The sequence below is a fragment of the Protopterus annectens genome, chromosome 3.part1 (assembly GCF_019279795.1).
Source record: "Protopterus annectens isolate FY-2018-M chromosome 3.part1, PAN1.0, whole genome shotgun sequence".
NCBI classification, from domain to species: Eukaryota; Metazoa; Chordata; order Ceratodontiformes; family Protopteridae; genus Protopterus; species Protopterus annectens.
In genome coordinates this window covers 941,454,078-941,526,166 of record NC_056732.1, presented here as the reverse complement: position 1 = coordinate 941,526,166, position 72,089 = coordinate 941,454,078, and the positions used below count along the sequence as shown (strand labels likewise).

General features: G+C 36.5%; 1 long non-coding RNA gene across 1 annotated transcript; it reads left to right on the top strand.

Annotated features, from left to right (window-relative positions):
• The first annotated feature begins 12,292 nt into the window (after window positions 1-12,292).
• LOC122798310 lies at window positions 12,293-63,272 on the top strand. Its single transcript, XR_006364241.1, has 3 exons — window positions 12,293-12,555; window positions 59,115-59,292; window positions 60,389-63,272. It is a non-coding gene; the product is annotated as an uncharacterized LOC122798310 (long non-coding RNA).
• Window positions 63,273-72,089: the final 8,817 nt, after the last annotated feature.

The following is a 72,089-nucleotide window of genomic DNA, read 5'->3' as shown; positions in this document are numbered from 1 at the left end:
TCATACTTTATTTTATACTAAGCTACTTTCCCTTGTAACTTTTAATTTTACATTTCCCTTAGCAAAACATACTGAACTCTCAGCATTAACTGCCTGTGCCAGTCTGAGTCAGTTTGTCTCCATGGAAACATAAGAACAGAATGTACGAATGCCCTCTGCTGCAGACTTCTCAACTCACACATTTATTTGTTAAAAGGAAAAAATAAGCTAATATTATTGCAAATGCAAGTGATTCAGCCCTTCTCATTACGTTCATCATGGTTTCTTATTTTGCAATCCCATTGCTTACACAAAAAATGTTTTTAGATTAAGCCAAAGGCATTAATCTAGACATTCATCTATGCTAAAGTTAAGAAAAATAAATCATCTCAGCTATACATGTGTTATAATCAGTGCAGTTTAACACCCCATCCCCCATCCCAACAGCTGAAGATTACAGTATATTAACTTAAACATGTTTTTTTCCATCCTTTCTATTCTTTTTACATTGTAATGTCTATATTTCTTGAAATTAAAAAAGCACTTGCTTACTATATATCTTTATCATATACAACATTCACTGAAGAGTCACCCTCAACCCTCTCATTTTAGATACCCCTGACTGTATACTACACAAATCTTCTTTACTATATAACATGCAGTTTATATCATGAAAAGTTTTATACAAATATTGTTTAGAAGAAAAACTGTTTAATTGCAGTTACTTTTTCTTTTAGTGTCCTTCTAAACATTAATGACACAAAGTGGAGTATATGCTTTTCAATCAACCCACAAGATTAACAAAGTCAACAAACGTCCAGTCTTTCACAGCCACATTTTCTTGTAAAGTCATATTTCACAAATGTAATTGATGCTTTATAGTCTCACATGTATTCCCTAATTTTAGTACTGGTGATCTTCTTCCTGTTCATCTCCATCTCCCAACCACAGACTCTGGTTCAAGTCCAAGGTACCCTTGAATCTTCTAGTCAGCTCATGTGCTTTTTTCTGCCTCTCAAGAATTTTCCTTTGGAACATTGGAAAAGAAAGGTTTCACTGGCAATGTCACTCTATGAGCTTTATTCTCAGAAGAATGAAAAGCAGAGTCCCCTTCTGTTTGATGGCTCATGGTTTTTTGGACAAACTTTTGTATTTCCTCCTTAGCTTGTTTTGCATCATGATCCTCCAGGAAAGGTATTCTGAAGGCAACTGGATACAGCAGCATGAATCTCACACCTACCTCTCAACATCCCCTGATTGCTGCGATACATTTGCTTCTTTTCTACCTGATGAACAGTGAATAATAAGTTTCCACAAACATTCTGTTGTTTCCAAATTTTAATATTTTCCTTCTGCCAAAGTTTTGCCAGGATCAGCTCTTACTGTTGGTATGTTTGCATCTTTACTAATACAGGTCTTGGCTGCTTTATCATGGCCAGATTTGGAGCATACAGTCTATGTACTCTTTCAGATAACATCCTGCTGTGGAGTACCAGTCCAGTTGATTATTTGTGCTTTCATAAAATTAATACAGCAATAAAGTTTCTCTGGTACAATAGAAAATCTCAGGTTTTCTTTGTGTGCTCTGTACTCTTAACTGTACCATTTTTTTAAATAGCTTTTCTTGTGAAGTCTCATAGCCAGCCAGCATTTTCTTCATTTTGACTTCTGATTCTTGCAGTTTGATCAGTTCATCTGAATAACTGTTTAAAGCTTCTTCCATTCTCTCCCAGCCTTTTGTTATTTGAGTTGATATACTCATTCAGTGCTTCATTTATTTTAATCAGCCCTGAGTACATTTGATTTATTTTTCCTCTAAATTACTGAAAATTACTTCTTGTACCAAAGCTGGAGCTTGAACTGCTGTTTACTTAAAATCTGCAGGACTCCTCCCAGTTAATGTTGTCTCTTCAGCTTTTCTAATTGATTTTCTTTCAGGCTCTCTAGGTTTCTTCTTTGCTGGCACCCAGGCAATGTACTTATTAGCCAGCAACTGAATGTTACTATAGCGGACTGAATTAATAGCCCCTGTTTCTTATTTTTTTCACACTGGGAGATGTAAAATGAAGCTGTTGATCAGTGTGTGGCCATCTTGGAAGTCCCATGGTACAGTGAGTGCTTGTGGCACTTTTGAGAATTGTGGGCACTGCCAGAATGCTGCGCCAGCATGTTGGTGATGCTTCCCATGCATTACACACTACCTGGTAGATAATGGAATGGAATGGTAGCCCTTTCTGTTCAGATATCACAACTCCCACAGTCCAGATGGGGTCCGTATAGCAGTGTGAGTGCAGTGCATTGCACTTAACACCTCAGGAAAGTTTGCCATTCCATAGAAAACATATATGGTACTGCCTCGGTCATGGGGTGACACCTGGAAATAAATATACTGATCCACTTGTGACAAGAGTATGTGGAGAAACTGCTTAAATGTCATTGAGGCAGAAGCCTGTGGAATATCCATCATGTCCCCAGTTTGTCTCCAGAATGCTCTTAAGCAAGTATAGTGCATACCTTGATATCTATGGGTATAGGAAGGCAACTCATTCCCCAGGTCTCATCTCTGGGCCATACAAATGCACCAAACACCATATTATATACTTGCCTACTCTAAACCTGTGCTATAACTTCTGCTCAACAAAGCTGAGGTGAACAGTCCCTTGCCTATATATTCTAGGCAAGTAAACACTGATTTGTGCAAAAGGTTTTGACAGAGGAGAAAAAGCTACTCATGGTGGTACATAGCTAGATTGATAGTGAAAGCAAGCATCTTCATGGAATTTAAGGGGTATAGGAAAGGAGTGGATTTGCTTTTTATAACCCATCTATATATGGTGTACTTGTGCATGAAAAAGTTGGAGCTAGGAAATAAACCTTCTATTTAAGGGGTAAAATAAAACATTTCAAAGTTTTTGCTTTTTATTTCTTGTACTTTGTATTACTTTATTGCCTTTTTCTATTTGGTATTCTGTGATTTGTTTTCTTTACACTGTGTTTCACTTGTATTCTGCTTTTAATTGCATATTAAAACTTGGAAAGATACCCCAGCTGTGTCTCTTGTGAGTCGCACAGAATTTTTTCCCACCCTCCCACCCTGTTCTGTTGTGTTCTAAACACCACAGTCTTTCAAGTTGCCTGTCCCTTATGTTAATTTCACCATATATCTCCTTCTCTCTCTCTCTCCTTTCACTGACTGGTGTGAGTAAGCACAAAATTATAATTTTGTGAAATCACTCCCTTTAAACTAGTTAAATTTATTGGCCATCTACCTGTATTCCATAGTACCAGAATACAAAAGTGCCCACCCTCTTTCACTCTGTCTTGCTCTTAAAATTAGTGGCTTTCCACTTAGACTGCTAAAACTTAAGTTACCCCCTTCCATACTTAACTACTTAGTGCACACTGCAGTGTTTAGGATATTAAACCACTTTATTTTATCTTACCTTTAAACATATATTGCAAGGCCACCAGTTACTGGAGAGCCCACATTCTGCCTCTCAGTAGTCATCTTGGGATTAGTGTTTCTGTTTTCTCCTGATGAGGGAAGGAGTACAGGGACATTATTTCCTGGAGACGGCTGATCACCAGAAAGTGTAATTGCTTTATAAGTGACAGCTTGAAATGTATGCTTATATTCTGGTCCTGGTGAGAGAAGAAGCAGATTGCATTGATTCCGGACTGTTTCTGGATGGAGAGTGAGTGTCTGTGCTTAACGTTCCCAATTGGTCTGGTTGCTATTCAAGGCATCAACCAGGAAAAGGCTACAACAAGCCTACAGACTCTTGCGTCATCTGGGACGAGACTGTGGATTACCAAACAGAAAGTGGCCTGCTTCTCATCATGGCACTGGTGCTAACATTTTGCTTCTGGTGAGAGAAGAAGCAAAGGTGCATTGTATCCAGGAAGAGTGAAGCTGTGGTGAGACCAGCATTAGTAGTATCCAGGCAGTAGACATTCATGTGACTCTCCTCTTTTCATCATCATTCTTAACAACCTAATTCTTTGTTTTCTGTAAGTACTGCTTGATTTGTTTCTAACTTAAGAATAGCTGCCTAAATACTTCATCTTTAAATTTTCAGGGTCTATGTGTTAGTTTCCCCTCAAGTATTTGTGAATGCTGTGTACAAACTTAGACACCTTGAGTGACATTGTTCATGTGAAAGCACAATTGAAATTTCTCTGATACCTAGTTGCACACAGGAGAACTGACAAGTACTGTCCCCATTGTCGCGAACCGGATACTCCTGACAGTCATTGATATTCTCAGTCCAACTGAATAATCAATAAAAAAGGAGACTGTTGCCATATATATGAACTTTCTTACTGTCTCCATTACCAGATCGGTACAGTCTGTATAACAGAAGGAAGAAAATTATAGCAAAAATTAGGAGGTGCAGCACCCAGCAGGATAACAACACACTCACCAAACTAAACAAATAACTCAGAGGATAACTAAAGTCTACCAAAGCCAAATTTGAGGTAAGTTTTGTCATCCAGGCCAAGGACAACCATAAAGCATTCTTTAGCTATGTCCACATCCTCAAAGGCAGTACACAATTGTGTGCAGAGACCATTGTAAATGGAGCCACTTATACTGAGCCAGAAGATATAGCAAACCGTCTCCCCCTCAGCCTTCCCTCAGGAAATACCATCAAATATAACTCCCCCGCTATCATTAGGGAACAGGTCCTTAATGCTCTCTCTAAGACCAAAAACACTGCATCAGTGCACCCAGACAATGTTCCAGGATGCCTTCTAAATAGTATGAAACATGACCTATTAGGACTTCTGGAAATACTGTTTAACTGTAACCTCCAAACAGGCTTTGTGCCTCATGAATGGAGAATGGCAAGAGTCATCTCTCTGCACAAAGGTGGGTGATCTACAGACCCTGGAAACTAGATATCCATAAGTCTCACTAGTCTTATATGTAAAGCCATGGAAAGAATTATCACAGAGATGATCAACAGAGATATAGTAAACCTCCAGTCACTGGACCAAACACAATTTGGTTTCATCAAGGGCAGATCATGCCTATTCAACCTGGTAGACTTCTTTGAGAAGGTCAATAAAGCAATGGATGATGGAAAAATCGTTCACACTGCCTACCTTGACCTGGCCAATGCATTTGACACAATACCCCACTCAGGCATTGTTGACAAACTGAAGAGGTTAGGTACAAATTCATGGAGGCTCTCAATAAAAATCTGCCAAAGCAACAGAGATCTCCCAAGCTGAAATGCAGACAACCACCACCCCCCAACACCACCCAAATAACATATAGCCCATAAAATCAGTGTGCCACTCAACTTCAGCCCATAAGGCAAAACAACATATGCAATACACTTGTCATAGGTGACTCTATAGTCAGGCACACTGATGTGCCCCTCACCAGGCTAAACAAGGAGAAAGTTACTGTCAGCTGCCTGTCGGGTGCCAGCATCCGCCACATAATGCACACACTCAGGTTACTCCACAGGAAGTACAAATATGACTCTGTCATTGTCCATGTTGGTGTGAATGACCTGAGACGTACCTCCCTGGACTACGTGAAAAGAGACATAGAGGAGCTCTCGGATCTTGTAGCCCAGGCAGGTATGACCCTAGCCATGAGTAGCATCCTGCCATCACCCAGACTGATACCACAGTACAAAGACAAATTGATTGACTTCAACAATTGGCTAAGCTTCTGGTGTCATTCTAAGTGTATCCAGTATCTGTCTGCCTGGGACAACATGGTCAACAGACCACAATGCTTTGCCAGAGATGGCCTGAACCTGCCGCCCCTGGGATTCCGGATACTGGCTAAGGCTCTTGCCACCCCTATAGTGCCTTTTTTTAGGCAAGGTTCAAATGCTAAATTCACCACCGTAACAGGTACAAGCAAGTAAACTCTGAGGGTAATGCTACTCAATGCTAGAAGTCTAAACCTCAAAATGCACTCACTCGAGGCACTCCTTAAAATGGACAACATCGACATCTGTACAGTGACAGAGACCTGGTTCAAGGCTCCAGAGAGCACCCCTGCATTACTGGGCTATAATTCATACCACACCTTTTGGCTACTAAAGGTGGAGGCATGTCCATATTCATTAAGAATTTCCACATATCCAGGCTAGTTGCTCAACATAATGCATCCAAAATTATCCAAGTGCAACTAACAATGGGTAAGATTGCATTCCAGGTTGTAGCTTGTTATAAATCCCTTACCATGCCCCAGGATTCCCACTCTTCATTTCTTAAGATACTGGAAAATATTAAGGTACAACCCAATACCTTAATTATGGGCGATTTCAACTCCCCCACCATCAGCTGGGAAAACTACTCATGTACCAACTCATTCGCTCAATGTTTTCTGGAATTCATAAATTCCAACGCCCCGGATCAGCTTGTCCACACGTCCACCAGGGGCAACAATATCCTGGCCCTGGTCATTACCAATATGGGTAACTGGTGTTCCATGCCAGAGGTCAGCTCCTCGCTGGTCAGATTCGACCACAAGCTAATCACCCTAGACATCCATATGCAGCCCCCGTTAAGGAAACCACAGTCAAAAACTACTCCAAAGCCAACTTCATGCTTCTTAAGACAGAAGTGGCAAACTTCATGACACCCATGCAGACGGAAAATAGAGGCACAACTGCTGAATCTTACACAGATGCACTGTATAAGCACATACAGGAGTGCATGTATCATGCCATCCCCAACCGAACCAAGACGCTATCCTCCAAAAAAAGAAAGCCAATCTGGTGGTCCTCTGCCATAAATGAACTCTACAACAGAAGGAAGAAGCTGTTGCAAAAGAGAGTAAAATCCCAAGATTGGAGGAACTCCCTAGTCAGCCTCAGCAAGAATCTGAAATCCTTCATAAAATCTTCCAAAACCAGTTATGAAAATAAAGTCGCCACTGATTCCATAGACAACCACAAAGCATTCTACAGTATCAAGAATCTCAATGGCAACACTCAGATCTGCTCTGAGCTACAACACAATAGCATTAAATATACACAACCAAACAATATTGCCAACATTCTGGCAGACAGAGTCAGTGCTAACTTTACCCCCCTCTCACCCTCCAAAGGGCCCATCTTAATACCAGAAGAATGCAAAGACCCTGTAATCACGGATGAACAAGTAAAGACTGCACTCTCCAAAGCCAAGATCACAGCATCCATGGGACCAGGCAACATCCCAGGTTGCATACTGCACGAACTACAGAATGAACTGGCACCCCACCTAAGTACCATGTTCAATCAAAGCCTCACCTCAGGCTATGTGTCTACTAAATGGAACACAGTGACGGTTATCCCACTGCACAAAGGGGGTACCACCATGGAAACTACCGCCCCATTAGCCTTATGAGCCTGGTCTGCAAGGCCATGGAACGTATCATATTGGAGCTTATAAACAAAGACATAGGTAATGTCCAAACCCTGGACCCCACTCAGTTTGGGTTTGTAAAAGGTAGATCATGTCTACTAAACCTGATTGACTTCTGTAAAGCAGCCACTAGAACCATAGATGAGGGCAAGGTAGTGCACACAGCCTATCTTGACCTCACCCAGACTTTCAATACCATCCCCCACTCTGGAATTATAGATAAATTCACTAAACTGGACATAAATCCCTAAGTCACAAGATGGGTTGCCAACTGGCTCACTGACAGAACACACACACAGTAAAAGTAGCTGACTCCAAGTCCGACTTCAGACCAGTGATGAGTGGAGTACCACAGTGTTCGATCCTGGGTCCTCTCCTGTTTGGCATCTACTTCTCTGAAGTGCAGGCCAACACAGAAGGTCTTTGGCTAACAAAGTTCGCAGATGACCGCAAACTGGGAGCCATAATAGAATCACCTAATGATGTAGACATTCTACAAAAGGGTCTCAAAGAGACAGATGCTTGGTGTCAAAGTCATGGCCTCAAGCTCAATGCCAAAAAGTGCATTGTCATCCCCTTTGAGAAAAACTCAGTACTCATGAACTACCACGTAGGCGGTAGCTCACTAAACAATGAAAGTGTGATGAGAGACCTCAGGATACAGGTGCAGTAGTCTCTCCTTTGATAATCACATTGCCACAGTGGTCAGGAAATCCTTCTACGTGGCACACCACATCACAAAAAGGTTCACCTCTAGAAAAAAGGAGGTCATTGTTCCTCTCTACTCATCCCTCATCAGTCCCATTATAGAGTACAATGCCCCGTTTGGTATGTATCTCACAAGACATCTACAACAATTGGAAAGGCCACAGATATACCTCACTAAGAAGATTACCGGCCTCAAACAGATGCCATGCGCAAACCATCTAAAAAAACTCCAGCTCTACTCCGTCGCATATCGCCTACTCAGAGGCGATTTCTGCCTAACATACAAAGCTATGTCAAACCCAGAGCTGTTGGACATGCTACACTTAAAAGAAATTCCAATCTCTCCAAATGACATGCTCCAGGGACCTAAACCTTGTCACCACAATAAACAGAACATGCTGGAGGGATAGATTCCTGTCCCAGAGACTTCCCATACTCTGTAACAAACTACCCATTCATGTCAAGCAAAGCTCCTCATTGGCCCTCTTTAAGAAAAATCTTGACGACTGGATGGGAAATCGAAAATTCACCCCAGGGATCACTTCTGCGACTGCTTGACAGGGGGACAGGGAAATAATTTTCTTGGTGGCGAAAGCCAGGGAACCTTTTTGGCTAGGCTTATATAGGCCCCAGGGCCGATAGCCTAGTACCTGCCTATGAACAAACCCATACGTCACCCGGTGGATAGTTAACTGGCTCACAGACAGGACCCAGGAAGTTAGAACTGGGGAGTCCACCTCTACATAGAACCCGGTCACAAGTGGAGTCCCTCGGGGATCAGTCCTTGGACTGCTTCTTTTTGGCATTTACTTCTCAGAAGTCAAGGCCAATATCAGTGGTCTCTGTCTGACTAAATTTGTAGATTGCAAATTAGAAGCTGTCATTGAATCTCACACTGACACAGATGTTCTCTAGGAGTGGCTTACACAAACAACTGGTCTCAGAGCCATGGATTAAAATTAAATGCCAAGAAATGCATAATATTATCCTTGTCATCCATCCCTGGTAACCATCATATTTACAACACGCCCCTTAGAGTTGACGCAATAGTCAGGGACTTAGGGGCCCACATAGATAGCAATCTAGCCTTTGACCATCATGTGTCTACAGTGGTGAGGAAATCATTCTATGTTACGCAACTTATAAGCAAAAGGTATGGCATATAAGTCCAAGGAAGTCATTGTTCCACTGTATACAGCATTTGTCAGACCTATCATTAAGTACAGTGCCTCCTTTGTATGTACTTAACTAGGCATATCCAACAATTAGAACACCCACAGAGATTCCTCACTAAAAGAATACAGGATGTAAGTAAAATGTCCTATGCAGAATACCTCAAGGCCCTATCCCTGTATTCTGTCTCCTACAGGGTTTTGAGGGGAGATCTATTCCTGGCATACAGGGCATTGTCAGACCCCACCCTAATGGACCTCCTACGTATCCGCAAAACAAACGACACCAGAGTCACCCATTCTAAAGACTTAAACCTTGCCTGTGACATAAATAGGAACTGCTGGAGAGATATGTATGTATCCCAGAGGCTACCCTATCTCTGGAACAGGCTTCCCATCCATATGTAGCAGAGTTCCTCCCTAATCCAATTCATGTGCAACTTGGACAATTGGATGGAGTACCAGAATTTCATCCCTGGTTTCCCACCTATGTCTCTAATGGGCACAAGCAACCTGTAAAAGGTTCATCTCCCAGGCCCATGCCTATACTTATCAAGGGTATCAGAACTTGCCAGAGATTTGGGATGCATGGCTAGGCTTATAAAATGCCCTTGTGGCCGTTAGCCTATTAAACACCTATAAACCTATAAAAAGTGACTATGAATCACATGAATATGGGAAAATAACCTTATTCACAAAGAATAGTCACACATTTTGCAAACATTTCTCATTTACATCTCATTACTTTGTCATTTGCATATTTTATTTTAAAACTGGTTCTAGCAGCTGCTGATAAGCTCAGCTACTGTATATGAATTGTGCCCAAACTGCATTTACTCACAGCTCATGCACATACCTACTGCACTTATGTATAATGAATATCAGTAACAACCACCATGTTGTACATTCAAAACAGTTCATCTCAGACATCATGGACAGATTATTCTCATTTCAGAAAAGTGTTACTTTTTTAACACATTTCCATTAGTCACATATTACACATCTTTCAACATTTCCCTGCTTGAATATAAGGTCAGTTCTCTTCCACTAACTCTGTCCTTCTCTCAAATTATGAATCCACAGCTCTCTCCTCCCTTTCCCCATCCCCTTTATTGTTTTCTGTCTATACTGCTTCCCATTTCTATATTCACCTGTTACCCAGCTTCTGTTACCCTCACTTACTACTACCTGCTGTATCCATTGTTTTATCATCATTACCTGTGCTTGGTTGATAGCCTCTGACTTCCTTTTCAACCAATCTGCCATTAAAAATATTCCTCTCATGTTATTTCTCCCCCATAACCTACTGCCTTTCATCTATGCTAAATAAGCATAGTAATCAACCCAGCTTAACCTCTTTGTAGTGCATGAAATGCCATGATTGTGCTCTAAAATCAGGGGAAAAAAAATGTCTTAAGCACATCTGTAGCATGAGACTTGATCTTAACAGCACTTAGGGATGCTTATCAAAAGTTTGATAAAAGGTTGGGGGGCATGCTCAGGAAAGTGCTGCAATGCACAGCTAATTTTGCTGGTTCTGATCCATACCAGTCATATTTTTATCAACTTAAAAGGTCCATTCCTACTTCCAACTTTGTATTGGCCATTTTTGGATGTCCTGGGTGGAAATTTATCCCAGTATAGTTTCATTTTGACCACAGTGGTATAGTTTTAAGCTGTGAGACCATGCAACTTGCATTTTATGGCTGTAAAGCTTTTCTGCTCATGGTCTAAGATGATGGAATCCCTTGGAATAAATACAGAGGATATGAGGGCCCTCAAACTGAGGATGGATACTATTAACCTTGATAGTAGAAATGGTAATGTGGGATGGGCAGCACATCAAGATGATTGCTGAAAACCAAGAGTTAAAATTAGCAGTGATAGAAGAAAAAAGCTGAACTAGATTCATGTAGAAATATAACTGCCACTCACTCAAAAGTGAAACAGGACATGCAATCATTCTTGGCTTGTTTAGAGAGCAATATTAAGGATGTAAAGAATCAAGGCAGCAGGAACAATTTGAGATTAACTGGCTTACCTGAAGGCATTGAAGGTGAGTAACTGCAGAACTGGAGTGGATAATGGGCAACAGTGGGTGTTTCATTATTAAATGTGCTGATACAATCACCCCACACATAAAATCAAACAACTTACCCATTTCATTGTAAAATGTTTGGATTTCAATGATAGGGAAAATATTTTTTTTTAGAAATGCAGAAAAGATGGTGGTTTTCTGACTATCAAATATAATAAAATACGGGTAACCTCAGACTATAGTACAGCCATCTGTCTTAAAAGGAAAGAATGTGTTCCTATTATCAGATGTTGTAGAGAACTGGGTGGGCACATGTAACTGCATTTCCCTTCATCTCTCTATGTTACTGTCTAGGGACATAATTATGTGTTTCATCTGCCTACAGAAACTACAATAGAGAATTTAGTGAGAAATGCTGTAAGTAAATATTTCAGCAGTCCAACTACTTACAGTTAAACTGTGATGACAGACCCTAAGAAACAGAAGAGACAAACAATGTCATCACAAACTAAGCCACTTTAATGCAAGTAAGGCAGAGATGTTAATGGCAGACATCCCAACTCGCTACAAGGTATTTTTCAGAAGCATGAATCTGATTGGGGTTTGAATTACAGTGTGTCATCACATAAGTGCTTCTTGCTTCTATTGGAAGAAGATGAAGAACAGGATGCAGAATTTTCATTCCCTGATCTTTCACATTTGGAAGTTTCTAGAACACAGCAAGAATTTTCAGCTACAATAACGTTCAAAGTTTTGTATTAAGAAATTACTTCAAGGATTATTTTTATTGCTATTTGTATTGAAGTTTTGCAGAATAATTGCTGTAACTAGTCTGTGAGAATTCACTTGTGAAACAAATCTGACTGGGTAAGAGAGGAGTGTGTATTGATCAGGAGCTTGATTTGCATTGAGATTCTGCTGGAATTTCCTGCCTTCAGTAAATCTTTTACCCAACTTCAAAGCTATTTTACAGCAATATATAGGACTGAGCAGAGGGTAGTTGTACTGTTTCTGCTGTTGTTAGAAGGGATATTGTGTACTTATTGGGGTCTGCTTTTTTCTCCTGTTGATGATATAATTGTTAAGCTCATTTCCTTTCTCCCATTTAGAGTTATTGATTTTAAGTTTGTTTTGTCCACCTTAAAGCTGTTTCCTTTTTCTCTGTCATTTTCTTGTTACTTCACTGTAATGTTCCATGGCATTTGTCCTCAGGAAATGGGAAATCACTATTCTGCCACTGACCTTCTTCAGCCGAAGCAAAGCTTGCTGTCATATCAGGTAAGAAGGGTTATTTATTGTAATATCCTGTTAGGCTAATTATGTGGAATGTGAGAGGTCTGAGCACACCTTATAAAAGGAAAGCTATGTTAGATAAATTGGCTAGACTTAAAAGGCTAAGGATTCTGGCATACTTTTACAGCTATGGCAAGGTTGGAGGAAACTAGTGGTGTGAGTTCCTCTATAAGAGTGGTTAGTATTTTGCTACAGAAATATTTGAACTGGCCATATATTGCACACAAAAAAAATATAAAGATGGAAGATGGGATGTTCTCAGAATCAAGGCAGCTGATGTAGACATTATGTTGGTTAACTTTTACAGACCCATTTCTGCCCATGAAATTCACATATATGATTTTTTAAAAATAATTCCTAACATGACTCAAGGCAAGGCTAAGGTCATCACTGAAGGGAACATTAATGTTGTTCTGAAGCCATTGCTGGGTAAATTGTCACCTGGTAAATCATACTTGCTCAGCTTTTGTTGTTGGCTCAGTCACTTTAACCAAGAGTTAGACCTTATAGACTTAGAGGGCTAACAACCCTGGAGGGTGAGATTTTACATATTTTGGTTACCACTACTCTATGGCCAGCAGGTTTGATTTTTGGCTGATCAGCAGGGACTTGTTATGACAAGCAGTTGAGGTATCACATTTAACAGAGGGACTGTCTGACCATATGCTTGTTTTGTTGGAAATAGAGTCTCACTCATACTCACCCATTTTGCTTTGGAAAGTAAATACTTTGATTTTTAAGGATCAACACAAGACTCAGAAATCATATGCTTTCTTAAAACATTATTGGAATTTGTATGAGTGCATGGCTTACAATATTGTAGTCATTCTCTTGCACAAAGAGGGAAAAGAAGAGACAAACCCTAATTCATATAAACTCATCTCTCTCTTGAACTTCTGTTATAAAATATACACAAAATCTTCGCTCGTAGGTTAGAAAGGCTTGTCACTTATTTAATCAATAATCAACAACAAGGATTTATCAAAGGTTGTTTGGGCGGAGGGTAGATCTTGTTTGGCTATGGCTAAATGTCCAACAAGTGAGTGAGCATACCCAAGAAACTAGAACAACTATGCTACTGGACCTTAGAAGTGCCTTTAACTTGGACAAATGGAGTTTTATGAGAGAGATACTGCCCGAATATGGCATTCTGAAAAAGTTTGCAAAGCAGATTCAACTCTTACCAATCTCCCAATGTAGTAGTTAATATAAATGGTCTCCATTCTAGTTAGTTTTCCCTAGGGCAAGGTGCTATACAAGGATAGCCATGGTCCCTGATCTTATTTGCTTTGGTGATAGAATCTCTGTCTAGTGCTAATTATTTATAACTTGAACTATAGTATCTTAGTTTCTACCCCCTATCCTGTCTTCTTGGTTTGCATATGACGGGATAATTTGGTTCAGGAACCCTGGAGAAACTCTTCCTAAAGTACTATTTATTTTGATATGGTTTGTTAAGATCTCAGGTTTATGTATCATCTTAACCAAGCTGGGCTGGAGAGCATTTCAGCCATTACCCTTCCAGAAGGTATATAGGTAGTTACTGCGGCATGCTATATAGGAATAATTATGACCTTCCCACTAAAGAATTCATTAGAAGTAAATTATAAATATATGCAAAGAGCATCAGTAGAAAAAAATCCAAAGCTTGTGGTACTAAAAATTTACATTTTTACATTGGCTTCAAGATATTAAAATGCTCTTAATCCTCAAAATGTTATTTTACTCATGGTACCTTACCCACTTGGCTGAAAAAACACAAAATAAACTACTAAAATAGAAAAAATGGCTTCAGAAAGCAACCAGTAGTTTTAAAGTGCATAAAGTACTTTTCGTTTAATAAAATCAAACTTCAGATCTGAAGAAGTTTGATTTTATTAAACAAAAAGCACTTTTTGTACTTTAAAACTACTGGTTGCTTTCTTTTTTTTTTTTTTTTTCAAAACAGGTTTATTGTTTTAACATATAAGAGAAATATCATAACAATTTTATACAAGTAATTAAAAATAGGCATTATTATAATATTCAACAAAACAACTAAAGTATTTACAAAGACATCTACTACAATCAGATCAATTAATTAAACTAAAATACCGTGCTATTGAAATTAGAATTTTTTTAACAAATTTTGTAAATTATCCCATACAATATAATATGATGTTTTTCTAGTTGTTCTCATTCTAATTGTGCTTATTTCCATATGGCACATTATATTCATAACATTTTTAAATTCATTGAACGAAGGAGGTGTATCTGAAATCCAATTTCTAGTTATTATTTTCCTGGCCACTGCTAGGATAGACCATAACAAGGGAAGCTTAATCTTTTTAACACATTGAGGTACAGGTGTGTTGAATAATATAAGAGACTTAGAAATGATGAAATTATCTGTAAAAAGAGCCTGCAAAAATTCATTAATTGACTTCCAGTATTCTTTCAACTTCATACAGTCATAAAACATATGAGCCCAGTCAGCATTAATTTCTACATTACATCTTTTACATAGATTATCTTTATTATTTATTTTATTCATCATCAAAGGTATATAAAAAGATCTATGTAAAAATTTCCATGTATAAAGTCTCCAGACAATGGAAGATGTAGTTCTATAAGCAGATTCCAATATATATTGTTTATCTTGTTGAGTTGGTGGGTCCCCATTAATAGAGGTAAAATAATTCCAGTATGAATCTACACTGTAAAAAGTTTCTTGTCTGATAATTTTATGTATATATAAAAGTTTACCTTTATCAGAAACTTTATGCTGTAAATTTAATATCAAGTAATCAATTAGTTTTGGAATAGATTCTTTAACTGTTATAGACATTAGATCTATTCTATCAATGAGATGTTGTCTAAAGATCTGAACCTCTAACCAGCAAGTTTCTCTTAGATCAAATTCTTGTTTTAAGAAATCTAGATTTTTAACTTTATTATCAGATATCAGCTGATACCAGTACTTTAGATCATTATCTATAGCTAAATGAGCTCCTTCAGAAGTAGATGACATAAGCATACCCTGAGTATACATTATAGGGAATACAATAAAATTCCATTCCCTATACTTAGGGTGCATGAATATAAAGTTACGATAACTAATAATAATATTTAATGGGTAACAAACCATATGTTTAGGTGTAATAGGTGAAGTACAAAATTCCTTTAGCAACCACAACATGGAGTTATTTACAATCATATTTTTATGTGTTAAGGAGATTTTCATGAAGTGCATACTAATTAGCTCCCAATAATCTTTCCATTTTGCGATATATGACTGATCTATTAATAAAGTAATAACTTTTATAATAGAAGAGATAATATATAAATTAAAGTCTGGAAAAGAAATACCCCTTGAGACCAGCTATTAGTATGTTTCTTTAATGCAATCCTAGGTCTATTAGGTGCCCATAAGAAATTTAACATTAGTGTATTCAGTTTCTTGATAATTATTTTTGTAGGTGAAAGTATTATTGATTGTATTAAGTATAAAATCTTGGGGAATATTATCATTTTAATAATTGTAAGTCTCTCCTCCATAGTAAAAACATATTATTCCAGGTATTAAAAAGATTTTGTATATTAAGAAAACAGGTATTATAGTTATTATATATAATAGATTTAATATCTTTAGATAGTATTATACCTAAATAAGTTATCTGACCTGAATTGGGTACATATTTAGTAAAATCACTAATGAGAATATTTTTCGTGTATATATAGGTAGTATTTTAGTTTTTCTTCATTGAATATTAAACCAGAAATACTTTTAAAATTCATCATTTTATCAAATAAAGACTGCATAGAAGAATTAGATCCTGCTGATGTAATTAGAACATCATCTGCAAAAGTTGAATATTTGATGTTGTATTTTCGTCTATTTCAAAACCCTCTATGTCAGTACTGTTTCTAATCAAATTAGCCCAAGGCTCCATTACTAAAGTGAATAATAGTGGAGAAAGTGGACATCCTTGCTTTGTACCTTTAAGAATGGGTATTTTTTGTGAAACATATGTTCCTACCTTAATATAAGCCAGCGTTCCTTTGTATAAATGCTCAATTAAATTTACAAATGCATCAGAGAAGTTTGTGCATTTCAGTAAGGTAAACAGATAGTCCCAACTTACTGAATCAAATGCTGAACCTATATCAAGACTAATAAGTGTTAAATCTTTCTTTTTCCTATTTGCAAAATCAATTAATGTTAAAGTTCTTCTTATATTATCAAAAGTATTTCTATTTACAATGAAGCCCGTCTGATCTGTATCTATAACGCCGGGGATGATTGTCTTCAATCTATCAGCAAAAATACTCATAAACATTTTATAATCAACATTAAGTAATGAGATGGGTCGATATGAAGAACATCTAGTTGGATCTTTATTAGGTTTTAAAATTGGTGAAATAAATGTATATTGCCAAGATGGGGGGGGTTATTAACTCAGTTTGGGCCAAAATAAAAACCTTATGTATTAATGAATATGTAGTTTTAGAAAGGATTTTATATATCTCTGGTATAATACCATCATTACTCGGTGCTTTGTTTGATTTAAGCTTATTTATTTGTGTAATAACTTCTGTATATGAAATACTCTTGTCCAATAGTTTAATCTGTTGTTTATTAAGCTTTTTATTCATGTTTGTGGTTATAAACTCCTTTATTTTATCTTTAGGTTCCATGTTAATGTTGTTATGGTTAATCTTGTGAAAGTGATTTCTAAATTCATCCAGTATTTCTGGTATACTAAAAACATTCTTCTTTTTCCTTAGAGAAAAGATTTCTTTGATATGGTTTTGTTTATTCAATCTTTTTGTTTTATTTTTAAGTCTATGTAAGTATTTGGGGCTTATTGAATAAGACAAAAACTTGTATTCCTCTAAAGTTATTTTAACTTTATGAGTTAAAATTTCTTTGTATTTCTCATTTAGTTTGTTTATTTCTTCAATAACTTTCTTGTCCATAATATTTTCTTTATTATTATATTTATAAGAGTCTAATTTACTTTGAATATCTAACAATTCCTTATCCCAAGATTTCCTTTTATTATTATACCATCTGATACTTTGTCCATATAGATATGATTTTAAGGCATCCCAAACATAGACAATGGAAACTTCAGGAGTATTATTTATGTCTAGAAAATGTTGTACTTCTGAAAGTATATATTCTTTATAGTCTTTTAGCTGAGTTAAGTATGCTGGTATCCTTTTGATCTGAACATTATGAGTATTTTTTATCATGAATTCAAAAACAATTGAGTTATGATCAGATATAGGACATGAAATGATTTTGGAATTAATTAAATCTGTTACCATCTGGTAAGAAATAAAGACCCTATCTATTTTTGAATAAGTTTTGTATCTGTTAGAAAAAAAGGTGTATGGTAATGATTTTGAATCTATCTGATTATTAATATCATTCAAATGATAAGAATTAGCAAAATCATTTAAATGTTTTGCATTAGATGTAATTCTTCTTTTCCTTATAGTTGTAGTATCACTTTCATGTAGTATACAATTAAAATCACCAGCTAAAATAATATCCCCTATAGAGAATGATATGATCTTATCAATATGATGTTTCACTGTATTAATACCAATTCCAGGTATCCAATATACATTAATTAAAGTGTAAGTCTTCCCATTAATTTGTATTGTAACCATACAAAACATTCCTTTGTCATTCTGAAAAGACTTAATGGTTTTAGGAATGGGCATACTTTTATTCCATAAAATAGCCACTCCTCTTTTTTTCTGAGTGTGCTCTGAACTAACCAATACTGTATACTTATTAGTGGCTAGTTTATCAATATCTTTTTTTCAAGAGATGGGTTTCTTGCAGGAAGACTAGATTGGCCTTGTGTAAATTAATGTATCTTATTAGGCTTGCCCTTTTACACGGATTATTCAATCCATTAATGTTTAAAGAAATTCCTTTTAAAGATGTCATTTGGCATTTTTAAAACTCAAGAATCTTATGATCGAAATAACAAATAACAAGATAAATAATGTTACATCTCCTCTTTTAGGTGTACCTTTAAATATAGCTGTATTTATTAAATCTCTTATGGGATTTTGTATAGGATTCAATTTTGTTTGTAGTGACAATGAGTATACAAAATATATTGTGGATGTCAAAACTATATACATATAACAATGAACAAGTGAAAATAATGTAAGGATTAAACCTTGCATCCAGCCTGGAGTTGAAAACTCCAACTTAGAGTAGTATTTACTACTCAAGTTAACCCCTACCCTAAGCAGCAGTACCTCAGCTACCACCTTATCAATTTAATACTAGTTATATTTAACTGAGGTTAACAGTTTTCAATTCAATTATCTATCAAGACAAAACTACACATTTGGTAAAACAGCATCATATAAACTAAAATAAACTTTTTTTTTTTAAACTGTTCATACTACTATATAGATCTATGTAATATATAACACTTGTATTCAAATAGCATTCAAATAATCTTGATGTTAGAAATCAAGAGGAGAGAAAATTAGGTTCTAACATTCATTTAAATCAAAAACTTTGGCTAATATGATTCAGACATTACATATATTAAGATGCATCTATTTTCTGTCATGTGAATACTATTAACAGCTTCCAAAAAAAAAATCTTGAATTGTTTGTATATGAGCATTTACTTAAACTCATTATTGTCAATAGAGTAAAATATTGTATTCATAAAAATTATTATAAATCATATTGCATAGTTATGCAAATTCTCAAAAATACTTGCATTATTAAAAAAAGCCATCACACACATACACACACACACACACACACACACACACACACACACACACACACACACACACACACACACACATACATACACACACACACATACACATACACACACACACACACACACATATATATATATATATATATATATATATATATATATCTGCTCTCACTGAGTTATGTCCTTGTTGAGCACTATCCTACTTGCTGTCCCTAGAATAAATCTGTCTGCTTTATAGAAAATAATGCACAGCAAACACATTTTAGTAACCAGATTTTACAATCATGCTAACCTACTGCTTTAAAATATATCACATGACATTTCTTCCAGAATAGAATTATAAAATTGTTTATGCTTGTCAATCAGATGAATTAAATGAATTATAATAAAGTATATGTTTGGAACAGAAGTTTTTAACACAGATTATTATGCTGCTGTTAAGTAGATTTTCAAAACATTTAAATAAATGTTTCATTTTCTATGCCTTCTAAAATAAGACATTTACTTACTACAAGAAACTACATCATTTAAACTCATTATAACTGACATTTTATGAATAGAGTATTTTTCCTGAATCTGTGGTGTGTCAGTATGATAACTAGGTCAGAGGTTATACTAACTGCTTTCAGTTTCTCTGTGAGAATTCTGTAAGTTGAAGCTTTTGAAGTAGTTCATGGACACTGTGCATGAGACAGCCCACATCCCAGATTGTCTCCCTTAACATTTTGGCGGGAAACTTATTAAAACTTGTGGCAAACATTCATTTTGTCAATAGAGTAAAATATTGTATTCATAGAAATTATTATAAATCATATTGGATAGTTATGCAGATTCTCAGAAACACTTGCATTATTATATAAAAAAAGCCATCACACTCACACACACACATACACATACATACACACACACACACACACACACACACATATATATATATATATATATATATATATATATATATATATATATATATATCTGATCTCACTGAGTTGTGTCTTTGTTGAGCACTATCCTACTTGCTGTCCCTAGAATAAATCTGTCTGCTTTATACAAAATAATGCACAGCAAACACATTTTAGTAACCAGATTTTACAATCATGCTAACCTACTGCTTTAAAATATATCACATGACATTTCTTCCAGAATAGAGTTATAAGATTATTTATGCTTGTCAATCAGATGAATTAAATGAGTTATAGTAAAGTATATGTTTGGAACACAAATTTTTAACATAGATTATTATGCTGCTGTTAAGTAGATTTTCAAAAACATTTAAATAAATGTTTCATTTTCTATGCCTTCTAAAATAAGACATTTACTTACTACAAGAAACTACATCATTTAGACTCATTATAACTGGCATAGTTTATGAATAGAGTATTTTTCCTGAATCTGTGGTGTGTCAGTGTGATAACTATGTCAAAGGTTATGCTAACTGCTTTCAGTTTCTCTGTGAGAATTCTGTGAGTTGAAGCTTTTGAAGTAGTTCATGGACACTATGCATGAGACAGCCCACATCTCAGATTGTCTCTCTTAACACTTTGGTGGGAAACTTATTAAAAACTAGTGACAAACATTCATTTAGTAGTGTAAATGCATGTAAACATGACAAAACCTTCACAATGTATTCCACAGACCATTACAGCCTCTTACTTCTTTTCAGAAAGAGAAACAAATTGAATCACAGCTTGCCATTAAATCTTCAGATATTTTGACTGGTTATGAAACAAAACATTATAACTGACATATTTTATGAATAGAGTATTTTCCTGAATCTGTGGTGTGTCAGTGTGATAACTATGTCAAAGGTTATACTAACTGTTTTCAGTTTCTCTGTGAGAATTCTGTGAGCTGAAGCTTCTGAAGTAACTCATGAACACTGTGCATGAGACAGCCCACATCTCAGATTGTCTCTCTTAACATTTTGGCGGAAACTTATTAAAAACTAGTGACAAACATTCATTTAGCAGTGTAAATGCATCTAAACATGACAAAACCTTCACAATGTATTCCACAGATCATTACAGCCTCTATGTAAGTGAAATTAAGCCCAAAATTACCAACAAGCAATAAAACTCAACATTCTTCTCCCAACTCAATTTTCATACAAATCCTATTATTCACTGTGCCCACACAATCAAAAGCATTTCTATATATTAATAAAGAAAAGAAAAAGAGAGTAGAAAATAAAAGGGAGTGAGGCAGAAATAAAAACATGTAAGAGAAAGCTGTAAGAAGTATATACAATGGAATGTTACTTACTGTTTATATTAATAGAGTTAAAAATAAAACATATTATTTACTCTTATTTAGTTCTGATTATTATTAGTTAAAGCATAACAGATTATTTACAAACAGGCATAAGCAGTATAATCAAGAAAGTATAATTAGAAATAGCATTTGAAGAACTTATAAAAACTTTTACAAGGAATAAATATGTTATTATTCTATTAATGATATTTTCATTACTGTTCTCTCCCTGCCCCCCCACCCTTTACCCACTACATAATCTAAATAGAATGTCATTGTTTAAACAAAGAAAATAATAAAAGGAGAAGGAAAAAAAGGTAAAGATAAAAAATGTATCAAATTACTAACCTTACTTCTTTTCAGAAAGAGAAACAAATTGAATCACAGCTTGCCATTAAATCTTCAGGTATTTTGACTGGTTATGAAACAAAACATTTCTTTGCACATAGAGAATAACTTTGATTAAATCTTTTCCAAAATATTTGTGGCTTTCTGGAAATGCAGGAACTATATTCAAAAAGATTAATAATGAACTAAAATGATGAGAGAGAAAAAAAACATATAACAAATCATTTGCTTTTTAGTCTCTTCTTCTTCTCTGAAGTCTTCCACGAAGCTTCAGTTGCCAATCTCTTTAATGAAGAACTAGCCCATTCCATTTCTTCTATTTTATCCAAAATCCTTTTTTCTTTGACAAACAGTAAAGCAGAGTCTAAATAATCGAAAACCTTAGGACCATCAGGAAGGAAGATTTTAAGCTTGGCAGGAAACAGAAGGTATGTTTTAAACTGTGCTTTTTTAAGCTCCCTTATTAGTGGCAGAAAAACTTTTCTTTTAGCTATTACCATGGAAGAATAGTCATTGTCAAAACGCACAGTTGTCTCATTAATCTTAACAGGAGCTTTAGCCCAAGCAGATTTAAGAACCATCTCTTTATCAAAAGATGATAGAAATCTAACTATAACTGATCTAGGGTATTTTTTGTTAGAGTTAGTATTAGCTATAGATCTATGTGCTCTTTCGATACCAAAAGAGAATGCTTCGGGTAAGTCTAAAGTTTTAGGGAGCCAAGTTGTTAAAAAAGAAGTAATATTGTTACCTTCAATATTTTCTGGCAGTCCAAAAATCCTAATGTTATTGCGCCTAGATCTATTTTCCAGGTCATCCAGCTTTGTTTGTAAATGTGTATTTTGTTTCAGCAGAAAGTCAATGTTGATTTCCTCTTCTTGGATTCTATTTTCCATGTCATTCACAGCTTCTTCTATGCCTGTCATCTGGTTCTTCTGTTGTTGCAGGTCTGTATGTAACAGGTCTATTTGTTTTGTAGTTTTTTCTATGAAGGTGTCTATTTTAGTATCCATTTTATCCATTTTATCAGTAAGTTGCTGGATTATAATTATCAGAGACTGAAGTTCATTCTTGATGCTGGAGTCTTGAGAATTTGTCTTACTGGAACTCATTTCAGACTGATAAACTGACAGGAACATTTCCACAGTGATTTCTGACAGGAATATTGTTAAGATTTCCTTTCTTTTTTAGATATAGTTCAAGAACTATATAAAACAAACGTATTTAGAAAGAAAATTACTTCAAAAATTAATTTTTTAAGTAATTAATTCCTGTCAGTGTAATGAAATTGGTGGAGCTGAAAAATCTGCTGCTATCCTGTGTTCATCCTTGGCCACGCCCCCTACTGGTTGCTTTCTGAAGCCATTTTTTCTACCTTCCCCACTTGGCTAGATCCAACTTGGCTAAGAAATTTCAAAGGATTTTAATGTTTTTGTTGTTGTTGTTTTCAGTGGGGAAACTAAAACCCAAGAGTCAGAAGACATAAACTGTTTTTACCTAGACAAAGAGTTGACCTAGGAATTCCAAATGTTAGATTATATACTGAAGCTGCAGTCAGATGGGAATTTGTAAGGAATGGAAGAAACCCCTGACATTTTTGGTTTGAGATTGAATTAGAGGTTATTTTGAAGGTTGATAGGGAGAAGGACCACAGAGATTCCAAAATGTATGGAACCTAGGGGGCTGGAGCATCAGTGGCTCAAAGTGATGACAAATATAGGGAGCCGAACAGGAGTTTTCTAAACGTACTTTGGCTTAACAAAGGTTTTTGATAAGAGAAAGTCTCAATCCTTTGGTCTACCTGTATCAGAGCCAATGTGCCATATTTATGGGGAAAATACTTTGTGCAACTCACTAGAGATAACTATGGGATTAGGAATAGATTTTTACATGTTGGGACTTAAACCAAAAAATCTTTCAAAGATTGGTGTGATATTGACAGGTGGAGAGATCAATTAGATAATATTCCCTCTACAGGTAATATGTATAGATGGGAGTCTGTGGACTTGCCAGTGGACTATAGAGGGGATATGGCTAAATGGTCATTTGGACAATGAGGTAATTTACACCATGGGATTGGGAAAGGATTTTATTGCTTAATTCAGACTTGGTTCTATAGCAAAGGGCCTTTTTTCTTAAGCTGCTTGATTGCTGGTAGCACTCTCCTGATAAGCTGCAGTGAGAAGGTAATAAATAGTCTTCTTTTTGCTTGAGATGTTCACTACCCAAAGCTGATTATTTTCATATGATCAGGGAGCATGAAGTTTATGGTCCTGTGTCACACATTAGCTTATGTAATACATTACAACTTGCCTAACTTTTCCAACAGTGCATTTTTGATATTGGGCTTTTTGAAGGATCAGAGGAATATTGGTTTACAATATCAGGGAGGTGGTTGCATTAACTTTAGCACCGACATTCAGATTTTTAAAAACTCCTAATGTGGCATGTAGCAAGGAAATCATTTCCTATGTTCATACATATACTAGAAATACAAATTGTAAGAAATCAATTCAGAATGCAAATCAGTTTTTGAGTACATTTATTCATTTTTTTTTCAATGTTGGCTGAGATTGGTTCTTGATTCATGTTTGATAACCAGTTTTTACTTTGTTTAGATATCTGTTATTGTTACTGTTGCACTATTTCTTTTCTTGTTGTTGATGATTATTCATCTTGATAAAGCTAATTTAAAAAAGTTTTAAAAAAATTGTTAAATGGTTAACCAACTCAAGCACTGTTAAGATTAAGTCTTCCTTTAGAGACTGAAAGCAGACAGTGCTGACCAATAAAGAAGAACCACAGAAGGTAAAGCATGTTTTAAAAGCTGTTAGTTCACTTTACCACACTTATAGACAAAAGGCATGACAGAACAAAGTATATATTATTTATTTATTGATTGACATTTGTTAACTGGGTTAATTCAATTAGCCAGGGGCCCATATTCATTCGAGACCCGAGGAGAAAAGCTCTAGAAGTATTACATATTTTTACATTAAAAATCAAATCAAATATAAAAATGAGTAAAACATTAAAACAACAATGGAACATAAGAAAATCAAGTTAGAGAATAGCTATACATAGAGTAGGTTAAATAATTGACAGGTCTAGAGAATATCACACATGAAGGACATACAATTAGATAAACCATTCAATCAATTTTTTAAAGATGTTTTATATACACACATATATATATATATATATATATATATATATATATATATATATATATATATATATATATATATATATATATATACTATGTAAGTGAGGGGAGAGGGAGATATAAAGGTATATGAGGCAAGTACAAGGAAGTAAAGAGTAGAATAGAGATAAGAAGTTAAAGTTGAGAAGAGAAGAGGGTAGATCAAGTGGGGGTTAGACAAAGGCAGGACCATGTACTCTGAAGAAAAAGCTCTTTTTTGCACAGGTGTTTTTGATGAGTGCTTCTTATGTTTTGAGGGAGTGAGTTCCAAGCATGTGCAACAGAGTATTTGTAGAGGGACTTTCCTATTTTTTTTATTGGGTTTATGTATGTCAAAGAGGTGTTTGCTGGAAGTACAAAGGTGACAATGGGGGTTGTAATAGGAGACTAGGTTGGAGATGGAAGGACAAGAAGAGGGGTCATTCAGGATAGAGTGTGTAATGTGACTTTGGGCTAGAGTAGTTGTTTAGAGAATTATGGCCATTGGAGTGATTTAAGGGTGAGACAGTGGTAGGATTTATAGGAGAGATTAGAGGCAAACCTGGCTATTTTGTGATAAGTAGCTCTAGTTTAGTGATAAGTGAAATTTAAACATTAGTAAGGACAGGGGCAGCATAGAGAAGGGACTGAACAAGGGAAGGTTTGGAAAAAGTTGACAGAACTTTCTGGTTGCAATAGAGAAGTCTGAGTTTCTGGTGGGTCTTTTTTATACATCATTGGATATGGGTATTGAATTTTAGTTCATCACCAATAATTACTCCAAGTAGTTTGTTATGGAGTTTGGGTTTGATGATGGTCTTATTAAGAGAGGTGATGGAGAAAGAGGGTTTGTGCTGGCCAAATGTTTTAGGGAAGAAGAGAAGGAGTTTAGTTTTTTTTTAGATTTAGTATTAATTGAGATCCAAGTTTCAGCAGAGGTACAGGTTTGTTGAGTGAGAGCTAGGAGTTCAGGGATGTTGTGGGCAGAGGTGATAAGGGTGGAGTCATCAGCATATTGTAGACGTGTAGAGAGGTTAGTAGCAGAGTGAAGTTTGCTAGTGAATATGTTGAACAGAAGGGGACCTAGAATCGATCCTTGGGGAACTCAAGTATTTACAGGGAGGAATGGAGAAAGGACAGTTTGCCAGCAGATAGATTGCTGCCTGGTGGACAGGTAGCTAGAGAACCAGTTGATGGAGGAGGAAGAGAGATGTAGATCAGGAAGTTAAGCAGATTAGAATGAGACACAGTATCAACGGCCTTTGAAGATCAAGGAATAGTCAGGAGATGAGCAAGTTATTGTCACGGGCTTCAGCTGTTGTTTTACTAAAGGAGAGTAATGCAGTGGCTGTGCTATGTTGGGGTCTAAAACCATGTTGGGTAGGAGTAAGGATATTGTTGTCAAGAAGGTGTTTGATTAACTGAATATGAATGCACTTTTCTAAAGTTTTAGAAAGGGAGGACAGGATAGCAATGGGTCTAAAGTTAGAGGAATCAGTAGAGTTGCCGCCTTTGTGAAGAGGGATTATATAAAAGGATTTCCAGATATCTGGGACAAGAGCCTCAGAGATGGAATGATTAATAAGTATAGTGACAGGGTAGGCGATTGATTGTGCAGCTGTTTTTAGGAAGTGGGAGGTAGGTGGGCAGCAGAGGTGGAGCAAGGCCTAAGTTTATTAAGAAGAGATTTAATAGTGCTATTTGGGACTGGTTGGAAAGAAAATGTATTGGGAAGAGTTTGGTTAAGAGGTAATAGAGGGTTTGGGTGAGATGTACTATTTTGTGTGAGCTTTTGTACAGTTTCTATGAAATAGTTGTTGAGGAGAGTGGCAGTTTCAGTGGCAGTGTTGTGCGGAAAGTGGTTGGGAGTTGTGGGTTTACCTGGGTGGAGCAGGTTATTGATGGAGGTCCAGAATTTTTTGGGATTTTTGTGAGGGCTGTGTTGGTTAAAGGAAAAATAATTTCTCATCTTTGATGACTAGTTTTTTGGTCTGATTTCTGAGTTCTTTGTATGTCTGAATGAAGGGAAGGGATTTATTTTTAACCCAGGATTTCCAGGTGTTATCTCTTTTGTGCATGATCAGTTGGGTTTGTTTTGTAAGACAGAGGTCATAGTTGGATTTAATTCAGATTTTTCTAGAAGGGGTGATAGAATCAAAAATGTCAAGGTAAATCTTATTGAATGACTTTACAGCATCATTGAGAGGGAGGTAGTATAAGAAGCACCAATTGATGCCCGATAATTTAGAGTTAAAAGTGTCTGGGACAAAGTGGGTGAGGTTCTGGCACATTCTTTATGTATGGTCTTTGGGAAAATGTTTGGTGAATCTAGGAATAAAGGTTGGGGAGTGATCACTTAAAGATTTTAGAAGTATGCCAGGATTATGGTAATGGTTGGGAGCTGAGGTAAGAATCCAGTCAAGGATAGGTCCAGAAAGGGAGTTTTTGTTAGTTCTAGTAGAGGTAGAAATGTGTTGGCGAAATTCGTGGAGGTTGAAACTGTGGGTGGGGGATGAGGGGTACAGTTTAGACCAGTCTATGTTAACGTCTCCAAATATGATGATTTCATAGGGGACATGTTGAGTGAGACAGGAGAGAAAGTTCTCTAGAATTGGAATATTCTTGCCGAGGGGAATGTATACAGAGACTATGGCAATTTTTTGTGTGAGTTTAGGTGGCAGTCAACAATAAGGATTTCTGCAGGTGAGAAAGATGGAACAGAGATGGACAGAGGGGACAGCTTTAGTAGTTCACAGTAGATGATAGCCACCCCCTCCTCGCTTATTGGTTCTATCTAAGTGAAAGATACTGTAGCCTGGAGGTAAGATTTCCGAGTTGAGGATGTGTGCTTTAAGCCAGGTTTCCGATAGAGTTAGGATGTGGGGAGATGTATTATAAAACCAAGAGTGCAGTTCTTTTATTTTATTTACAATGCTTTGAATATTTAGTGAGAAGATTTTTAGCGATTTAGGTGAAGGAATGTTGTTAGGAGGGGGGTAGGTGGGGGAGAGGTTAGTGTTGAGGTATTGTGCAAGCAAGGGGTGGAAGGTGCTGGGTTGGGCTGGATATCCCCATCCAAGAGAAGTGTGTCAAAGAACATGACAATATAGAAGCATAAGCTCAGAGTAGAAGGATATCTAGGTTTCTGACTAGTGGGGAGAGATGAGCTAGAAAAAGTGGTCATTTTGAAGAGATCAGATGAGATGGGGAAAAGTGATTGTGAGACTAAATATGGATGACAGAGTGGGTGTACTCTATGAGGGAGGGTGGGAGAGAGGGGTTGAAGGCAAACTGAAGTTTGGTAGGAGGTTGTTAGTGAGAGGAAGACGAGAAAGGAGCAGGAGAGATAGAGATGCCACATGATAGGAGATAAAGTAGAGAGAGGGAATGAGTACTAGATATGGCTGATATGTAGTGGTGTAGGGTATGAGAGTGGAAGGGGATGATTCAAGATGAGAGTAGGAGTATGTGGTAGGGAATTTATGGAACTAGGAAGGGGAAAAGGTAGGTAATGAGGCTGTAGAGTAGGAGAGTGTAGAAGGAGTGGCTGTCAAGGAGAAAAAGTGTTAAGTAGAGTGGCTGATTGGGTGGAGGAAAAGGAAATGGTGTGGTGTGGAGAGTATAAATGTAATAAAAGAGGGGGTAGGCAGGAATGGGGGTAAGGTAGGGGAGTGGAGTAAGCCAGAGCATAGCGAGGACAAACAGAGTGGGTTAACCCAGCTGGAAAAGGTGCGCGAATCAAGAAAAAAGCAATCAGGTAGACTGAAGTTATGGTAGTTTGCAGGTTAAGTTATACTCTGCCTTGCTGGTATCACAGGTTTGAGGGGAGAATATGTATGTTACAAACAGCAGACACTTTTAGTCCTGAGCTTATGTTAGTTTCCTTTTCCACCTGATAATAGCTTTTACTAAACTGTGATAAGTTAGGAGTGCCGAGGATATCTTAAGGGACAGTTATATTAGGAGAACAGGAGAAGGGGGGGGGCTATGAACCAGGACATGGAGAAAGCTGTGAAATGAGAAAAGCAATCAACCAGCTAGCCCAGTTCAGTACCTAAAGGCGTCTGTTTATCTATGTGAACTTAAAAGCAGATTTAGTAGAGCATCAGGGAGGTAGAATATAAAATAAATGCAAAGCGTTGGGAAACTGTATATATTTGTTACAATAAATGGGAGAATAAAATATAAGAATATAAAATAAATATTAGCTTTGAAACCTGTCAGTTCTGCTCAGTGGCATTTGTTTTTTGCTTGTTGTCTGTTTGACAGAGCTAAAGGTTTATCAGATTTCAAAGGCTTTGAAAGCTAATGCAACACTTTGCACTTCTCCTCTTTATTGCGAATGTACATGGAGCAGATAAAGTTTTATGTGCAGTGATGGCCGTGCCCTGACCCAGCAATCAAGGAGCCTCAATCCTCACCACTAACACCAGGGAGGTTGTCTCATAGAGAAGATAGGAAAGGATAACTAATACAAACAGTAAAGTACAATTTCCCTTAAGTGCACACAGAGATCACAGTCAGTCGGTGGCTGGTTGCTCCCTTGCTCACCAGGTCCCCAGTAAGACTCCCCAGTGGCACAGCTATAGGGTCCAGGTCTCAGCCTAGCTGGGCAAGCTAAAACTTCCAGTACCCTCTCTGTCCAACCAGTGCTTTGTGTCCCTGCCCAAGTAGCTGACACAACACACACACGCACTTTGAGATAAGTATTTGTACAACTTCACAGACACTCCTGGGAAAGGCTGACACAGATTCTCCAGCTGTTTACCTTTACCCAGACCATACGGTAGTAATCCCTGCCACCACCCAGCTAATAATATCAGCTACTAAAAGGCTCTTAAAAGGGTGACCAATTATTACTGTGCAATATTATTATCCATTGGTAATGTGACTATCCAGTCTAGGCTTATTGGAAGAGCTTAGACAGTAATCTCTATAAATATATAATGTACTCTAAAGCATAATTTATCTCTACATAAACCAGCCACAGGTAGAAGGTTTTAAAAATATTTAATAATAAATAATTAAAACACAAGACAAAACTACTACACCACAGAGATATCTAAGAGTTCAGAGATCACACAGAAACTTAAAATAATACAGTAGGACAGGTCTGATTTCAAAGAAAATACCTAATCAATCTTTACTAGCTTTAACTATTCCTACAAGGAATCAAGTGCTAAAACTTACATGTGAGCATAAGCAGAGTGCTGAGTTTGATATCCAAGATCAAAATGCCCCCAGTCTCTCATTGAACAATAGTTTTTAAACACTAACCAACAGCTCTGTTGAGGCCCTCCCAAATTACATCATTTTGACACTTAGGTTTTCCCAGTATTCATATTGGATCATCTTGACACTTGGTCTGAGTTCTCAGGCCACAAACTACATTATTTAGCAAGCTAACAACTGCTCAGTAAACTACAACAATACAAGGCATTTCACATGTATACTCTAACAGGAACCAGAGCAGTAAAGCACCATCCACATGTAAATTCTGGTCATAAACTCCAGCCTTAAAATAATGGGCATGAAACCTTCATCCAGACTCACTGGAGCTGAATTCTAACATGAAAGGGTCACAAAATGCTTCCCTGGGCCAGTAGAGTGCAATGTTGTCACATATTTTGCAGTTCCACATTTCACAGTATTCCTTTACACTCAAGAAAACATGCCTGTATTTTACACTTATTTACAAATGCCAGAATTATATATCAAATTCTTTTTGACTAGGCTGGCAGCCTTCGCCCATCTCTCCCCAATTGTCACATGTGCTACCAGGAATTCTGATCAGTTCACCAATCAATCTTTTATTATATATTCTTGATGTGAATGCCAAGATTCACCTCTCGAGCTTTGTAATAAAGTTGAATTTCTTAGTATCCATGGCTTAAACATATAATAATCATTTTATGATCTTGCCTACCCCTATTCTCCACATCTTCAGCACTCTGGATTCTACTACTGACCTTCCTCATCTAATCTTCTTGGTGTCCTATACCACCTATGTAATAACCATATGTGCTGGTCCCTCACTAGCCATGAGAGTTTTATGACCTTCACTGTTTCCAAAGCCTTACTCCATCTCCCCTCATTCTTTTGTCATATTGTTAATCCATTTCTATTATTCACATATTACACCTCACATATCTTTTGATATTACTATGCAAGATTATAATGTCTTTACTCTACCTCTCCCTTGGTTTACCAAAGCCAGTTGTCTCTTCCTCCTCCCCCAAATCTTTGTATACTTTCACTTTTCTTCCTTTCTTCATTCTTCCCTTCTCATACTCTTTTCTGCCTACCTTCTCCATTCCACCTTTCCTTGTCTCCTTTCCTCTTCCTTTTCCCCTAGTATTCTCCAGACCACACTTCACACCAACCAGTCCCCCTCCTTAAGACCAAAACCCTGTCTTACCCATTCAAAAGTCTTACATTGTCTCTTCTTCCTCCCTTCCTATAACTGCTCCACATAGTGCACTCATTTCTTATCTTGCTTTAACACCCTCATATACATTTGCTGCTGCCATTCATGTGGTCTTTCATGGCCCTCTCAATCTTAACCTCTCTTTCAAAAACTTCTTCAGTTCTATATTTGGGATTGGGTGGCCCAGTGGTGCAGCACTTAGCATTGTTTCCTCAAAGCAAGAGGTTCTCTGGTTCAATTCTTGGCCGGGGTGCCTTCTGTGCAGAGTCTGCACATCCTCCCTGCATTCCCATGAGATTCCTCCCACATTCCAAACACTGAGTGGCATAGTGGGCTAATATACATGCATCTGGAGCATTTCTCCCCGTGCGTCTGCTGAAAATGGACTCTGTCCCAGCCGGACTTTCCTGGTAAACAGATTTTAAATAAATATATTTGTTACATCTATCTCCCTAAATATATCCCCTCCCCTCACTTCTTATAGTCATCTTTCCACACATTGCATTTTAGCCATTCCGTTCTGTTGATCATTTGATCGTTGTACCACATTTACCACTACTGTGTACCACCTAAACAGAGGTATACCCCATCCTTCCACAGTCTTTCTCATTCTTTCTCTCACAATCATACTTCTCTTCCATGTTATCAGTTTCATCATCCACTTTCTATATCTTCACTCATCGCACTGTTGATGGATTTGTCTGCAAGTGCTTCAGTAAATAAACCACAAACTGTATTGTCATCACTTTTACTGCCTCTATCCTCCCACTCTTCATTATCACCTTCCCTGTTCACTTATCCAAGAAAGCAGAAAGTAACAAATATAGTGAGGAATGGATAGAATGAGGCAAATAGATCACTTTATTTTATTTCTTTTTGTGGGACACACTCATAATTAACTATGTACCTGAAGATGATATCCCTACAGATGCCACAAGAATAAATTGGATGTAATGGGCTAGGTTGAATAGTATTAGACCTACCTATCTTATTTGATGTAAGATGGTGACCTGACCATTAATGTTAATTCTTCAAATCAGCTGAGGCGGGATGGCAAATACATCCATTCCTGTCAGATCACATCCAATCCTTACAGGGACCCCCTAAAGTGCTGAAGCCATCTACAGAGTGCACTAGGCAAATAGAGAAAATAAGTTGATTGCCAGACCTTTATGCCATATCAGGCATGCATTGCACATACACCAATGGATTAATTAGAATGGCAACTTCATCTACTCTACAACTTTGGGATGTGGGAGAAAACGGAATGTCTACAAATAAAGTAGACAATAGTGTCATCTCAAAGAAGAATGTAATATATACATCAATATAAGAAGTAAATACACTTTGAAGTGTAAAATGTAGCTATTTCATAAAAAGGTAGTGATAAAGAGGTTCTCAATTTTATTAATGATGTTAAACAGAACATTAGAAAAACAGTGTATATCTTAAAACCAAGGCTTGAAAAGCATCACTAATCTCAGTATCCTGACTTATAATCTTTCAGTGTACTTTAAGAGCCTGTTCTCACTTTCAGAAGTGGGTAGAATATTTGTGAAGAAAATCATTTTCTGTGAAGATGTTGATCACCAAGTGCACCAAAACTGAATGAATTCAAGATGCTAAAAGACAAAACAATGCATCAGAATGTATCTCATTTTTGTTAAAACATAAGGACATAGAAAAGATAGATGATGCAGTTCAGTGAAGGATGACAAAATGTTGCACATTCTGGACAAAGCAATGACATAATTCTTGACTGCATGCCAAAGACATTTTTTTTTGTTTGTGAGAAAATACCTATGGATGAGGTAGGCTTTGCAGCTTATCCAGTACTTTTATCCAATACTTGTGTATCAGTTTTCCTATCCTTGAAGGATATCTGAGCCATTTTTGATGACAGTATTAACTCTCACCTTCTTCCCAGCTCCAGCTCTATACTGCTCAAACTTATAACGTACATCAGGATAGGTGACCCCATTACAACCTTAGCTGCAGAAGGATGTGCATTAGAACACCAAACCAGGAAAGATTTTTGTTTTTTTATTAGAGTCCCTAGTTCTGTTCAGCAACCCAGCATTGTTGGCTTTCTGTGTTCATGCCTCATATGTGTTTTGGCCTCCAATCCCAACAGACACTAACAAGGGGATACTTTCTTAATAAATGATGCAGTAAGTTAGCCCCACATCCTTGCGCCAGGAGGGGAGATCTTTCACTTGACTTTATTATTCCATCTCTCCTTCAGGTCTATAAATGGTAATCAAATTCAGGCACTAGCAAACTAGTCAAGGCCATAACTATTATCCCAGTTGGAAAGATTGTGGCTGCCAACCAAACAGGTATAGAATGGGCAGAGTTTGGAGGCTCATATTATCTGCCATCAGTCACCGGAAGAAATAAAATGCCATGTATTTGTATCTCTGTAAGAAGCACATTCAAACATACACAAATATGTCTGCAAGCACTCATAGACAAATGCTTTTTAATTCTGTTGTGTTAACTTTAAATACTGCACAGTATCAGATTGGTATGTACACTACTGCTTCTGAAAGTGTTTATACTAGATTTATTAGTCAATCATGGGCTCTTTCAAAGCTCTGGAATATTTAATTCGATTTATGATGTTATTTTATAGCACAAACAAAATACTGCCCTCATTATCATGCTAATTTAGTTCTCCTTTCTGTATTTATTATCTTCAGACTAGTCTCAAAGATGCAGATTCAGATACCACATTTAATTACATATTTTGTACTTGTTCTTTATTTAGCTAATCCCATGATCTGTTGTATACATCCTATGTAGACAATAGGCTGTTTTTAACAGCATTCACTGTCCTGTATTATCACCAAATTAGCTCTGTCCGTGTGCAGTGATAGGTTTCATCATTTAATGAGGAAATTAAGATAGGCTTTGAATAAAACTGCTTCAGTAATGCTGAATCAGATACGCCACGATAACAGAGCTGCACCTCATGTTGTTTGCCTTTCTTTACACTGCTGAAGTCATTGACCTTGTAATATAGCTAGCCAGCTTTGACCGACGTATATCAGAAAGCATTTAAAATATGTATTTATTTCATACTGTTAATCAGATAAATTTCAATGACACAAATATTCCTTTATGAGGACAGTCTGGGGAGAAAAGCCAGAAAATGCAGACCAAGGAATAAGTTAATTCAGAATGTTAATATGCTTTTGAGAGACATCTCACAAGGACATATTGAGAACATTTTAATTCCAGCTACGTAGAATAAAGATATGGGCTTTGGAGTTCACAATTTCTGCACTAACCATAATACCATCATGCTATCCACAGTAGGAATAATGTAGATAATTTTTTAAATGCACTATAGTCCTTTGGTACAAGTTAAGTCCACAGTAGTTATTTTTCTAGTAGTACACAGCTGAAGTTCCAATGGTTTGGCTCCTGTGCAGTTTTGATAGTGTACAGGTTGTTTTGTAAATCAGTATGCTATATTTGAATGTTTATGATTATACAATTGTGCACATCTCAAAGAAATGATCAGCAGTGCTGGATCATGAAAATTCTCCTGTAATGCACATGTAGACAGAACACTTACCTTTGAATATGCTGACAGGAAATATCTTTATTTGTCAGGTTCATCTAGAGTTGCAGTTGCTCTTGCCATAAACTACTCATATGTTTCATCTTTCTTACATTTTCTAAACCACTATCTTAACGCAGAGCCCAGTATCACATCTGACAGTGCAGTCTAGTGCCCAGCTAGCCTTCCTATGAATTGATGTTCCTCACGGTGGTCTTATCCCACTACCAAAGTTGTTACTCATGATTTCTCTGGTGATGTGCTACTTTTAAAGCTATAGTCCATTACTTTTCTTTCTCACCTTCAGATAGTAAATTCCAGACGGTTTGAGCCTTTCCTTTTGCTCCATGTCACCATGTTCCCTATTTCATTTATTGTCTTGCTGACCCTCTGATAGCCCTGTTCTGACAGAAAAATTAACACAGTACTCCTGAAGATGCCTCATCATCACACAATGTAAAAAACATGATAATAGCTGCATTTCTAGAGTCCACAACTGTGGTGGTGTACTCCTAACGTCAATAGGCCATTTCCACTTCACAGCATAATACAGAATTGATGATGCTCACTACATGTGGTAGCCTTTGATTTTCCTCAGTTTAACACAGAAACATGAGCACATCTACTCTGAACCCAGCTGCTGCCGATTTGCTTAAGATGTAATAATGATAACGTTGATCTCCTTTACCATTAATTACATTTCCTGCTTGATGCAATACTTGGCCTGCTGGTATAGCGGGATGTACATATACCACTAACAATCTGGATTTGGCTAGTGGGTTAGCTATCAGATTATCAGCTTAAATGAAATGAAGAAGTAACTCACAGACAGTTGTTTGATGCTGGGGGGTGGGGGTGTAAACAACATACCTGTTGTGAAGACCTCTGTGGATGCTAAGGAAGCAATCAAATCAACCCAAGCTGGCTATGAGGTAACAATAGCCACTCATGAAAAATAACTACAAAGCCTTCTTTATCTTCTTTATCTATGCTAGAAACCTCAAAGACACTATGGTAACTGAAGTGCTTGCCCTGATTAACGCACTCAACTCTCTGAATTATCTTTGGTTTCTGAGACCTCTTCAGGTTGTTACAGACAATGGCACAGTCATGGTACATCAACAAGTAAGGAGGAACAAGGTCATACCCCCTTTGCAATCTAGCCATGTTAGTATGGGATATGGCTTCACAGCATATTCTCATTTTGCAGGCATCCTACATTCTGCCAGAGCAAAACTGTATGGCAGGCAAGCTGAGCAGGACAAGGGCAAACCCTCATGAATGGAAACTAGATTTGTTTTTTTCCAGGATTTGAGCCACCTTTGGGAGTACCTCATTTGCCTCCTTTCTGAACAATCAGCTGGCATGACTGTGCTCCAGGATTCCATGCAAGAAGGCTTTTCTTTTCCTAGGACAGGAATGTTCCTGTATGCTTTTCCACATCTTCCACTAATATCCATGGTGCTTCAAAAGATTCAAAAGGAACCCAAAAGATCATTCATTGTGGTGACTCCCTTCTGGCCCTGGCAACAGTGGTTCTCCCTTCTTTTGGAAATGACTTGGGCAATTACCAGAAGCTTCATCACAATAGATCTACTCACACAAAATCAGGGTTGTTTGATACATCCTTACCTCAATCACTTTTGAATAACTGCATGGAAGATATTAATATTGTTTAGGCACCCATTTACTAAGGCTATGTATTGGGTACTAATGTAGACAAGAAAACCTGCTACTAGAAAATCATATATTAGCAAATGGAAAAGGTTTTCTAGTTGCTGCCAACAACATAACTAGCACCCATTCAGGGTCCTTTTTGGTTTTACAATATTTGTATGAGTTACTATCCTATAGCCTTTCTTACTCCTCTAGCAAGGTTCATGTATTGGCCATTTCACCATGTCTGGGTCCTTCTCTTTCAATGCATTCTCATGTCAAAATGTTTTCAAAAGGAGATTTTGCATAAGAAACCTCCAAGAAAACATGTGCTCTCTCCTTGCGACCTTAATATTTTGTTAGAGGAACTAATACTTGCTCCATTTGAACAAGCTTACCACTTACTTGAAGCTCTTAACATGGAAAACAGTTTTATTGGCTGCTCTGACCTCTGCAAGAAGAGTATCTGAGCTGCAAGCTCTTGTGGTGAGTCATCCCTATCTCATTTTCCACACAGACAAGGTTTTCTTTGATAAACAATCTTTTTATGCATTAAGTGGTATTTGAGTTTACATTAAACCACACTGTCCACCTCCCTGTTTTCTTTCTTGAACTTAAAAATGAGGGACAAAGAATACTCCATATGTTGGATGGATGTCCACAAACAACTCAGGTACTATCTTGACAGAACTAAATCTTTTTGATCTTCAGATCAGTTGTTGATAGTTTGTTAAGGTAAGGGGAAGGGGCCACCTGTGCCAAAGCAGAATGTTTCCAAATGGTTGTTTCAGGTGTTTACCTTTTGCTCTACTGACCACAGCAAAACTATTCCAGGCAGGGTTTAGGCACACTCAACCAGGGCTCTGGCTTTAACTGTTTTTTTGGAAAGGGTTGGATTCTAGAAGCGGTAACTTGGCCCTCTGCACATACTTTTACAAAGCATTACAAGCAGGATTCCTTCTCTAGATCCAGATCAGACTTTGCTAGGACAATTCTCTAGGGGTTCCTGGGCCCTTCTCCTTCCACCTCCTAAATGTATTAAGCTAGGGTGATCTAACCATATAGCGAAGGCTACTGCAGCAGGCAACAGTATGATGAATATAGTACAGTTGTGCAAGTAAACTTACCATAACAGCAGAAGTTCAAATGATCACTGCTTCATTAGCCACTTCCTATCTCCTTCCATCTCCAATATTTTCTGCTGTGTTATTTATTCCAGGGTGTAGACATTTATCTTTTTTTGTTCCTAGCATTGTCCTTTCAGGGCTCAGCCTCTCTTGGTCTCTTTGTTTGCAGGAGCGCTGTGAAAGGATTGGAAAACAAGCCTGACTTTTATTCAGGTCAGCTCAAGCTGACTGATGGTTTGGACATGTTAAGGGTGCCCTGATACTTTGGAAGTTGACCAGCTGTTATACCGTATGCAGGATGTAACCCATATAGCTAAGACTACTGCAGCAGTGACCATTCGAGCATCTACTGTTGTGATACGTTTGCTTACATAATTACACTATTATAAATGTATGATAGTTCCGTGTATGAAGAAAGAAGATATTTTTCTCATTTACTGACCAATGCATCTTCTGGTTTACATATTTAGCATTGTATTGCGTATGAAAAAAATGGAGCTGAATAGTCTAGTTTCATTTTAACAGAGGCTAATGATCCTGAAATAATATTATTTAAAGATATATAGGAACATAGTGGCACAACATAGGCATACAAGTCTGTAAGAGGTGCAGAGGTAAGTCATCATAGACCATGGATGCAATTCAGATACTGCATTCCATACAAAAGAGCTGTTACATATGTAAGTCAAAGAAATTAGTACATTATTGGGTAAGGACTTGTACTTGGCACAAAGTAGATATATAAATGATCTCCCATGAGCATATGTGATTCAGAAATACTACACCCACTGCATACTGGTTTGTCTCATTGAGGTAGTTTATGGGTCTTAAACCATGTATCTACAGACAATAAAGCACTTGTGACTACACTGATTCCACTTCCTCAGCAGCACATCCAGCAGTGAAAAAAAAAACTCTGCTGCATAAGAGGAAAATGCTACTGACACCAGAGTTGCATGTGGTGCAGACACCCCTGCCATCCCAGTCATACTCTCCCACGCAGTGGTACTATGAGAATTCTATCAAAGAGAGCTCCCACAGCACCAGAGCTCTTTATAACCATAATGGTGGTGATGACCCTACCTCTGTGCCATACCTAACAAATAAAATGTTTTTGTTAATCACAGCTAGGCATGACAGCTGAGCACAGCACAAGGAGCAACTACTTTGTAACAGCTAGGCATGACAGCTGAGCACAGCACAAGGAACAACTACTTTGTAAGGTATATTCAAGTAAGGTGACGGTGACTACATAGCTGCTCCCTGCCTTGTTGCATCCTACAGCTCATTAATTCTACCTCCCAACTTCTAGATTATTAGTGTGCAAAGTCCTTTATATTGTACTCTTTGCACTGCTACACCACACGCAGAAGCTAGCAGTCTTCAGTACATCAGCATGCATTGCTGCAGTCCATATCTATAGATTAAAGCAATAATGTGCAACATCTTAAACATAGCATGCAGAATGCATTACATAACTGTGCATTGTATTTAGGAACACCCTAGCCCAAGAACATAAAAAGAAAAAAAAAACTTAAAACCCTTGATTCTAAATGGATTTGCAGATTAAAAAGTATGCTAGAGAATACTTTAGTTTAAGGGTGACAGGAAAATGAAGTATATTGCCAAAAATGCAGTGAAATCAGACTTTAAAGATATCTAAATATATATATATATATATATATATATATATATATATGTGTGTGTGTGTGTGTGTGTGTGTGTGTGTGTTAATATGGCAACAGAAATAAATGAATGCAGTCAAGAAAGCTCAACAAAGTAGGAATCAATCTATTCAGCAAATAAATATGAGCAGATGCATAAACTACTTAATAATTCATGTTTGTGAGTATTTTACCTTAAAATCAAACATTCTTTTATAGTGCATTTCTAATCCATGATATCTTCCTTCTGCATTAGGTGCATTATTTCTTTACCATCATATGACATAACTTTCTCATAGGTAACTTAAGAGGAGACAGTGGCATTCTGATGTTCTTCTGCGTATGTGGTTATATAACTGGTTAGGAGTGTTAGATCGTTATATATGTCTGAATGTAATGCTTGTTGAAGTAAACAGGCAGGTGGATGTTTTCTGTGTTATCACTTATTACTTAGGAGAATTAAATGGTCATACTGAAAGAAGAGATTTCTAATTTGTTTCCTGAGTGGTGACATTCAAATTAGTGTGAATGTTTGCTTTCTAATAAGGTCATGGCTGCAAATGGGCCCCATAGGTCACACATCTCTAATTGTTCAAATAAATACTTACAAAACAGAAATATGGAAATGTTTGTCTTGTTTTCTTTACATTCTCCATAACAACAATTTGATTTATGGCAGATTCCAAACACAGGTCTTGCAACAGAAATTTGACATTTTCACTTTCCAAGGCTGTTTCTAAAAATCAGAGACCCAGACACTGTGTGCATAAAATCACTATGTATTTCTCATGTTTAAGGAAGATCCCTTATAATTCTTTCTTTATAGTAATTAGTCTACTTTCTTGTGCAGGATAAGTCCTGCAGTTAAACTAATCAGAAAAAGTAAGCTTAGCATGTCTGAGTGGAAGCCTGCCTAAAATAGTCCTGTCTAATATGTTTGTCATGAAAGTGTAGTGAGTTGGCTGACCTAACCTAAGTTTTAAAAATATCTTCACTATAGCTGTGGTTTACTTTTGAATATCGCACTAGTCATTTTCTGATTGCTAATTTACAGCATTTAGTAAATGACAAGTATTGTTTGTGTCTTTCGGCTTTTCCCGATTAGGGGTCGCCACAGCGGAACTCCGGTCCACTGATGATTGGCAGTAGTACTGGCTTGCCAGGCCTAACGCACAACCTTCAATGAAGGAACGCCCATTCACACATGTCACCACACAGAAGACGCTCTAACTGAGAATCGAATGGGTAACATCTAACTGTGAGGCGACAACGCTACCGCAGCACCACCACCGCAGTATAGTAAATGACAAGTATACTCTTATGAAATTAGAAATCCATTTGCATTTCTGGTGCAACTTTTGAAACTGCCTTCATCCAGTCCTGAGTTATGATTTTTGACAGCTTCTCCTAACTACATTCATAGTAAAAGTTATAGTATAATTTAAACATCTCAGTGTGCTTTCTGCATATTTGCACAATAAAACTATGATGAAAAGTCATTAGACTTCTGCATCACTATGGACACTTTTCTGCATGCCAGATTTAATGTATCCATCAGTTTGGTCATGTCTATACTTAACAATATTTCAGGTGAAGAGAGACATGATTTCAGTGCCCATTGAGCACCCCCGCCCCCAATACCTGGATTTTGTGCTTACCACTCATTTAGACCTGATTAAAAGTATGGTAGTGTCTCTGACTCCTTATTTGTTAGGGACCACATTACCTCAATATACTCTCTCAGTGTCTCCAGAAAATCACACAACATACCAAAATATTCTTGACAAACTTCCTATAAGTGGGAATGTTGTTACCGTATGTGATTTTAATTACCCAGTAATTAACTGGGGTTCATTCACTACCAACATGGGATATGCACACAATTCTTAAATTTTATAAAGAAGAACTCTCTATCCGCAAGATATCCCCTCATTGGTCAAGTCAGGCTTCAGACTAGTAATCTTCTCTATCAAATCCACCAAACTGATAGAACAAATATCTTAAAATTCCAGGATTTTAAATATAAAAACCTCCTGCAATTATGTGATTACATCTCAAAATTAGAGTATAACAGTATTACTTACAGTATTATTTACAGTGTTACTGGGGTCCAGATGGAGAGAGAGAATACAATCAGCTAGCAAAGGAGAGTAGTATTGCTGGAACTGAACTCATTCTTAAGTCTTGGTGAGTATGATCACAAAGTGGACCCTGTTTTAAAAATCTTACCAAAAATGACACTGATATACAGATTGTATTTTGGATAGCATATATCATGGACAGAAGTAGGTTAAAAAACAAAAAAGATAGCTGGGTGCACAAGTCTCAGGAATAAAAAGTGCCCAATCCTGGTAGGTGCACAAGTGCCAGGACTGGAAAAAATGAAATTGTAGAATCCTCAAGACACGAAAACATTTAAACAATGTGGTTAGTCCATACTCAGGGGGAGGATGACCCCCCCCCCCATTGTAGAAGGAAGTAGTAGTCCACAAAAACTGACAGGCCAAAAAAGAGACACATAGATGATAGAGTGGACAACTGAGAATAAAAAAAAACTATGTATTATTACTATTATGCAAGAAGCTCATATTTCCAGATAGAATATATTCAAAAAGACTAAGAGAGAAATTAGAGGAAAGAGGAATACTCTCCCAAGAAAAACTGTCAAAATCAAAATTATGTTCATTAATACAACAAATTCATAAAAAAATATTATGTAGACCAAGAAACCTTGGGCTGTTTAGAAAAAGAAGTGTCTGAAGAAGAAAAATATATAAAGAACAAAACCTGGAGATTTTTGAAAAGTGTAAAAAAGAAACATGGACATGGGAAAGAAAGATATATCTGATATGTGTAATATTTATGCAAAGGAGAAAACCAAACTAATCAAAGAGAAATACAGGCAAAGACACCCAGATATGGAAAATTTCACAATGCAAAAAATAAGATTACAAAGGGGCAATGCAGAACAGAAAATTAGTAAAGTACAAGCTAAACAAATTGAAGCTGAGGTTATGGGAGCCAAATTGTGAATGATTTAGTTTACAAAGTGCAACATGTGTTATGTCATAGCATGAGAGAACAATGAGCCCCCAAAGTAAGCCAAATATATTTGAAGAGAAATACAGGTAAAGGCATCTGGCTATAGAAAATGTTACAATTAAAAAAAACAAGAACATGAAGGGAGAAACTAGAAAAGAGGATTGGTAATCGAGAAGTTAAAGAAGTAAAAACTGAAGTTATGGATTGCCTGTGAAGTAAAGGATTAATGAAGAAAATCCAAATCTGGTAACATCACAGCATAATGGAACAGTGAATCTCAAATTAAGGAAAAACAGGTGGAATGGGAAGCATCTGATCAGTTACCACATGAAGATGCTCTGAAGCCTACATTAGGAAACCAGTACAAAAATTCATTTGGAGTTATACAACAGGGGAAGGAACAGGAAATGGTGGCAGCCTTGACACGGTCAATGTTGTGGAGTGATAGGTAAGTGAGCACTCATATGAAAGAGCAACAGATAACGCAGGATACAGCTGAAAAGAATATGTCACAGGAAGATGTTCTGGAACTTTCTATAGAATACCCATAGGGAACAGAGAGTAAAGAATGTGCCATTGGTTTAGAAGAAAAAGATCTAAGGGAAGAGTTGTTTGATTTAATAGAGGTAGATATACATTTTAAGATTGATGAAAGAAATAGATTACCGAAAGACAGAAAATGTTAGAAGTCTGATCAAACACAAGTACAGTAATCAAAACCTTTAACAGGAATTCATGTGATATAACAAAATAAATAGGCTGTATTACGGTGCAGCAAAATTAATAAATGAAATAATACCACAAAAATACAGGGCAATAAAGGGAAGGAACGGGAGAAATCAAATACCATCATGTAAGTATGGAATAGAGAAAACTATAAAGCAATTAAGACAAAAGATATCAGCATTAGAAAAGTATAGAAAGGGGAACAGATCAACTACAATACTTAGAAAGATAGATGTTATAAAAGCAATGCACAGTATTAGAACACACCAGGCTCTATTGTATACTATAGTAAATAATAAACTAAAGATATCAGCACAGGCAGAAAATTTAGAAGACATGCAGATAAGTATAAAGGAGAAGTAAATAAAGAAGCAATTCATTGATGATCCAAAACAGGTTTATAGAGAACTGGGAAACAAAGCAAAAGTAATAGAAACACCAGAAAAAAAGGAAGAAATAGACACATTTTAGCAAAATATTTATGAAGACCCCCATGGAATGTAACAAAGATGCTGAACCAACAGAAGAAGTAAAAGAGACAGTGAGCCATTCAAATGTACAGGATATGTTCGCTCATAAACTTATTAACCACCCCCTTAACATCCCTTCCCTTCAAGCCCTTCTTCAACCCTATCACCCCACTAGGCCCCTAAGGTCAAGCAACAAAAATCAACTCACTGTTATCAAACCCAAAAACTCAGCAGGAGAAGCCATATTTTCATGTGCCATATCTAAACTTTAGAACAATCTTCCACCCTCTGTAACTACTCTACCTTCTAGCAGCCTTTTCAAGACTGCGCTCAAATTCCACTTAAATTTGCACTGGCTTTGTCCTTGTTCTAATCCAGACTAACATCCTCACCCCCCAGACTCTTAACCCAACTATGCTACCGCCACTACTAACCACAGTCAGAAATAGCTAGTTGTCTTTACATACTTTAACATTTTACCTGACAACTTTGTTACTAATATTATAAATGACAAGAAACTATCTTAACTTGCAACATTTACTGTTTATACTGTTGAAATCAGTATCTTGTTATTGTATAAAAGCCAACAACCTGTAATGTTGTTTACTATTGCTGCAACTTTGTATCTCTATTTGTCATGTACATGATGTAGAGCTTTTCTCCCCAGGCATCCACTGAAAAAGGACCTGCGTCCAGTCGGAATTTCCCAGCAAACAAATATAAGTAAATGAAAATAAATAAATAAATATGAAAGAGAATGAAGTAATGGGCAGAGAAATTGAATCAAAATTAAGAAAAGCTCCTTAAATGGAAAACCACAAGCACGGATGCAGCACCTAACTTCTGGCTAAAATTAACACGAATATTTAACCCTGGGTAGGAACTACTTTTATGCACACCCTGAACAGACATCAACCTGGTTAACAAAAGGAAAAATGATACTCCTTATTAAGAATGAACCTGAAGCTATCCTAAAAACTACAGACTGATAACTTCCCTTCTAGTGATGTATAAACTATATACTGGAATTGATGCAGGCAGAGTTTATGGTCATTTAGAAGAAAACGTAATCATGGCAATAGAACAAAAGGGTAACAAAAGAAAGTCTTATGGCGCAAAGGATCATTTGTTGTTAAATAAAGTTTTAATGGAGAACTGTAAAAAGGGGAAGAATCAAAGTATGGCATCGATAGATTACAAAAGAAAAAACATTTGACAGCATCCCAAATTCATGGATAAAGGAGTTCTTACAGATATATAAGATACACCCTACATTAATCAGTTACATTACAGTGACCATGAAACATGGACAGACCACTTTATAGCTAAGCCATGATAAAGGACAAATTATTATCCCAAGGATAAAAATTCAAAGGGGGGATATTCCAGGGTGATTGTTTGTCACTGCTGCTCTTTTGTCTTGCCTTAACCCGCTAAGCTATCTACTTAACAAATTAAGTCATGGGTACATTTTGGCTCCCAGACAACAACAAAGTGCAAATACTTCTCATCTTCTTTTTTTGGATGATATAAAACAGTATAGTTTATGTTATTTTCTTCTTCTTCTTCCAGCTTTTCCCAGTTAGGGGTCACCACAGCAGAACTCTGGTCCACTAAGGATTGGCAGTAGATATTTTTTACGGTGCCGAGTTGCCAGCTCGACACCCAACCTTCAATGAAGGCATGCCCATTCATGCATGTCTTTCGAATGCCACCCAACTGTGGGGAGGACATGCAGACTCCACACAGACGGTGCTCCAGCCGAGAATTGAACAGGAGAAACTCTTGCTGTGAGGCAGCAACGCTACCACTGCAGCACCATGGCTTCAAAACAGTATAGTTTATCTGATGAGCTAAAATCACAGCTGGAAGTGGTCAAAACTTTCTCAGATGATACAAAAATGTCATTTGGTCTTGATAAATGTGCAAAAGCAACATTTAAAGCAGGACATCTGCAGCATCAAAAAAATCACTCTGGGAGAGGATTATGATAGAAAGGTAGTTGAGCAGGAGGGAGCAAATTAATATTTGGGAACTGATAAAAGACTGACAATGAACATGAAGAAATGCAAACAAAACTCATTAAGCATTATTTTTGAAGACTAAAATTGATACTGAAAACATTCCTGACATCTAGGAACAAAGTCCAAGCTATAAACAAATTTGCTCTTCTTGTTTAAACTTATAGTTTTGGGTGATTGACTTGCCCCAAAAGACACAGGTTCAGTTGGACAGGAAAACAAGAAAAATGTTTCACACTTATCAGATGTCAGTGTATTCCAAGATTATGTATCACTTACTCTGAAGGAAGTATGGGCATCATCGAAAGTGATTACATGTATAGATCTGTAATCATAGGACTGCATATATATCTGCAAACCTCATCAGATCCAAACATATCAGAAGCTTTGAAACATAAAGGGAACAAATCTAAGATGACTTTCCTTCTTAGTTTGGCAGAAGCATACTGGTGCCAAGTGAGAATGGAAACCAAACCAGAAGTAGACAAAAGTGGTACAGCAACTGAATGTGCCACAAACTAAAGAAATAAAGGAGAAGAATCCGATATGAAGGCAAGAAATGTGGAAAAGGCATAAATGTAATACAAGTTACAGAAAACTCCAGGAACAACCTCATGTTGATTAGGATCTGAAGTAGGACTAGTTAAGAAGGGGTGAATTTAAACCAAAAGATGAAAGGTTAGCATTAGCCGCCCAGGACAGTGGGCTACATACAAGTTGGTTTACAAAGTCCATTGAGCATGTGGGAGAAACAGGCAAATGCAGATTCTGTAAAACACAGTCCCGCATCTTGTTGCAGGATGTGATACACTAATGGCAGAGGGCCTTTATACTGAAAGGCATAATAACATGGCAACACTGTTGTACAGGGGATTGTGCAGATATTACAATGATGAAGTAGTTGAGAAACATTGGAAACATGAGCCACAAAGCATAGTAGAAAATTATGAAGTTTCTATCAGATGGGATCACCCATTACTAGCAGTTCAAAAAACAGATGCAAGAAAAACAGTTATAGTAGTCCATTAAGTAAACACAAAAATAGCATTGATCATTGAAATTGATACACCCAGTGATTATAGTGTCTTATGTACAGAGAGATGCAAAGACATAAAATACCAGGATTTGCAAACAGAAATGAGGGTAGTGTGGAAGAAGTATACCCAGACAGCTCGTATAGTAGTAGGAGCAGTGGGTCTCGAAAAATAATTTACAGTCATATTTAGATATGCTACTAATACATGTAATAATATGTGCATTGTAGAAGGAGTCAGTTGTGGCCACACTGCAGGTGCTGAGAAGACCACTTTTGGCTAACATCAAAGATTGAAACAATAGTAATTTTGCAAGCTTTAATCATACTTTGACTTAGGAATGGGGTCCATTCCTGTCATGGTATTTGAAGCTCAAAGACTTGGAGAAATTAAAAAAAATTGATAATGCTAACAGTTATGCAAAAAATTTTACTCCGACTAGACAGGTGTATCAGATTGGCAAGTACCAGTTAATTCAAACCAATGGGGAGGTTTAAAAGCAAACCTGCATTGTAGTCCTCTTACATTAATAAATTGTATAATAATAAAAGAAACTCATAAAACTATATCACAGAACCAACAATCTCCAAAGTAAGAAAAACAATGAACAGTTAAATAGGCTAAAAAGAGACATAAGAAAACTGAACACATCTTATGAATTTCTAGCCAGAGAAGCCAAAGACAGCCAGACATCCTGCTTTAGTTATGTTAGAAAAAATAAGAAATAGCACCCAATATGAAACCAAGTTTAGTCACAATGGTACCTACTACTCAGACCCAGTGGATATCACCAGCATCCTGTCTAATAAATTTAGTGCCATCTTCAACACTGAGATATCTATTCCAAACCCACCTATCATCATAATGGGGGCTTTTACTGAAGGCATTCCTCAAAACAAAGAATACCTCATCCATAAAGTCTCATAACATACCAGGTTGCCTAATTAATTGCACTAAACTTAGCTATCATTGACAGACCCACTCCTCAAACTCTTTAACCTGGGCCTAACAATTGGCTTTATCCCACAGAGTGGTACATAACTGTTGTAATGCTGCCAGTCTAGCCCTCCCTCAAACCCTGTGAAATACAGACCCATCAGCCTTACATATCTGATATGTAAAACCATAAAACATATCATAATGAATATAATTAGCTTTGACAACAAAAGTCTTATCAGAGTCAAACTCTAGCAGTTTGGCATTGTCAAGGGTGGTCTAATGAATCTTTTAAACATCTTTGAGAGGGTTACTTAGACTGTTGACTGTAGACAAGCTGCCCACATCATGTACCTTGACCTTGCCAAGACTTTTGATATCATACAACATGTAAATATAATAAACACATTGAATAAACTCCAAACTGACCCTTGTGTGATTAGGCAGAAAGCCAACTGGCTTAGAGGGAGAATTCATACTATGAGAGTAGGAGGACCATCCTCAGAAAACATGAAGGTGACCACTGGAGCCCAACTGGAATCAGTTCTGGGATATCTGTTGTTTGGTATCTACTTCTCCCGTCTTTAATTATCAGTTGAATATCGCTGGTTAATGATGTTTGTCAACAATTGTAAACTAGAAGTCTTTAAGTCCTCCTCTGACACACATGCACAACAGCAGGAGCTTATACTTGTCAACAGCTGGTGTACTAAAAGTGGGCTCAAGCTCATTGCCAAAAACAGCAGCATTATAGCATTTGGTAAACACCCCAGCTCTGACTTATATCATATACTTACAGATAGCCCACCATTTCAAAATGAAAATGTTGTGAGAGACTTGGGTACATGGTGGACAGCTCCCTTATTTTTGATTGTCACTTCATAATAGTGGTTAGGAAATTCTTTTACATTGCACCACTCATAGCTAAAGGTATATCTCCCAAATCTAAAAAAATCCTCACCACCTTGTACTCTCCTCAGAGTAGACTCATCATTGAGTAAAATATGCCCCTGTATTTCACCTGGTTAAGTCCTTTCCCATATTCCTTCACAACTCCCTTTCTCTAGTACCTCTCTCCTGCAGCTAGTGCCAATATCCCATATCTAGATCTAACTTGTTTTGCTTTCCTGTTAGACTTATGTTCTACTACTTGCTTATTTACTAATAACTCTGTAATATGTTCTACTACTTGTTTGTTTTCAACTATTTAGTCTCTTTAGTCACTTTGTTAACTACAGTATTGTTAATTGCAATTTTATTAATACTGATTTTATAACTTCTTGTTTTATAGTAAATTGTTAATGTACTGGAGCTTTACTCACTGAGTCTCTGCTGAAAATGGGCTACTTGCCCAGTCAGACATGACCTGGTTAACACATGTAAATAAATAAATAAATAAATACATTCTTTAGGATATATCTTACTAAGCCTGTCATGGAATATGAGAGATCCCAGAAGTTTATAACTAAAAAGATCAGAGGCTTAGAACAGTTTACTGGCAAAATGTAATCTATAAAAACAATAAAAAAAACACTGGAAACATAGCTGGATAAAAGAGTTAACATACTTTTTTAAGGTCATACAATAAATACTGATTAAAATAAATACTATGCAGAACCACCTACTGCAACTGATTAATGTATAAAAAGCTGTAAAGGGCATATAATTATATAACCATTTAAGTGCCATAGTACCATATTATATCTAATAATATAGATAAATACTGCTTAGTGTATTTCTGATCTGCGGTGGTGGTGCTGCGGTACCGTTGTTCCCTCACAGTAATACGTCCTGTTCAATTCTCAGCTAGAGCGTCTTCTGTGTGGAGACATGTATGGATGGGTGTACCTTTGTTGAAGGTTGTACGTCAGGGCAGGCAACTCGGCATGTAAACATCTACTGCCAATCATTAGCAGACCGGAGTTCTGCTGTGGCAACCCCTAACCGGGAAAAGCCGAAAGACACAACAACAACAACAACAACAACTGCTTAGTGTATTTCTAACTGATGGCTAAATTGTGCCATAACAAAAAACTTGAATTAATCCAATTTACTACCATGTGATTTCCAAAATTGTTCATCGACAGAATTTGGCATATTTTGATTATTACAATCCTTAATATGTTATGTTCTAATAACCTTGTTTTAATCATTCTCATAGTTTTACTAATGTAAAAACGATTATATGAACATACTATATGATAAACTACCATAACAGATCAAGTGAAATATTTTCTAACTTTAAAGTTACCAGAAGGGATGAACTGATCTTTCTTACTAGAGATATCTACAAACCTTACAGTGCAAATATTATTAAGTCCCTGTAAAAGGGGCATGCAAAGGGAAAAAAATAAGGGAAGTGTGCATGTGTGTGTATGTGTGTGTGTTTGTCTGCATGTATATAAAACTTGGATCTAGATGATTGTCACTATTGAAATGACACCCTGATACCATGAATGGGAAAAAGAGGTTGTGGATGGATTGGTGGATGGATGGATGGATATAAACTAACACATTTACTAAATACAAACCAGTCATTTAAACTAAGATCAACTCAAAAAAGAAAAAACAAAAAAACAAAAAACAAAATGAATATAAATCATGAAGAAAACAAGAAAATGTTGTATATGCCAAAAAATAGGCTAGTACTTCTTAAATAATTGCATAACAGAATCAGAGAAACTTGTATACTTACAATAAAGATTATCAATATTTTTTTAGTATTTTTTGAGTCTCACCATGTTGTTTGTAAGTATATGTAAATATATATAGTACATGTCAGACAGTCCGGCAATCTCACTACAACATGACAAATGGTAAATCACAATGTAAGAAGAATCACTCTGTGTAGATCCAAATGAAACCAAATGGTGATTCTTACCATGTCAGTAATGAACTTTCATTCTATCCAATATACATAATTAAAGACTTTATCTACAAGAAAAGACTAGAGGTTTTGTCCCAGTACTCAGTTTCATATAGACTCTTTAAGCGTGACTTGCGCCTTGCTTTTGGGGCTATAAGGGATCCAGTAGTCCAAGAACTCTTATCCCTCATTAAATCACAGTCCAGGCCCTTATAGGGCTATAAGGGATCCAGTAATCCAAGAACTCTTAAAGCTTACTAAATCACAGTCCAGCTAGCACTATGGCCAGAAACCTTACCATACTCCAACAAATAAATAAGACTTGGAAATGAGAGAGATTTGTCAGGCTGTGCCCACCTCTTCTCTGGAACAAGCTCCCTCTCCAAATTAAGCAGTGTGACACACTGCCTGCCTTTCAGAAAGAGCTGGATGACCGAATGGATATTCACAAGTTCACTTCTGGCATGACTGCCCTCAATCTCCTCAAAAAGAGTGGCAAATCCTAAAGGTTTGTATTGTCAAGGTAAAAATGGCTTCATGGCCAGGTTGCCTTATAATTCCTGTAATATCTATAACAACATTTCCTTGCCCACCACCAAAAAAAAAAAGTACACAAATACATTTCCTTCTAATGTAAAACATTTTCCAAAAAAGAAAGGCATTCAAGATCTATTAGATAAAGCACATCCTCATTAAAACTTAGATTTCTACACATTACACCCCGAATTTCTAAGAGTAGGTGGTACCATTCTAAACCACCTATTGAAGAACCTATTCAGTGTTACCCTAAGTTTTAAATCAATGCCCCCCATTTATAAATACTCATTATCCCTCATCAATGTGGTTACTGGCACCATAGTCACTGACTACTGGCCAACTGGAAACTCCTGTCCTATAGCTAAATAATATAATATATTATATATATATATATATAATTTTCAGAGCCAAACAGAATAGATTCCATTCCAGATACAGAACAATAACCTCACTGTATGCATTACTTAATCAAATCTGTAGCAGTATGGAAAAAGAGCTACTGATAGGTGCCATTTTCCTAGCTCTTCATTGCATCTTTGAAATTTCTAACAACCAGTTACTACTTCAAAAGCTGAGCAAAATTGGTTTTGTTTATAGGTTTATAGGTGTAGAATAGTGTGTGTGTGTGTGTGTGTGTGTGTGTGTGTGTGTGTGTGTGTGTGTGTGTGTGTGTGTCTTGTACCTTTAAGAAGCATTTCAAGGAAAGCACGTGTATATAAATAGCAAGCATGTGCTAGCTTCAGTGCAATTTTGAGAGTGTGGCTAGACAGTGCACATGCATGAGTGTGATAGCTAGTTTGTTTATATGTTTATCTAAGTTAAAGTTATTGAGCCTCAATCCTGATGTGTTTCTATATAATAAAGTTGCTTGAACAGAACCCACAAATTCTCATCTGTTTTATCCTGACCAGATGAGCAACATAGTGTCAGAACTGGAATTTCAGAGACTGCTTTTCAGAGCTATGAGGAGCAGAGTTATCCATGAAGGCAAACTAAAAGAGCCGAGCAAAAATAAAAAAAGGGTCAGAAATGAACCAAAGGTAATGAAAACTTGCACAAATTATTTATTTATAAAAAAGATAAAACAGAGCATTACAAGGGCATAGAATGCATTATTAAACTGTGACAGGCGCAAAAAAGTTTATTAATTAAATGTTTAAAATTAAAATATTTGACAAAACAATTATCAGAAAAGCACAAAAGGGGTTTAAATTACCTTAAAATTGCAGAATGAGCATGTTTAAAGTAAAACGAATATGTTTACAGTAAAACGAGCACAAGTAAAGTGTAATGACACAACAATGAATAGAACATGCTGGAGGGATAGATTCCCTTCGCAGAAACTTCCCTTACTATGGAACAGGGTCCCGATCTACATAAGACAGAGCCCCTCACTATCACTCTTCAAGAGGAACCTTGATGAGTGGATGGGTAACAGAAAGTTCACACCGGGGATCACACCAACAGCACTACTAGATAGGGGCCAAGGGTACTAGCTGCTAGTACAAGGGTCTAGGAAACTACTAAAGGTGTGGTGAATACCGCACAACGTGGCTGGGCTAATATATGCCTTCGGGCAGATAGCCCAGTACCAACCTATGAACCTATGAACCTAGAATGGGCATGAAAAGAGATTAAACGAGCAAAACAAATATAATAAAGGGCAAAAAAAAGGGAACATTAAGCATAAATAAAGCAAGGTGACTGTATTTTTTTTTGGCAAAATACTGTGTTTTGGCATAAACTACTATTTTGAATTGACTGAAGCTATTCAGGGCATAATTAGTTATTCAACGTATCTTAAAATGTGTGTGTAGTATGTGCTTATTATGGTGCATTTATTCCGAAGAGTTTATTTGTATGCAAAGTGCAAAAATTTCATAAAGTGCAGTCAAAATACAGCCATTTCAAAAAGTTTCTTGTGCTGGGTGTGTCTTTTTGCAGAGTGCCAACATTAGAGTGTTTCTTGCACTGTAAAGAGTTATTTAGCAAAGAACAGCCATTTTGGGAAAGTTTCAGTGTGCTGTGAACTGTTTATTCACAAAGTGCAATTACTTCAAAATGTTTCTTAGTCTGAGCTTCTTTTGCCAGTTTCTTTGCACAGTGCAGTTATAGCAAACTGCTTTTTACACTGATAAGAGGTGATTTCTTATAATACAGTGATTTCAAGAGGATTCTTCTGCCTAGGAGACTTATTTTGCAAAGTTCAGTTATTCAGATGTTTGATGTTCTATTGGGCATAGTTACAAAAACTGGCATAAATTTCTGGCATATGAAGTATATGTGTGCATGTTCATACAGTTACAAGTGGACTTGGGTTGCATTGTGTTTTTCTGCAATTTGTTGGCATGGCAGATGGATTTAGAAAGCCATCACCACTTGAATTTGATCAGAATATTGCAGAAAATTGGAGAATATTTGAGCAAGAGTACAATATTTTATACAAGCTGCTTATTCTGAAAAATATGCATGCACCAGGGTGTTCATTTTGTTAAACCTAGTTGGTCACATGCCATTTAAAGAGATCATTCATGTGTGTATGCACCAGCAGTATATGAAAGAGAAGGGGAAATTGTTACATTGTTGTACAGGCTGAATCAAGGGAAGACCCTGGGTGTTTGAAACGCAAATTCTGGGAAATGTGTAACCTTCAAACAAATGTTACATTAGAGAGGCATTTGTTTTACACAAGAGATCAAAAGCAAAGAGAAACCTTTGCAGCTTATATTACTGACCTGGGATACAAAGCTAAAACGTGTAGGTTTGGTGACTTAAAAGATGGGTTAATAAAGGACAGGCTTATGTGTGGTATTAATAGTGCTGCAGTGAGAATGATTTTGCTTCATGACAGTGATTTAATGCTGAGCAAAGCTATTGAGATTTGTCAAGTCCATGAAGTTACAGAAAGGCACACAAGTATGCTAGCAAGTGATAAGAGCATTGTTTCATCAGGCTCCAGAGCAAATGTAGACAGCATGCAGTACATGGCTAGCAGAAGCAGGTCTAACCACATGTCTGCTGTAACCCCTGCGAATGTGGCAGGTAAAACCCATAGTTTTCCAGCAAGACTAGTTCAGTGAAAAAGATATGTTCAATGCAGTATGAGGGTAAGTCATCAAAACCCACATCAAGGTTTATTGCTAACTGTCACAATTGTGGTGCCAATCATGAGTCTAAAAGACAAAAGTGCTTAGCATTTGGTCAGCAATGCCACAAGTGTAAAAAAATGGAACCATTTTCAAAAGTTTTGCAAATCAAGTAAATCATAGTTATAAAGGAAGGTCACTTAAAAAAGCAAGTTGTTCATATAGAGAGCTCCAGCCCTGCTTTCTGTGTGGATGGTGCATCAATAATTGGTGAAAAGTTTGATGCAGTAAAATTGCTGGCAAAGAACAAAGTATTTTATTCGGTCCATATCAATAGTAAATCCACTGATCTCAAAGTAGACACTGGTTCAAAGTATAATGTTATGTCAGCAGACACATTTGCTAAGGTGAGAGCTGATGAGCAACTTAATGTGGTCACTTGTGTGAAACTTGTTGCTTATGGAGGTGAAGAAATTCAAACTGAAGGCTCAGTAGTACTTTCATGTTATTTGGCTAGGAACTGCTGCAGATTCCTATTCTTTGTAATCCGAAGACCTGTGCAGTCATTACTGGGTCTCAGAGACAATTTGAGAATTAATCTGCTTTCCTTTGGCAAAGAAGTTCATCATACAAGCACATATCTTAGTTCCAATTTTACTGAAGCTGTTTTCTCAGAGTATGCTTCTTTCGATGACACATTAGGCAAACTTCCAGTTCTATATTCAATAAAGTTAGACCCAGAGGTCAGTCCAATGGTCAGACTAGCAAGAAAAGTTCTGAAAACTATGCAGAATAAAGTCAAAGCTCAGTTGGATAAAAAACATGCAGATTTATGGGATAAATATAAAATAAGTTCCAGTTCAGCTGACACACATATTGGGTGTGGTCAGTCAAGGAAAAAGGGTAACCGTATGCCTCTATGTTTTGAGGTATATAAGAACTAACATTCAAATTAATTAGCAGAATAAAGGGTTTGCAGTTACAGTTGGTAAATGAATTGTTTTTGTATTATTGTTTTAAGAGCTTTGTATTAAAGTGTTGCAATGCATAAACAATATTGTAATATAGACAGATACAAAATAATGTTTGCTAGTTTACAGAATGCAAAATTTAAAGTCAATGCTACATTGTAAAAGTGACAGCACAGTTAAAAATTCATATCCTATGTATAAAAGAGTACATTATGTAATCAGTTTAAGACTGTAAATGTTTCATATGGAGATAGCAGTTTGCCAAGCATATGAGCTGAGATTACAGTCAGCCTAGCAAGCTAAATTATGTTATATGGCCTCCATTTTAACAACACATTCATGCAGCATTCAGTACTAATAAACAGTTAAATAACGTCAGCTAAAGAAGTGGTTATGGTGAGACAGTGGGTAGAGTTTCACTCACTGAACAGTCTGTTAAAATCTAAGGGTCACGAGACAAAATGTAAAAAGTTCAACAGTTAAAACTAATTGATGATAATGTACAGTGTTACATTATTTTCATTTACAACTATCAAATTAAATGCATTTGCTACAGCCAAGACCTTAGGAAAGCTGTCCATTTTAGTTGTGAGACAGAAACAGATTTTAATACTGCTTTTGTAGCAGTAAATCCCAACAGTTAATACTGAACATGGAAACACAAGCATGTAAAAGCTGGTACTTAGTTCGAGTTGTTTCCAATAAAGCTAAACAGGTTACCGATTTAAATATTGTTAGCTTTTCAAATACAAGGCAGTCCACTATGGTTAATGACTGGGCAAATGACGTAAGTAATGTACAAAGTTCAAGCCCAAAGGATAATAAAAAGTATGCTGGAGTTCAGGTTAATATTGCCAGTGACATACCAGATTTTCAAAATAAAAAGGACGGTAGACCATACATTTTATTACTCATGACAGTTTTCATGCTATCAGGGTTTAAAAGGTCAAAGGTAATTACAGTCAACAGCAAGCCTTTGGAGTTTAGATTTTTAAATAAAGCCTAGAAAGAAAATAGCGGAATTTTTGTTACAGTCTCAGTGTGACAGTACCATTTTAAAAATTACGTCAAAATTAAGTGTTGTGTTAAAATTTAATGTAAAAAAATCAGTTTGTCTACAGACTTGCAAGAGCTTATTAGCAGCAAATGGCTTTTTCATGCAGAAAAATGTATGTTTATTTTCATGAAAAAATGTAAATAAAGTCAGCACAGCAAGCAATGCTGCCAGTTTATAGTTGTTAAAGCTGCATGTCATGTAGAACATATAAAGTCAGGGCAATAAGCAATGCTATATTATTTTAAGGACCTAATACTAAATACAATCAAGCAAGAAATGAAAAGAAGAGGTTTAAAAGGCCTAACTATAAAAAGGACATTTCAGCATTAAAGCAGAACTTCCTTTACTTCATCAGTGACTAGAATAATGCAGAGCAAAATTTGGCAAAGAACTGTGGGACAGAAACTGACTATGTGTTTCAATTATTTCTTCAATGCTTAAAGCAAGTATGAATGTTTTTAGACAATGTTCTCATGTTTAGTAGTAGTTTGCAGTCTATCTCTATTCAAATGGATTTCAGTTTATTTGTGTTCAGGTAACATTTTCAAAATGTTCTCATGTTTCAGACAAATTGTATTAGCATACATTATTAGTATTAGTTAGGATATAACATGTACCAATTTCAGTTATGCTTTTATTTATTTTTTTTTAGTTTAGTTTTCAAAATATACACAGCTCTTTTTAAATGTTCAGTAAATGCTAATGTAAATATCAGTCAACTTTCAGAATATGACATTCATATTCAATTATGTGTTCAGTATAGTATATTTCAGTTAAATCTTAAAATACTTCACATTATTCAGTCATTAGTTAAGGGTAAACTGACAGACTTATTCGTAACAGGCTTATTACATTATTCAGTCATTAGTTAAGGATTAAGTAACAGAATTATTTGTTTTGTTACAGGCTTATTATGTAAATAATAGGTAGTGATAGCAATAGTCAAGGCATAACAAGGCAGGCTTAATTTGTTAATTAAGTTACAGATTGCAGTGCACTTTACATTAGTCAGGAATTAAGGACACTAACGGACAATGCAAAGGTATAGACATAAAATACATAAAGTATAGGTTTTAGTAAAGTATTATAGTTCATAAATATTCATAAAAGATTAAAAAAGGTAAGTAGTAGTAATTATGCTTCAAGACCATTTATAAAGTTGTCTTTTTTAGTGCAGATTTCAATTAGTCTTCAGAAAATAGCCATCATGCTTGATAGGCTATAAAATATGTGGCAGAAATGCTGCCAAGAAGGGAATTTCCTCTATATCCAATGCAGTGAAAGAAAATTAAGATAAAAGGTATAACAAAGGTGAGCCAAGTCGGCTCAACAGTTAAATCTGGCAAAGATCCAAGACATGCAGGAAAATGCTAATAAAAGGGCGCAATGCAAAGTTACCAGCCCAGTCCCTGGAGTAAGGTTGTATGTGTATAAAACAGAACAAGGGGCACTTCTGCCCTACATGCCAAAATTATTGGCTAAGCAGATAAGAAAGTACAACCATCAGCTACTAAGTTATGCAGGTTTTCAGGAATTTTTGCCTATCATAAAGTATAAGTTTTTAATAAAAAGAAAGTAAATAAAGGTAAAGCAATTCAGGAGGAGTGCATAATATGTCTGCAGACTAACCCAAAGTTAAGAAAGCCTTTGTTGCAGAGAAGGGCCAGTTTCAGAAAAAGCATGGTACATTATACAAATACATTTTTCAAGACCTCTTCCTACAGAAAAAGGGGGGTAAATAATGTACAAGTTTTAAATATATCACTCACACTTGAATACCCTAAAGACTATAAATCTAGGTAATATGAAATCAAATCATAAAGTTAAGAGATTTCAATCCAAGCAGGCCATAAATGCTCAATTGACACCTAGTCGTCAAATTTAAAATTACAAGTTTATTCAAATAATAAAGTTAAGAGATTTCAATCCAAACAGGGCATAAATGTTCAAGTGATACCTAGTGGTCAAAATTAAAATTCCATGTTTACCAAATATTTTTTTTTATTTTATTTTCAGATTATAAGTCAAGGAGCATAAAAGCTAAATACAGTAGTTAGCAATATAAATGTAAGGTAACTACAGAAGTAGGTCCCAGTAGACTTTTGTCAAGGGACCTCAGGGGCAACTGTTAGATCATGTTTTTTCATTGTACAGTAGTTATTAGACATTAGACAGGCTAGAAATGGTGTTTCATTTATACATACATTTTAGAAAGCAGAAACAAAGAATCTTGCACTAAATGTTGACCTTGCTGAAATAACAGTTTGTCAAGGGAAGATTGCAAAAAGTTCTTGTTATGTTCTTTTCTCAAGGAAAGAATCAAGAGATAAGTTAAGCTAAAAAACAAGGTGTAGCCTGAGGATCAAGGCTAGGGGTGTGGATATAGTCAGTAGAGGAAAATTACTGAAAGAAAGAATATAATATGCTGTGTTCAGGATACTACAGAGAAGATGTTTAACACTCAAGCATGAGTACAGAAAACAGGTCATCTAGAGATTATGTCAGTTTACGTTGTTCAGGACAATCAGAATGATGTACAGCAATTTGAATTGTTTATCAATACTGTTAATGAGGGCAGTATTCCGATATTGTGAACATCTAATAAACCTTATTAAATGAACAACAGTGTTTGGAGAATTCATGCTAAACAGTGCACAAGACTTGGTTCATAAGGCAGAGACTGACACCTAAGACTTTTGTTTCTCAGTCTCATGGCATACATTGTTTCCAGCTAATTAAGGTAAAGTACTGTATTTCAAATTTTACAACCACTAGTCATAATGTGTTTACTTAATGCATTTGTTTCAATTTTCCTGCAGATATCGGATTTATGTTCAGTGATTCACTCCTTTAATTTTCTAGTGGTGTTACCTACATAGAATGATGGACACAACACAAGTAGCCAAATGGACCACATTTACACTATTACAGTTTGCTGAAGAATATGAATGGATTATCAGACTGCAGGCAGATTCTAAGCCGGGTCTGAATTATTCTGTGAGTATTAAACATGTATTAGTTAGAAGACAGCAGCAAAATATTTAAATGTGTATTTATATGTATGTAGATGTTTTTAATTGTATAATATTATGGTTTTTAAGCATTTGCATTTCTTAATTGGTAGGGTGTGTTTGTGATAGGCTGACTGTGATCATATGATTTTAAACTTGCTGTTACTTAAAGAGAATACTGTTAATATGGAGTATTAGCACTGAATAAGGGTATTGTACCCGAAAGCTTTAGAATAAAGTGCCTTTTTGGCATTGGAGCTGTTCTGTTCGTGTTTAGTATTTCTTCGAAGACTCTCCAGTTACCACAGTAGTAATTTTATCTTACATTCTGGTGTTAGTTTTTACAGTGGGCACTGCACTTTTATAATAAGAGTGTTCTCACAGTCAGCATAATGGAAGGAAAAGGAAAAACAAGTCAGTCTATTAAGAACTTTTTATCCAAGGAAGGTAAACCTTTGCTGCTAGCTGTATCTAATATACCTGCATCTATGGGAGCCACTGCTCTGTCTTCAGATGCTTTTGAAAAGACTCTTGATTTACTAGAGAAGAAAGAAGAGGTATTTAAGAAGCTCCAGTTGCAGTGGCTAAGTTTTTTAGCTTATCTGGAGCTGGGGGTTGTCCCATGGGACCTTTGTATCCTCAAGATGCCCTCATATGCAAATACCTATCCAGAGTTATTAAAACAGTGGCAGCAGCTAAATCTAAGATCAAGTTTGGACTATATGTGTTTAATGAATGATTTCTTCTAAAATATTGAGAAAGAACTAATGGAAGAAATTATTAAGTTAGAAAATGACTTCTTGAATATGCCTTGTTTTATAAATTTAACTAATCTGTATCAGAATATGTTGGACAGATTACAGCTTCTTGATAGCAGGCTTGAAGCCACTAAGAAACATAAGTTATCAAGAGATGTCAATGATTTTAAAATGGGCAATATTTTCTCTTGGCCCAAGACTGAAATTCATAAAAGACCACCTTTAAAACAAAATAGGCCAATGTACTAGTTGGATAAGTTTCTGCCAGCCAGTAAGAAAGAAACAGTTCAAATAACTAATAAAAAGGCCATTTCACCTTTACAGTCTTTGCGACAGGCTAATCAAGAACAATTTCCACCTCTGCTTGCTGCGTCATCTTCCCCTCAGCTGAATACGGAGCTTTCAAACAAGAAAGCAAAAAAGTGAACTGCTAGTAGCTACGATGGCATCAGGATTAAACTGTGAACAGCAAAATGGCAACATAAAAGCATCTTTTTCTGGCTCTCTGGCATGTTTTCAGCTAAATTTGCCAGAAAAGCTGGGGATACAACAAAGGAATCCTTTACGAGGACGCTTGCTACAACATCAAGCAATGAACTCCCCAAACAGGACAAAAAGAAGGAACAACAGCCCTATACATTGCAACAAGCAGCTCGTCATTAATGGACAAGGATAAAGGTATAGTGAACTTGTCTAGTTTTGTGTTAACACAAGCACCAAGATCCTTAATAGGGAAAGGTTTAAAGTTTACCCCAAGTGCATCGGATGACATTGTTGCAGCATTGACTGATTTGAAAATGTTTGTTAGGACTCTAAACCTTAAACATTTGTTTAAAAAAGAAGATGTAATGGATGCATTGCACTGTAAAATATCAAGTGTGTTTATACCAATAAGTAACCCCATGATAACTGCATCTCATAATGTATGTGAGAATGAACTGAGACAATTGTATGCTAGTAATACTACAAATAAATATTATAATTTAACTGTTGCTGAAGCTGAAGCTCTGAAACAATTGGAGAGAAATGATGACATAGTTATTAAACAAGCAGATAAGGGGGGAGCTACAATTAATATAAACCGAACTGATTATATGTCTTCACTGAATTTTTTTATTGTAAGATGCTGGGACTTTTAAGAAAGTTATGTTTATGGATGTTAAAAAATGTATTATAGAAATGAACATGATAATATATGAGTTACAGTTGAGCAATGATATAGATATATATTTATTTAATTATTTTACAGTTGCTTGCCATAGAATACCACAAATTTATGGCATACCTAAGGTCCATAAATCACTAGAGAACCCCCCCATTGAGACCTATAGTCTCAGGAGAGGGGTGGATAACTGAACCAATTTCCATCTTTTTGCAAAAATGATTAAGCAATTATTTACAAGGTTGCCCTAGTGTTATTCATGATGCAACTGATTTTTTAATAAAACTAAAGGAGTGCTTTAATAAAAAGGAAAGAACAGACTATATGTTTGTTATACTGGACATAACTTCACTGTTCACTGTGATACCCAATACATATGGAATTGAGGCTATTCATGACTTTCTTAACATTGAAATAAGTTTGCCTGCTAAAGAGATAGAAAATATATGTTTTTGGAGCTTTTCTCCCCGGGCCTCCACTGAAAATGGGTACTTCTTGGCCCAGTGGACTTCCCCGTTAATCAAACTGAAATAAATAAAATAAATGAATATGTGTGTTACTGGACATAGTTTTAACGAAAAATATCTTTCTTTTTAATAACAAACATTTTTTGCAATTGGCAGGTGTGGCCATGGGGACTGCCATGGCTAGCACCTATGCCAATTTGGCGCTGCACCAATGGGAAAAGCAATTTATTTATAATGAGAATAATGCATTAAACAAAAAAGTTGAATTTTATCAAATATTGATGATTGTTTTCTTATATGCAGTGGAACATAAGAAGAGTTAAAAGAATATATTTCATATTTGGATAATTCAACTGACTTCTTGAAGTTTAAAATGACAAGTTCTGATGTGAAAATAACATTCTTAGATGTAGAATTAGAAAAAAAAGGAAGATAGGATTGAAACTAGTGTTCATAAGAAGGATGTGCATGCTAGTCGTTATGTTCATAAACAGTGTATGCACACACCTCACATTTTTAATAGTATAATGAAAGCACAGTTTATTAGCATTAGTAGATTAAACATAGAAGACAGTAAATTTACAGAAAAAAAAGAAAGAAATGTCTAGTGAATTTGTCAGTAGTAGTCATGATCCGGTAGTTATAGGGAAAATATGTAAAGAAGTTTGTAAAGAAAGGACATGTATAAGTAAACCTATATTCTTAATGGAAAAAAGGTATTGAATGCCTGGTAAAAGAGATTGTAAATAAGATTAGGTATACCACTACTTTCAATGTAAGAACTAGAGAAGTAAAGAAAATAATATGTAAAAACTGGGCCATTTTGTTAGCAATGCCATAATTACAAAGGATTCAAGATGATAAACCTAACTTTGCATATAGAAACTTTAACATTTTAAAAAGGAGGTTATGCTATAAGGATTTTAAATCATTAGAGAAAAACAGTTCTGTGAATAAGCTTGGAACAGTCCAATGTATGAATCGCAGTTGCTGCAGTGACATCTTAGTACATAATAATTTGTTTGTTCATCCTATAATTCACAAACAATATGTGTTTTACTGTTCAAATTGTAATAGTGTAAATGTGGTCTATTTGGCTACCTGTGTTAAGTGTCCATCATTCTGTGTGGGTAAAACCACTGGAAAATTAAATTAAATCATTGAACATAAATCCAATATTCCCAGGAAAATTGAACAAACGGATTAAGTAAACACATTATGACTAGTGGTTAAGAACATTATTTTAGATTTAGGGTTATGAATGTAGTCTTTAAAGAGGCCAGGGGAGTCAATATAAATAATATACTGGAGAATAAAGAATATGAATGGATTATCAGATTGCAGCAGATTCTAAGCCTGGTCTGAATAATTCTGTGAGTATTAAACCTGTATTAGTTAGAAGACGGCAGCAAAATCTTTAAATGTGTATTTATATGTATGTAGATATTTTTAATTGTGTAACAGTATCCATTTTAAGCATTTGTATTTCTTAACTGGTAGGGAATGTGTGTGATAGGCTGACTGTGATCATATTATTTTAAATTTGCTCTTACTTAAAGTGAATACTGTTAATATAGAGTATTACCACTGAAGAAGGGTGTTCTACCTGAAAGCTTTGCTTTGGAATAGTGTTCTACCTGAAAGCTTTGCTTTGGAATAAAGTGCCTTTTGGCATTTGAGCTGTTGTGTTGGTATTTAGTATTTCTTCTTTGACACCCCAGTTTCCACTGTAGCAATTTTATCTTACCTTATCCAGTTTGCCCAGAAATACAATGAAACAGCTTAATGTAGAGAATTTTGACTTTGATGTCATTGAAGTGCGTTATTTTTCTACCATGAGACTTGAGCTGAGAGATCATACAAATACTGATCCAATTTTGCAAAAGCTCAACCCCTTCATTAATGCTGGAAGGTCGTCAAAGAAATGTAGTGTACCACCTGAAGTGCAAACTTATTTTCCTTACAGAGATGAGCTGTTGATGAAAGTTGGCATTATTTTCAAAGGTCCTAAAGTTGTTGTTCCTGCTTCCTTAAAACATGAATATATCCAGATTTTGCATCGTTGTCACCCTGGTTCCGAATTTACTAAAAGAAGGGTGAGAAGACTAGTATTTTGGCCTTCTCTAGCAAAAGATACGTTCTTCTTGTTGAGTATGTACTAGTACTAAACCACATTTGCAAAAAGAACCACTTCAGCTAAGTCAAGTTCCTGAACTACCTTGGTCAACAGTAGCCACTGATATATTTGAGTGGAACAATCAGCTTTACTTAGTGTTGGTAGACTCTTATTCTAACTGGTTTTGCTGCTATCACTAAGTTAAAACATCATTTCTCAGTCCATGGTAGTTCACACAAAGTTATTTCTGACAATGGTACCCAATTTACCAGTCAGCTGTTTCAGAAATTTGCAAAAGAATGGGACTTTGTGCTTGTTACTAATAGTCCAGAATACCACAGTGAAATGGACTAGCTGAACGTGCAGTACAGAGTGCAAAGGAATTACTAGAGAAGTCAAAGCATGATAATACCGATGTCTTTATAAATTTTCTCAATCTCAGAAACATACCCCGTGACAATATACTTGGCTCACCTGCTCAGAGACTTCTTTCTAGGCAAACCAGAATAACATTGCCTATCAGCTCCAGTTTGTTGAGGCCTAAAGCAAAGAACAACAGAACAATCAGAGCCCAAATATTCAGAAAGCGTTCTTTTTCAGAAGTCCATCTATGATAAATTGAGCAGATTTCTTCATCCACTAAAAGAAGGAGGGACAGTGAGGATACAAACAGCTAAAGGTTTTGACTGGATTGGTCAAGTAACAGGTATATGTGTCAAGCTGAGATCCTACTTCATAGAATCTGAGGGTATGGAGTACAAAAGAAATTGCAGACATAAAAACACACTATCCAAAGCCAAGAACACAGCATCCATGGGACCTGACACCATCCTAGGCTGTGTTCTACATGAACTACAGAACGAACTGGCGCCCCACCTAAGTACCATGTTCAATCATAGCCTCACCTCAGGCTATGTGCCCACTGAATGGTGCACAGTGGCAGTTATCCCAATCCACAAAGGGGGAGCCACCACAGACCCTGGAAACTACTGCCCCATTAGCCTAATGAGCCTGGTCTGCAAGGCTATGGAATGTATCATCATGGAACTTATAAACAATGACATTGGTAATCTCCATACTCTGGACCCCACCCAGTTCGGGTTTGTAAAAGGCAGATCATGTCTCCTAAACCTGATAGACTTCTTTGAAGCAGTCACCAAAGCCGTAGATGAGGGTAAAGTGGTTCACACAGCCTATCTAGATCTTGCCAAGGCTTTCAACACCATCCCCCACTCTGGAATTATAGATAAACTCACTAAACTAGGTATAAATCCCTATGTCACAAGATGGGTTGCCAACTGGCTCACTGACAGAACCCACACTGTGAAAGTAGCAAACTCCAAATCCAACTTCAGACCAGTGACACGTAGAGTACCACAGGGTTCAGTCCTGGGTCCTCTCCTGTTTGGTATCTACTTCTCTGAAGTACAGGCCAAGACAGAAGGTCTTTGGCTAACAAAGTTCGCAGATGACTGCAAACTAGGAGCCATAATCAAAACTCCAAAAGATGTGGACATCCTACAAAAGGGCATCACTGAGACAGATGCCTGGTGTCAAAGCCATTGCCTCAAGCTCAATGCCAGAAAGTGCATTGTCATCCCTTTTGGTAAAAACTCTGTACCCATGAACTACCACATAGGTGGTAGTCTACTTAACACCGAAAGTGTAATAAGAGACCTTGGGACACAGGTGGACAGTAGTCTCTCCTTTGATAATCACATCGCTACAGTAGTCAGGAAATCCTTCCATGTGGCACACCTCATCACAAAAGGTTTCTCATCCAGGAAAAAAGAGGTCATTGTTCCCCTCTACTCATCATTCATTATACACATTATAGAGTACAATGCCCCTTTTGGTCTGTACCTCACAAGACATCTACAACAACTGGAAAGGCCACAGAAATACCTCACAAAGAAGATTACCAGCCTCAAACAGATGCCCTACGCAGACCATCTCAAAAAACTGCAGCTTTACTCTGTCGCATATCGCCTACTTAGAGGCAATCTCTGCCTAACACACAAAGCTATGTCAAACCCAGAGCTTATAGACATGCTCCACTTAAAGAAATCCCAATCCCTACGAGCTACACGCTCTAGGGACCTAAACGTTGTCACCACAATAAACAGAACTTGCTGGAGGGATAGATTCCTGTCCCAGAGACTTCCCATACTCTGGAACAAACTACATATCTATATCAAACAAAGCTCCTCATTAGCACTCTTCAAGAAAAACCTTGATGACTGGATGGGAGATAGGAAATTCACCCTGGGGATCACTTCTGTGGCTCTGCTCGACAGTGGCACGGGAAAATAATTTTCTTGGGTGGCGAAAGCAAGGGTACCTTTGGCTAGGCTTATATAGGCCCTAGGGCCAATAGCCTAGTACCTACCTATGAACCTATGAACATCTGCTTCCTGTATCAGAATCGAGATCACAGCATTGTTCCTGTGATAGACTTTAGATCTCAAAGCAATCCAGTCAATGTTCCTGTTGCAGAACATGTCTTAACTTCTACTTCCATTCCTGATGATGTTCCGGATGTCCCCAAAGTTGAACATTCAGCAGAGACAGTCCCAGTTGCTAGACCTAATTCTAATTGCTATGTCACACGATTTGGTCATATTTGCAGACCTAGTGTGAAATACACAGCACCCTAGACATAATTATCTATATGTATTTAGTTCTGTATAATTGCATGTCAAATAATTATTTGTATCAATTTCATGTCAATCAGTGTTGTTAATATTGCATGACCCATTTCTCAAAGAAGGAGGGTGTAGAATAGTGTGTGTGTTTGTATGTGTGTGTGTGTGTGTGTGTGTGTGTGTGTGTGTGTGTGTGTGTTGTACCTTTAAGAAGTGTTTCAAGAACAGCACATGCATATAAATAGCAAGCACAGTTATTAAGCCTCAGTCCTCATGTGTTTATATATAATAAATCTGCTTGAACAGAACCCACAAATGCTGGTCTGTTTTATCCTGACCAGACGAGTGACAATAGGTACAGGCTAGGCTAACAACCACCAGGACCTTTATAAGCCTAGCTGTGCAGCCCAACCCAGTTGTGTCCCTATGTATCACGGGCATTTATTAGGGTATGTTAGGATGTTTTATAGGTTATGCTGGGGGGATTTTAGTTTGGGCATTAATGTCTGCCTCTGCCTAGCAGGGACATTGGGACAGAGCCAGGGTGAATTTCCAATTTCCCATCCATTGGTCAAGGTTACACTTAGCTATGGTTAGGGATGGACTCTGTTTCACATGGATGCTTAGCCTGTTTCAGAGCATTGGGATCCTCTGAGACACATATCAGTCTTGCCAATATGTCTTATTTACGTCACAAGCAAAATTTGAGTTCTCAGATCTAGTGGTTTTAATGCTGTTCATTTTCTGGATGTGCAGAAAATCCATCAGAACTGGATTCAAGGATGTCTTGTATACCAGGCATAGATAACCTCTCAGTAACCTATAGGAGACTGAGTATAGAGATAGAGCTTTAAGGTGATCCAGTTGGTTATACTGAGATTTGTACCCACACATAGGAGAACAATAATCACTTTACCATGTTGTTTAACCAGTTGAGCTAAGGTACATGTTCAAGAAGTATGTCAGTGGTTCCAAAACTGCCTCAACATGACCTATGAAGCATAACCTAACAATGCTATCTTAGATATAGGGTGTGTAGCAAAAGGGGTTTCACACTACTTGCCCCCCTACTATTTTCTTTTTTATCAGTAGTCTACCCTATGATCTCCTAAACATTATCTGCACACTGTATGCATTGTATTTGCAACAGGACATAAATCACTCAATATATTATATAAACAGTTATATTTTGCCCATATATGGAATTGATTCACTTTTAATAATCTAAATTTTAATACTCAAAAGTTTTACTGCAATGATGATGATATTCACTCAAGCTTAATTTCTAAATATTAAGGATCCAGAAGGAATCTCTGTACTCTCAACTGAACTACAAAAGTATCTGGAGATTGTCAGATAACAGTTTATCCTGTGTTAGATATGGAACAGATTGACAAAGTTCAAAAATGTTTGACAGTATCCAATAGAATCTTCTACCTGCTTGCTAATGATACTTGAATATCAATAGCCAAACATGTAATTACTCCACAACTTGAGTATGGTTCTCCAGCAATTTGCCTCATTACTGTCTCAAATATGGTCTACCACTAACCTGCCTAAAGTCCCAACAAAATATTGCTACCATTTAAGTAGCTGAGAACAAATTAATTAGATTCCTCCAATGATCATATAAGAGGGATCAGTACTGTCATACTTTACAAAAAATGAAATGGTTAACAGTCAAGAAAAAAACACATTTGTTACTAAATACTCTGACCTACATAGTATGAAATGAAAGCAACTGTTCACCTTTAAAATCCACTCAAGTCATTGCATATATACTAAGACCCCCATATAATACAGAAAAAGAATTCTACAAAACCAGCTCTGTAGTTTTAAATATTCTACTAGACAAAATTCAAAAAGCTACCAAATTAAATCTCTTTTGAGAGCTACTAAAAACATACCTCACTAGCAAATATTAGTGCATTTGCTAGAAGGAACCTGAATAGATGAAGGGAATTAGTGCCTAAGCTATCTTGATAAAAATCACACTATACTCAGTGATGTGCAACTGTGATCATACATAAAGTCAACCATGCAACCAAGTAAATGCATTATTAAATGATGCTATATAATAGAGTGATTTGTTTAAATTACATTTGTGTAAAAACACAGCTATTGTAATTATTGAACTATACTTGTGCTAGTATCCCAGTAGGAAATGTGTTGATTTGTGTAAGCAAAATTCAACCTAATGCACATCTATAGTAGTTATTGAACTCTTATTATCCTGGTGTACTTTTAAAAAGCAATCTACAGTCTATCAGGTAGTCATGTATCCAGTCAAGAAATTATAAAATGAGTTATAACAAAATTATTTGTATTACTAAAAATTTCCCTTGAATGTTCAACCTTACAGCTGTTTCCTCTCACTTGCTGTTTATTAATTTGCATTAGATTCTTCATACATTGCACATATATATATATATATATATATATATATATATATATATATATATATATATGTGTGTGTGTGTCTGTGTGTGTGTGTGTGTGTGTGTGTGTGTGTGTGTGTGTGTGTATATATATATATATATATATATATAAATATATATATATATATATATGTGTGTGTGGGTGTGTGTGTGTGTGTGTATATTGTTAGCGTCACAGCTTGTTTAATCAACTGCTGTACAGTCATTCTGCTGAAGCCTTGTTGTATAGTATTTAAATTATGGAACGTCATAATAACTGTTTTCTTTAGTAGTATATGCTATGTCAGTAGAGTGTGACCTCAATGTAAATGATGGCCAAAGAGTTATAATGTATCAAGAATATTAACATTCGTTGTAATGTTATCTAACCTGCAGGCAACTGTTGGTTTGAAAATTGACTCAGAAAGTAATCTGCCTGTAAATGCTGTTTTGAAAAGTTCTTACTGCTTTTGGCATAGGTCATGGCTGGAAACAGTGCTCAGCCCAGTTCCCTTAACTAGTTAGCAAAGTTAAATAAATAAATGCATACATATATACATATACATAAACAAATACATTACTAGATGATGGGCTCTGTGTAATAATTATTCAAGTAATGAGGAATGTTTAGAATGAGGTACACTCAATGATCTATTTTTTCATCCTCAACTAAATTCTAAACCTTGTGCATTAGATCAAGTTGCCCAGTTACCCAAAGATGTACAAGTGAATAACACTAAAGCTGGCAACATCATAACCTGTGATCATAGCTCTCAAACTCTTAACACAAAAAATCTGGACAAAGCCAAAAATATTGTGGGGACAAAGCTCCAAAAATAGGAACAAATTATAAATATTCCTCTTATAGATTTAGAAAGTTGCTAGAATAAAAGTTCTAGTGTTACCATGCATTTTCTGAAGGATATGACATCTGAAACTCAAATGCCTATCATTATTTAGTGAATGCAGTCCTCACTGATTTACCATACAAATTCAGAAAACTACACATTTTATGAGGAACACACCCAAAACATAAGGCAAAAATCTGAAAAATTCTGCAAAAATATGAACAGTTGAGCAGTGTACCTGTGATACAGACAGATCTGGAGTTCAATCAGGTATCGATAACATTAAGTGGATTCTTTCTTATGACTTTTCTACTAACATTAATTAAATTAAGCTCAGGATGCTTGCAAAGCTTATAGTGAAGATATCTGACTATGCTGAAGAATAGTGAGACATATGTAGTTCAGAAGAAATAAGTTTAAGGACCAAGGAGTTGCATAGAACAGTGCTTGCTTTGATACTTACATTGAAGAAATGTGTAATTTACTGTCAGAACTGTGAAATGTACTTAATATTTTCTCAAACGTACAAAGCTCTGGATTCATTTGGGGGTAGTATTCATAGTCATCAGTACACAAGAGAGTAGGACAAAGATTCATACTTAATGGAGCAAGTCTGTTGTAAGCCAGCTATGTTTGCAAAATGTACATCCAGTTTACAGCCAATTTCCAAAATATTAATGAACTGAAAGACAAGATATCCTCCTGTGTTCAAGCATTGACTCCCTACAGTGAGTACATCTGCAGCCCCTCTCTCCACTTGTACATAACTGAATAAGCCAGTCACCTCACCACTGGAATACTGTATGGTGCAGACACAGTAACCTACAGAACAACTGTATACCATACAATGGTTGCAGGAGTATAGCCAGCTATTCAGGCAGTCAGTGTCATCCCCCAAACTGGTACCCTCCCAAACATTAAGTTGAAAAAATAAAAAATGTCCGCTGTTTGGACTGAAAAAAGAAAAAAAATCTCTTCTTTCCTTTTAAACTATAGCAAACTGCTTGATATAGTTTATGCCACATATGGAGTGCTAAGAAATTTAATTTTTTACCACAAATGCAGTATTAACATTCACATTCATTTCTGAATGCCTGTAATGACTTGATCACTGATCGGAATTTTCCAGTTGCTCCTCTAACGTTTTGCTCCCTGAGCATCTACCCCTTTATCCTATGCTAGCTATGCCTCTGAATGGTTCTACACTTGGAAGTACAGCTATTCCCCCATTCCTACTTGTATGTTGCTCAACCTGCAATACTAAAAAAGTATACTAGAGATGTCAGAAGTAACCCATTACAAACATACACTTCTGATGCACTATAGGAACATTTCTAATTGTTCCATCCTTGCAAACTGATGATGCACCAGATTCCTTCATTACCATACTGTGATAATGACTTCTGCTTTGCTGTCTTGCCTGCAGAGTGAAGCGTTTTTATGAATCACTTTTAACTCATTACATACGATTGTGCCTCCAGGCATTTCTGCAGTTACCTCCTACTGTGCTTCCAGGCGTCAAATATTGCTTGTTCATATTTGCATTAATAATTCCAAAACTGTGCTACATATAAGGTTTCAGAATATTTTATCTTGATGCATTCATGATGGAAAACATGACAGTATTGATTTTTGACCTCTGTCAATGAATATTTGTTAGAACTGTAAGGTGATAACTTCATTGTTTTTAAACTCTCAAGACACATCCACTGGGAGTTAAAGGTACACACTCAAAAGAGTTGTACTGGAAGGAATGATAATGGCAGATCAAAGTACAGCAGTGAACAATAGCTTAATAGGCTTTACTAAACTTTATTAAGCTGCCTGGGAGATCATGTGCTACTAATCTAATCTCATTCTGCTCAGATATATTATTAGCAATGGGCAAGGGAATTCCAGAGTTACATTATTAAATAAGTCAAAGGCTTTTAAACTGTGGTTCTCATGTATCTATAATCACAGCACTGAAGAAATGGAAGTCTTACAGCTTATAGGTTCATATGTGTTTATTAAGCTAACAACCACAAGGGCCTTTTTAAGCCTGGCCATGTATTCCAAATCACTGATAAGTTTTAGTATCTTTGATAAGTGTAAGAGGGGGCTTGGGAGATGAAACATTTACAGGCTGCCTGTGTCCATTAGAGACATAGGTGCCTAACCAGGGATGGATTTTCTGTTCCCCATCCAATTGCCCAAGTTATAGTTGAATTGGGTTAGGGAGGAACGTTGCTTCAAAAGGATGGGGAGCCTGTTCCATAGATGGGTTAGTGTCTGATATACATACCTGTCTCTCCAGCAGGTCCTATTTATATCCCAGGCAAGGTTTAAGTCTTTAGAATGGGTAATTCTGGTGCTGTGTGTTGTGCAGAT